General features: G+C 37.6%; 5 protein-coding genes, 1 long non-coding RNA gene and 2 other non-coding genes across 15 annotated transcripts in view; 4 read left to right on the top strand and 4 right to left on the bottom strand.

Annotated features, from left to right (window-relative positions):
- Nucleotides 1-5,264, top strand: part of LOC122060479 (probable RNA 3'-terminal phosphate cyclase-like protein) — a 5,691-nt gene extending 427 nt beyond the window's left edge. The window contains exons 2-6 of the mRNA XM_042623574.1: nt 1-105; nt 813-994; nt 2,295-2,470; nt 2,646-2,862; nt 4,542-5,264. The exon at nt 1-105 is cut by the window's left edge and continues 45 nt beyond it. Coding sequence (XP_042479508.1) covers nt 1-105; nt 813-994; nt 2,295-2,470; nt 2,646-2,862; nt 4,542-4,751 — 890 coding nt within the window. The 3' untranslated portion in view covers nt 4,752-5,264. The remainder of the gene's footprint in view (nt 106-812; nt 995-2,294; nt 2,471-2,645; nt 2,863-4,541) is intronic.
- LOC122062225 lies at nt 1,734-1,819 on the top strand. Its single transcript, XR_006134853.1, has one exon. It is a non-coding gene; the product is annotated as a small nucleolar RNA snoR128 (small nucleolar RNA).
- Nucleotides 5,265-12,492: 7,228 nt separating the features above from the next.
- On the bottom strand, nt 12,493-13,157 carry LOC122061699. The gene is made up of 2 exons (XM_042625116.1): nt 12,816-13,157; nt 12,493-12,726 (listed from the first exon to the last, which is right to left on the bottom strand). Exons 1-2 carry the CDS (start codon nt 13,155-13,157, stop codon nt 12,493-12,495), a joined length of 576 nt encoding a protein of 191 aa, XP_042481050.1.
- A 4,047-nt stretch (nt 13,158-17,204) lies between these two features.
- LOC122061488 (protein TWIN LOV 1-like) lies at nt 17,205-39,793 on the top strand. Of its 5 annotated transcripts, none has more exons than XM_042624755.1 (8): nt 17,205-17,790; nt 17,927-18,672; nt 19,501-19,630; nt 19,815-19,879; nt 20,241-20,320; nt 20,449-20,504; nt 20,601-20,664; nt 33,080-33,492. In XM_042624755.1, exons 1-8 carry the CDS (start codon nt 17,750-17,752, stop codon nt 33,401-33,403), a joined length of 1,506 nt encoding a protein of 501 aa, XP_042480689.1. In that variant the 5' UTR covers nt 17,205-17,749; the 3' UTR covers nt 33,404-33,492. The 5 variants fall into 5 exon arrangements, with proteins under 5 accessions (XP_042480689.1, XP_042480688.1, XP_042480693.1 ...); XM_042624754.1 differs by having other exon boundaries at nt 17,209-17,790; nt 19,501-19,708; XM_042624759.1 differs by having other exon boundaries at nt 17,211-17,807; nt 17,953-18,672; nt 19,501-19,708.
- Nucleotides 39,794-41,178: 1,385 nt separating this feature from the next.
- LOC122061120 lies at nt 41,179-42,403 on the bottom strand. The gene is made up of 2 exons (XM_042624315.1): nt 42,008-42,403; nt 41,179-41,921 (listed from the first exon to the last, which is right to left on the bottom strand). The coding sequence occupies exons 1-2, from the start codon at nt 42,161-42,163 to the stop codon at nt 41,478-41,480; spliced, it is 600 nt and encodes a 199-aa protein (XP_042480249.1). The 5' UTR covers nt 42,164-42,403; the 3' UTR covers nt 41,179-41,477.
- Nucleotides 42,404-42,931: 528 nt separating this feature from the next.
- On the bottom strand, nt 42,932-43,004 carry TRNAA-AGC. The gene has a single exon. It is a non-coding gene; the product is annotated as a tRNA-Ala (tRNA).
- A 40-nt stretch (nt 43,005-43,044) lies between these two features.
- On the top strand, nt 43,045-47,944 carry LOC122061747. Of its 4 annotated transcripts, XR_006134715.1 has the most exons (7): nt 43,045-43,186; nt 43,291-43,492; nt 43,568-43,701; nt 46,501-46,623; nt 46,715-46,823; nt 47,636-47,729; nt 47,803-47,944. It is a non-coding gene; the product is annotated as an uncharacterized LOC122061747 (long non-coding RNA). The 4 variants fall into 4 exon arrangements; XR_006134714.1 differs by having other exon boundaries at nt 46,715-47,729; XR_006134712.1 differs by lacking the exons at nt 47,636-47,729; nt 47,803-47,944 and having other exon boundaries at nt 43,291-43,352; nt 46,715-47,134.
- Nucleotides 47,441-52,613, bottom strand: LOC122061746 (protein NRT1/ PTR FAMILY 4.6-like). Its single transcript, XM_042625193.1, has 5 exons — nt 52,458-52,613; nt 52,132-52,237; nt 51,751-51,968; nt 48,834-49,274; nt 47,441-48,737 (listed from the first exon to the last, which is right to left on the bottom strand). The coding sequence occupies exons 1-5, from the start codon at nt 52,458-52,460 to the stop codon at nt 47,769-47,771; spliced, it is 1,737 nt and encodes a 578-aa protein (XP_042481127.1). The 5' UTR covers nt 52,461-52,613; the 3' UTR covers nt 47,441-47,768.
- Between the last annotated feature and the right edge of the window lie 18,191 nt (nt 52,614-70,804).

The raw sequence follows: 70,804 nt of genomic DNA, 5'->3' as shown, positions 1-70,804 counted from the left end.
ATCTCGTGCATGACTGCGGTCTCAGTCGATCCATTGGGTATTTCCTGGAGCCTCTGGTCGTTCTAGGTCTGTTCGGGAAGAAGCCCCTCTCGATAAAGCTCAAAGGTTCGAACTTTTTTCTTTTTTTTTCACCCGCTCAACCTGTATTTTCTCCGTTTATTACTTTGACATGTAGTCTCTTCAGTTTCTTCAGTTAGCTTCAGATTCAGTTTCTGTGCTTATTTAATTAGTTGCATTACACCGAAAATTTCATTTAGCTGACAGTGCCATCTTTTTAGACTTTTGACAAAGCTGTGATTCTAGAATGTTGTCCAAAGTCGAGGATTGTTTTAGATGCTCTGTTCTGGGATAAGAAAATTTGATTTCCAGACATAGGTCGCCAAACCGGTGGTGGGTTTTCAATTTGTGGACATTGATAAGCCAAAGGTGCCCCTCCTCGCAGTCTCTCTTTCAATTGACCTTTCCAATGCTCTGTCTCCTAAGAGCCAGATTTGATACTTGTTGCTAGAAAGATGTTTTGTATTCTCATCTAACTCCCCACATTGGAGGTGCCTTCAGTCAACCTTTGAGGAATCACTGCTACTTCCTTTCATTTTGTAGCATAACCTAGTCCTAGTCTTCTCAGAACTACCACACTTACTAAGCACGTAAGCACATTCATCCTTCAGTCATTGCCTTACATTCTCTAGGTTCTCTTTAGTTAGAGGATAAAGTTGCATCCCTTATAACTTATACTATGTGAAGTATTCTCCTTTTCAGAAAACTTACCTTGTCAGTCCGTTTTCACTTGTTGAATAATTGTTTGATTACAGGAATTACAAATGATTCCAAGGATCCATCTGTTGATACTTTCCGGTCAACTACTCTTCCTATGCTCAAGCGCTTTGGAGTTCCTTCAGAAGGTTTGGATCTAAAAATTGAGAGCCGTGGAAGTCCTCCTGAGGGTGGTGGTGAAGTCATTCTCGCAGTCCCTATGATTCAAAATAGTTTATCGGTGAGTCCTTGTGTTTATGGGAGTTTGCTTTATTGGTTTATTTGTGAGTCCTTGTGTTTATGGGAGTTTTCTTTATTAGTTTATTTAGTAGTAAAGAGCATTGTTGGAAAACCACTGTGTATGGTGTACACTGTAGATGATTCTGGTCATTAAATATATCATTTTCTATCTGTTATTCCAGTTGACTCGTTGGAAACCAAATAACAATGCAGTCTTTCTCTTATTTACGAATGTAATATGATTTTACATTACCCAAGAGCCCAAGAGTCCAAGAGTCCAAGAGTCCTCTCTTTACTCTGAAATGGCATGGCAAAAATCTTAGAAGAAGTGGAAGAAACTGTAATTTCTTGGCATGATCAATCTGTTCCCTCATTTTCTTGCTTTGGCGACTGCAAGCGTTGTTGAACGGTAGCCAGAGATGAAGAAGATGAGGATCCAGTAATAGGGTGTAACCAAACAAAGCTGGAGTTTTAACTTCCGAGTTCCTCCCATTTCAGCAAAAGGATTTTGATGATTTTAAATTCTTTTTTTCAAAATTTCCATCTTTCTTTAATTTCTGTATTTGTGCCTGATTTAAGATCCATTGGATCATCAAATGGGTTTGCTCGTTGTAAAGTTGTAACAGATCATTTGCCTTTCTGAGGTTAAATATGATTCCAAGTCTCTCTCTGCACTGTCTCTTCTTTTTTTTTTCTTTTTTTTTTTTTTTTTTTTTATTTTTTCCAGTTTTGCTGATGTGTTGCAATGATGAGCCTAGAAGAATTGATCGAAAGCATTCATTTGGGTGCTGATGTGGTGCTCAATCCTGAGCGGTTACCTGAGCAACAGTAAATCCTTTTCATTTTCTGGTTTTTTTCAGTAGGCAGGTTTGAGATTTTATCTTTTTAAAAATTTCATTTAAATCTCAGTGGCTTATTCTGAGATTCTGAGTGATACGGTAAGAAAAATGTCTACTGAAGCTTTCATTTTTGAGTCACAGTGGCCGATGGTGGGATGGATCTTAGTTGTCCGATGTGTAGATTACAAACATTCTTAACCATTTAGGTAGGACCGAGTTTCCCTTCAGCCATGGGGAGAGAGAGAGAGAGAGAGGGACTCCTAGTCAATTGAAAATTGTGGTCACTGAGATGGAGTCCTTTTTATTTTTTATACCTGAGCGATTCTATGTGACTACCAGGATTCCCATTTTCTTTTTAACCCAACTTGGGCGGCTCACCCAAGTCAAAACCTGGTTTTCCAACAATGGTAAATAGTTGTTTCATCGATTCTTCCTCCCTTCAATGCTATATTTTTACTGCAGGCAATTACTTGGGTTGATGAAGGAATGGTTAAGAGGATAAGAGGAGTAACATTTTCTACAAGAGTCACCTCTCAGTTTGAGAACACTATGATTCATGCAGCTCGTGGAATCTTCAATCGATTGCTTCCTGATGTTCACATAGCTACTGACCATAAATCTGGTTCACAGGCTGGAAAGTATGGTTTGTTATCTAATTTCATCTTTTATGTTAAGTGGGGTTTTGTCCATAGAACCGATTAATGGAAGGAAATCCCCTGCCTCAGTACTTGAGTTTATCTCTAGGTAGATACTTCTAAATTATTTGTCATTTTATATGTATTTGAGCTCATGTAAAGTTTGATACCTTGACAGATCACCTGGCTATGGCATTTCTTTGGTTGCCGAGATTACATCTGGCTGCTTCTTCTCTGCTGATACTGCAGTTTGTCATGCAAGGGGGAAGGACACAGATGTTCTTGGAGATGAGGAGCAGGAAGAGCTGATGCGTCCTGAGGATGTTGGTGAACAGATTGCTTCAGTGCTGCTTGGAGAGATAGAGCAAGGGGGAGTGGTGGATTCAACACACCAGGTACGTCTGCTTTGGGTTATTATGGTATCTTTCTCTTTGTCTGTTATAGGGGTTTAAAAGAAATAATTGAATTGGTAATGTACTTGATGTTTTGGCCCTATTTTTTTGCTTTAAAATGTTCTGTTGGGCTGTTTTCCATTTTTAACAACACTTAAATATTGTGAGACAAGTCTGAGATAGATTTTTTTAATAATAATAATAATAATAATAATAATAATAATTTTTTTTATTAATTATTATTATTATTATTATTTTGCCTTTTTGTTGGTTAAACTAGTTTCTTGCCTATTTTTAGTGCGGAAAAAAAAATTAGGCATATCATTATTTTGTCTAACTCATTAGTCAACAATAAGGTCTCACCTGTCCGGTGTCTAGGTCTGGACCAACTAGGTCTTTATCTGAATTAAATACTTGATTGAGTTCATATGTGTTATTCTGACAATTCAGTCTGGTTTGTCCAAATTAGTTATGTTAGGATATTAGGCAAAAGTTTTCCTTCACCAGTCAGGTGGGAAGAATCCCTTGCCCGCTGGTGATGTGACCATAAAATGGGACTGTCCCTGTAGTTATCAAGGCATCGCCTAGGTGACAAGGCGGTTCATCCTGGACTGGCACCTTGGTTTCCTAGGCGTCGCTGTGATTTTTTACCATCCTCCGTCGCCTTCTTGCCTTGATAACTATGCTTGTCCCATCAACAAACTCCCGTACCCTGTTGACAAATTCGAAAATTCCCTTCTCCTTGGTCATCTGACGGTACTCGATGACATTCCTTGCTCGTGGGTGTGGTGAATCTCAGTCCTAGGATATGTGAGTGGTTTATCCCACTTGTAAGTCGAGCATTAGCTTGGTTGGTTTGAATTGCGTAATAACTACTAGGTTGGAGCTTAGCACCCCACCCCGGCCTCTTTTTTTTTTTTTTTTTTTTTTTTACAGATAGGCATATATACTAATCCTGGATTTGTCCAATTTCTTGCCACCCTAACACATTTTTCCTTAAAAAGCAGCATGTGCATTTTTGTTGTGATTTCATCAATACCTCTATTGAACTGGAGTCCTGCAAAGAGCTCTTGCCAAGTTCACAGTGGTAATGGCTATGTAACTTCTTGTACAGCCACACATTTGCTGTGAAAACAGATGAATGTTTTCTTAGAACCAGATAAAGTGCTGTGTATTTCACTTACAGAAGAATGTGTGTGAATAATCAGTTCATACATATATAAAATGCAGACAAGTGAATTTAAAATATAGGCTATCTTTGATTGCAAGGAAAATTTAAAGGGAAGGGAAGTGAAAATTTCAAACTTAAGCAAGAAACTTTAGTAATCGTTACCCTATGTGATTGTATAACCACTTAAATTTCTTACCATATTTAGTAAGAATACATTTTACATGTAATTTTACATTTTATAGCAAAGGGTTTTGGATGCAGAGTAAAGTGAAATTTAATAAACAAATATGGAATGTTGGAAATTTTCCCTTCCCTTCAATTCCCCTTGCAGCCAAACAGAGCCATAATGGACAATTTTTTTCCCCCATTTTTTGGACATGATTTTCTGACAAGTGTGAACTATTTTAGAAATCGTACTTTATTGCTTGAAGTTCTGTACTAGGGTTTCCATGTTTCTGTCAGTTTTCTAGTCAATCAAATGGGTTATTTATTTATTGGATTTGTTTCGCAGGGCTTGCTGTTTCTCCTTTGTGCGTTATGCCCTCAAGATGTTTCTAAGGTACGTGTTGGGAAGCTCTCACCTTATGGCATTGAGACACTCAGACATATCAGAGATTTCCTAGGCGTGAAGTTTGTTATCACACCGGAGCCTACAACTGGAACAGTTATACTCAAGTGCATTGGATCAGGATTGAAAAACCTCTCTAGAAAGATTTCGTGAACAGTACAAGGTCAGGAGCTCATCTGTGGAACAATGTGATTTCCTATGGCCCTAAGATCATAGATGCAAGGTTCTTACATATGTAAATGCATGGTACGACTGAATGGGATGATGCAAGATTTTGCAACACAAGGTGTATTGTACCATTGGATGAGAAGCTAGACTTAGAGGTGCAGCAGTGTTGTTTCTTTGTCATCCAGATGTGGGTAGGCATTGACATCTTCTCATCCCGTGTCACTGCAAATTGGTATCATTTTGTTGAAGGAGTTGCTGATGCTAGAGTTTTGTATCAGATTACTTCCCATTTTGACTGATGGAAGAGTTTTGTAGCAGTAGTATTATCTAGATTTTTTGCCCTCGGTTAAGAGATAATCTTTCTTTACCCTTTTCTTCATGGCCTCTTACGTCTGTTTAAATAGATTATATTTTCCATGAATTTGTCTAAAGCAAAAGAAATTGTACAACCATGTTGGACAAAATTTGGGAAAAAAACACTTCTTTTTTTTTGTTTAAGAGCAGTTATCTTGTTACTGCATTTGTTATTTATGGGTGTTTCATATAGCTTAGGGATGCTAATCACAGAAGTTACCAGCTTCCAGTCAGTCAGGTTTTGTACAGGATATAGCCAAAACCCTGGATCGAATGCCACGTCACCTTCCATGCAATACCTACTTCTTAATCTGCTCCCCTTCTTCCCCTTCTTTTGGATGGAAATGAAAACTACCATTACCTTAAAAAGTTCACATCAGAAAGACAGTGGGCAATAGAGTGTGTGTGTGTATGTGTGTGGGGTGTATGTGTGTGTTGCGCTCTAGTAGCTAGATCATGTGCCAAAAAATTTATCCCTGGGGCTGTTTAACAAAATGTACATGCACCAGAACAGTGTCTTGATAGAGTGATGATATCAAATAAAATGGGAATAACTCCCACAGCCATAGCTTGATATACCCACTGAACAAACTGTCTCTGCACCAGTCCATACTTGTATACACTTCTTTCCCACACCAACTGCTCGATGGAGTCTCTGTTGGGCAGTTCTTGCCTCTGCTTCTGCCTGCCTCTTGAGTTGACCCTGTGATAATAATGGTAAGTGACCATTCAAAGAAATGCTTGGTCAAAGCTTCCATCCGTGATGAACAAGATTCGATCAAGAGCAGGAACTTCAGGAATAAAATCAGCAGGTAAGACAATGCCAGTAGATGAATATACAGAATCTTATGATTGATGAGATTGTTTCCTTTCCTTGTAATCACCCCTTCAAGTACATGGATCGCCTATGATCATCGTATAAAACCTACTACATTCTTGGGAGGGCGGGGGTGCAAAACTACCCTTTTTTTTTTAAATCAATTTTAGTAGGCTTGATGGTGGATTGTTTTGGTGGTGGACGTAACGTAAGTGAGTTCTATTTGGTTTGCTTGTGGTAGTGGGCTTTATGTTGGTGCATTGAACCGCTATTTATAGATACCTCTGGCTTGACTTGGGGGTTGCTTATTTTAGTTTTCAATACGAAGTTGTGTGTTGTGTATCTAGTTTTCAATGTGGAATTTGTATATTCGAGTTGCTACTTTCATGCTTAGGAAAGTTGTTAAGAATTTGTTATTTCATTCCTCTTTTCATAAAAGTAGGTTGGGTGATGGATTGTCTTGGTGGTGGATGTACTGCATGTAGTATGTTTTGGCTTGATTTATCTATATGGCATGTCAGGTAGACAGTCAGTACCTTATTATGAACTTTCGTTATAAGTCCATGGCTAATTTATAGTAGTGTGTCAGGTTGACAGTAGACACTTATTATAATTAGTCATAACTCATCAATCTTTTTGCATGTTTCCTCCCGCTCATCCTTGCTTGAAATCTCTATGTGATCGACCCTATTAAGTTGGATAATGATTTGGATGTTGTTATACTTACTAAGATAGAAGCTTAGAACCTACATCACATCTATCCGTGGGTTGCCCCGTTGGTAAGAGCGAATTGGGGATTGTGTGGATAGGCGTACAATCCCAGGTTCGATTCTTCATCTGTGCATTAAGTGGAGACTATGGTTCTGGGTTGCTAAATGGTGGTGCCACCTCTAGAAAAAAGGGGCCTCTACCACCAAAAAGGTTGTTAAATTTTTGAAACATAGTTTGAATACTAACCCAATTGGAATCTCAAATATGTGTACTTACTTGTCTCTTTGCTCATATAGGTGGTGATTATGCTAGAAACTTCAAATAAACCCAAATTTTAAGCGCTTTTTGAAGAGACAAGATTATGGAGGATTCTCCCGAAAGTATATGATGGGGGAAATTGATGAATATTGATCCTATTTATGGATTTTTCCGTAATAAACCTGAATCCATCTGGCATAACTTTATTTCCAGTGACTTTATAAAGAGAATCTGGGCAGCTAGTCACATGGGATTTCGAACTGAAAACCCACTACGCAAGCCTCCTCCTCGGACAAAGCCCCACCCCTCTTTCCCCCTTTAATGAAAGACCCTCACCCCGAAATGTTGTTCGTTCACTTTCTTCAAGTAGGTAAAGTAGGCACAACAAACCACTTTAACTTTGCCTTAGACTCTATTGGAACAAAGCATTGAGCGCTAGCTGATCGTAGACCAAAGAAGCAATGGCTGAGCTAGTGCTCAAGGGACTTTTGCTCTAATACTTTCCCCCACAATTATCGTAATAATATTTTCACTATCTTCGTTACCATATGCTACTTTCTATGGACACGTAGAAACAAAGCTACATTTACTAAGGATAAACCAAATCCTCATTCCATTATTTCTTCTGCAAATCAGTGGTTAGTATCAATTCCACAACATTCCTAAGTAAACCAACATTCTCAGGTGAACCCCACACCACCACCCCTCCCCAAAAAAAAAAAAAAAAAACCAAGTTTGGACGACCCTATTTCCCCAACCTAGATTTCCCCACCATGATTTTTGTCTCAACTATTTGTAACAATATATCTGGATGGGCTAATTGTATTATTCATAAAGGAAAATGTGTCTCATTGACCGCTAACTATTTGATGATAGGAAAAACTACAAAGCCAACACGGGGGGTTTTCTTCTTGGGTTAAAGCAGGCATGCTTGGATGGGTGGAATATTTAAAGAAGTGTGGAGCAACTCAATGGAGTTAGAACAATTATTTTTTAACTTAAGAACCACATCACGGCTTTAGAACGTGGTGCCTCTCTTTTTGGTTCAGGCCTACTAACGACGTGGTTTCTATTATGACACAATTAGCATTCAAGGATATGTACAACAAACTTATCGGTATCTCTAATTCTAACATTCATGTATCTCTCTTGTTTGATAAAAAAAAAAAAAAAGAAGAAGAAGAAAAAATCTCTTGTTTTATGAAAAAAAAAATGACCTAGAGACTACACTTGCATGGTATAACTATTTGAATGAAAATATTAGTTGCATGAATATATATATATATATATATATATATATGCAAGCAACTCAATATGCATAAGCGAGAGTAAAAAAGGTAAAAGGGAGAATAATTAGACCAAAGCATAAGGTCGCCCGATTGCCTACGTATCTCAAAAGATTTGAGAATCAAATCAATCGTAGTTTGACATTCATGACATACGTGGTGATGGGAATCGTCATTATATATCATACTATGTTGTTGATATTATTATTATTATTATTATTATTATTATTATTATATAAAAGCATGAAGTTGTAAATAATCTTTCACTTGACATCCTTTCTTCTTCATTATCTCTTTTTTAATTTTCTTAACTTTTTGGTACCCTTTATATTATTCTCTCTCTCTCTCTCTCTCTCTCTCTCTCTATTTTACCAATTCTTTTTTTTTTTAATATCACATATTAATTTGATCTACTTTCCTTGTTTTACTAAAACTCTTTCTTTTCTTTTCTTACTAAAACTTTTTCTCTCTTTCTTTTTTCCTTGGACGGATGGCCCTCACAGGTCTCACTCTCACCCCAGCCACTGCTCTGCTCTGCTCTGCTTGCTTCGAAGGAGGATAATTGACTATAAATTCCGTGATCCCTCAACTTTTTGAAAATCTAAATTAAACGACATGTGATTGAAATTTGGTATGGTCTGTCGTATTGATTTGGGTTTTCCTTGTTAATTAACTTGCGAAGCTTCCTGCAACAACAACCATCTCCACTTGCTCAGAATCTCAGATCCACCATCAATTTGCATTTTGTTTTCTCCTGCATATTCCTTGTCTCATTCTTCTTCATCTTCCTCTCAATCATATTTCAATGACCAACTATAAACTAGTCGGTTTTTTAGGGCCCGTTTGATAACGTTTTTGTCTTTTCTATTTCAAGAAACGGAAGAAACGGCAGAAACGGAAAAGGAGGTGTTTGATAATACTTGTTTCTAGAAATAGAAACGGAAAAGGTGTTTGATAAATATTGTTTCTGGAAATGTTTTAGACATGAGTTGATGTTTATTTTAATAAAAAAAATTCCACATTATTTAATTGTCATAGAAACTCGTAACCCTTCATTCTACCAAGACAAGCGACCGAACGACCTTTGAATTTCCTTATTTTAACTTACATCTAAATATTTTTCTTACTAAAACATATTAACCTACAATACTAATACAATGCAAATATTCCGGATGCAATGTCTTACATATTTCCACCAGTTTGTCATTATCCGCTAACTACCACCCTTGTTGATGTCCATATTATTGATTGCATCTAGGATATCTATATATATCCTTCGTTGTTCCTCAGACACATCTATTTCGTTTTTCAATACTCTTGACTTCTCCTCTTCACCTTTAATTGTTCTTTCCAAGTACCCCTTCACAAAATCAGAGGACGGTGCTGATGAAGAAGAATGACCTCCAACCATCGAATTGCTTGTTCCATAATCAAATGAAAGTGCACTTGTTGAAGGAAAGTCTCCAAAAATCCATTCAAAAAAATTGCAACCTCGTTCTTGGGTTTGCAATTACATTCAACTGAATTACGAAATGTATTCACATAATAAAGGTGAAAATATCTTACTATCAAAAAATAAAGATAATAGTTATACCCCACTGGATTTAGGACAACACCAGAATCGATGATTAAAGTTCGCTGCTATCTTAATGACGCGAACCTTACATTGTCCCTCGCCACAATCACATAAGTGAAATTCATCTATCTACATAAAAAAATTCATTATGCCTCAGACATTTGAAGTACGATCTACCTCTATTAGGCCCATGTTTCGTTCTGAACTTATTGCACAAACCATTACAGTATTTACATCTTGCCATTGCGGTGTCACTTGAAGACATCTGTAGAGCACAAATACTACAATTCATACCAAATTATAATGTGTGAAGTGAAAAAAATATAATTAGTAACACCATAAAGACAAATTGGAAGTGAAAAAGTGCCTAAATTTTTTTTCAAACATATAATACATAATGAATGTGATTGGCAAACATTCAAGATCCATCTAATGAAATCATTGCCATATCCTAGAAATTTCCAATTGGTTGGCTATATTTAGGCGCACTATGGACATTTGTCTCCCTAAACGTCTCTGGGACATATCAGATGTCGAAGCACAGTACGTATGAGGATCAGGGTTCATAGGGTTATCAACATGTTGTTCGCTTCCAAGCTCATTAAATAACTGATCTTCAATAGCTTGTTCTTTGATGTAATTGTGGATCCCACAACAAGCGACCATGATTCATGCCTGATCTTCAATATCGTATGCCTTCATACTTCTTAAGCTGTAGAATCTATTTTTCAAGACACCGAATGTTCTCTTAATAACATTGCGCAGGGACGAGTATCTATGATTGAACAATTCCTTAGCTATTCTTGGCCTAGGTCTACCCTCACCATAATCTTGTAAGTGATACATTTGTCTTCAAAATGGCACCAAATACCCCAGTTGATTAGTGTAGCCCGAGTCAACAGCATAATATTTGCCTTCAATTATTATGGAAACATGTATGGTATTCGATACCTATTTCATACCATACATATACGGAAGGACAACTATAAGTTCATAACATATTTGTACCTGGTGGCGGATGAGGGAATCCTAGGGTATCATGGGTTCTTGCCGCTTCAAACACCCTTGCATCGTGTGCACTACTTTTCCAACCCGCATACACAAATGTGAATCTCATGTCGAATGAACATGCACATATAACATTCTGTGTGATCATACTCTTTCGATTTCAATAATGTGTCTCCTCCGACCTAGGTACGATGGCACTTATGTGGGTATCATCAATAGCACCAATGTAATCCAATTTTTCATTCCACATAGGTTAGTCCATATAATTGTGCAAAGTGTAATGAAATTTAAGTGGAAACATCGAATAACTTTATTCACTCTAAATGTGGTGCCGGTTACCTTGAAATATGGATAGAATTTCGGATTGTTGACAATCTCTGGGGGTACCACTTGAAAATTTGGTGGCCTGATTGTCTCAAGTGACAACTGAAGCATACCTTGCAATACCTCGTGGAAGACAACACTAATCATCTGTCCAAACCGATTGAATCTTCGTTATGTTTGTCTATTACTCAACCCTTGACTAACTATCATGAGAAACATTGCTTGCTGCTCATCAACTCGAATGTAACGACTGTCCTCTAACCAGCCTCATGTACCATTCTATCTCGTAGGTTGAGGAATACATGTTTTTCAACCCTAAACTCTCGGTAGCACACGTCTGCATGACCTGCGAGAATCTCCGCTACCATTATAGGTCCCATGTAACTACTATCATTCAGTGGTTCTCACATCCTATATCCGCTTAGAAGGTTTTGGAACTGATATAATATAATCATATCATCGTCATCACTAGATGACCCTGTGATGTTGGTATCGGCATCATTTGACATCCCTGTAATTATGATCACATTCAGCAGACCACAAGTACTACCTTACCTAAAAGTAATATCCCTATTATGATGTCATAAAAAAAATATAACAAATCCATAAACCTGACTAGCAAGATTGAGTAATATCCCTACCATGATGTTATAACAAAAGTTTTTGTGTCATTTAAAAGCATCCACCAATCCTAATAGCATTACTGTCTATATGCTAATATATGTAGCATCATTTAACAAGTAATTAAGGACATCATACACCAATCCTATTAGGACTTCAATCCATAGCCATATGCATTACCTGTCAATATTATAATATATCTATAATCTTGTATTAAATAGGTAAGAGAAGGCAAACACCACTCCAAGAACATCCAGAACCTTGCAATATCAAACAAATTAACAACATGAACCCAAAAGTCAAGTGTCAACACCAGAAACCATTAGTAAAAAGAGTATGTAGAAAAGTATGTAAGTAGTAAATTGTCATAAAATAATCCCCCATAAAACTAGTCCATCTGTATTAAAATCATTCACCAAAACCAACTGCTCCACTTCAGGGCAACTCCTTCAGATGCCTTATCAGCCATAACCTTTTATCCAGGCGGACCTCCATGAAAGACAGGTGCCAGCTAGGATCACTATGTATCTTTTTCTGAGCCAAGACATACAAGTCTGATGGAATATCGTCCAAAGTATCCAATAGCTTATGACAGTTCATCATACTATGTGGCCCATCATACATAGGATCAGGAGGTCAGACTACAGCTGAAGTTGCAGAGGAGTTTCCCTTATCCATCCTCCACCTCACAAAATCTCTGAAGTCCTGAGTGGAGTTCGTGATTGCCCTTTTCTGGCTCTTCCTTCTACGATCCGTAGGAGTCATGTCAAGTTACCACTTGGGAGGAGCAGATATTTCGGGTGTGCTACTACTACCATCACTGTCATCAGGATCAATCTCCTGAAAATCATCATTATCATTAGCAAGGTTAGTAGATGAAGGAGTAACAACAGTAGACTGGGAAAACCCTCTTTCTTCACGGGTAGTTGAGTCAAAGAAGATCTCTAACAACTCTGGCCACCAAGTAAGACCATTTCTTCTATACTTTACCCAATCTTTGTTTCCCTATAAACAAAAAAATTGATAATATAATCATAACCGTTTGTTTAAGTAGTAAATTATCATCGTAATATAAACCAAATAAATAGTCATACCTGAATAGCTGATTTACATACAGAATCCTCTACTATTGTAGTCCGAGCATTTGCATCCCATCTGAATCTAGTTTCCAACAATCGTCTGAAGCTATTATACTCCTTCCGTAACTTGTTCATCTTATTACGAAGTTGCTCCTTCCCAAATGGTCGCTTGAATTCAGCCTCCAATCCTTTACAAATATTCTCCCATCCAATCTTTATGAACATTGAGTTGGTCTTCAATCCTTTCCTTACATTCTCAACCATATGACTGATGAATGCTCTTAGTTCAGCTTCATTCCATATTATAGTAGTGCTTTTGGGGTTAGGGGTTCTTAGGGATCTCATAACTCTGGACATGTATAATTGATTAAGCAAACATTTTTTCATAGAATAAAATATTTAAAATCACAAAAAAATGGTACTTATGCATTAAGAAACATGAAAAAATAAAAGAATACAAGCAACAAGCACAAACATAGAGATGAGTAGAACTTGCACTTGAAGGAAAAAAATTTAACTCTCCGTCATAGTTACATGATCTTTAGATTTTGCAGTTTAAGGTCAAACAATCAATAAAAAGTAGATTTTAAAGGAAGAAATACATTTGAGGCTAGAGACTTGTATCTAAAAGGGAAAGGAACTTACATATGATGATTATTGCATCTTACTTGTAATTCAGTCAATGCATTTCCTTCATAACACATACCAGAGTCTAGGATATAGCATGATATATACCCATTGTCCAAATGAAATCTACTCATCACCCGAAGCAAATTTTTATTCCATCAATTATGAAAATCACTCAATCATATGTTTGTAGAAAAATAAATCATCAAGTAATTTGGTAAATATGCAAAGATGATAGAGATTGTCCATTGTGGGCTGAAGCTGAAACTGAAGGTCTTCCTTCAGCCTGGCTTTTATGACATCTCCACTCATCTGGGATCCCCTGCTTGATCCACCATGTTAAAAAAATGGAGAAATGTTTTTCTGAATCATGCAATGACTAGTAAAGGAGACAAAAAAAAATTTCTGAATCTGATAGTATGATCTTCAAAATGGGGTTAAGAATGCCTCCAGAATAGATGAGAAGAACTTGAAAAATTTGCTAGATCCAATAATTGGATTGGCAGATGATGAATGCCTCCATAATCTTCAGAATTTAGTAACTTCTATGGTCTACCAATCCAAAGACGAGATGAAGAACAAACCTTTGTACATGATGTGTGTAGTCAAGGGAGATGAATCCCGGAATATCTCAAAGATCCAATGGTTGGATAAAAGAAAAAAAAATAAAAATAAAAACCAGTTTTCAGGTGCCGAAGAACACCTCAAACAAGAAGGTGCACCGATGAGATAGTATGAGAGGAAATCCACCATAGCAATGTATCAAACAAAAGATAAACATATCACCAGAACCCAAAAGAAACTCAGGGGAAAAAGAATTGCTGCCGCCGATTTCTAATGCAGAATACAAAACCCAAAAATAATTAAACAAAATTAACCCAGACTCATAAACTTCATGTGCATGGAAATCCATAGTAGCAGAGAAGTACTTGTGCAGAGAAAGAAAAATCAATAATGGTTAAAATCACTTACCTGCAAGTGTTCTCCTTACTAATCTTCAAGATACGACTTTGAATCACTCCGATCTGTAGTAGTCGAAAGACAGCAGCAAAAAATGGCTCAAAATAAACCCTACCTATAGATTTCCATAGCTTTCTACAAAACTAGGGCTAGAAAAATCCAGAATCAAAACCTCCAACCATTGAAATCAAAAACCTGCAACAAGAATCACGAGTTTCTGTTGAACTCGGAAGAAGATTTTGCCTACCGAATAGAGAAGAGATCGCTGGCTTAGGGTTCTTGAACTTTTTCTTAGTGCGACCACGATTTGTGATGGAAGCTCGATCGACACCGCCTCTCTTGTATTTCTCCCTTTTCTTCCTTTACTACTCACTTGTACATCTATTTGCAGCTCCTACGACGAATCTTGGTAGATGAGAAGATATGACGGAGGTTCATGGGTGCTCCAGTCGTCTTCACGAGGGTGAAAATCAATGGAATCGATGCTCTGGGAGCTGCAGCTTTGCGGATTGGTACGATGGAGGAGGTTGTGTTCACAGCAGAGAAAATGGGACACCGTCGACTGTTGAAGGAAAATGTTGGGTTTTGGGGTTAAAAGTGGGCCTCATTTTTGTTTCAAGAAACGGCGAAACAAGTTCAACTTGTTTCGTCGTTTTTGTTTCTTGGACCATAAATAACTATAAATTTTTATTTATGTTTCAAAAAACGACAGAAACAGAACAGGTTTATCAAATGCTTTTTGTTCTGTTTCTGTTATTTCTTGACATAGAAACGGTAGAAATGCATTTCTGGAAACGTTATCAAATGGGCCCTTAGTAGCAAAGAAGCTAATAAGCTACAAATCTTACAAAATTTTAGATATTCTCATGAAGTTGTTTCTGGGTCATTGTTGGTTCGTGTGATGGGAGCAGAAGAGATGGGTTGCTTTCTGAGTTGGTTGCAGAAACCATGTCTCTACCTTTTGGTTGCGTCCATTTCTTGGCATTCTAAGCGAATCCGAAATTGTTTAGTCTTTTGGCTTTCCCATTTTATGGGTCAAAGCCACTTCCTTGTTCATATCCTCGTAAACTTTTTTTAATCTTCCTTTCGTCTGTTACTAATATAAAAGATTCTCCACTCTCTAAATGGTTTAAGGGTACATTGGCAATTATTTACTATAGCAAATCATGGGTTTCGTTTGTGGTGATACAATTTCTTTTGAACTTGGTTAGTTTTTGGTTTTCCCATCTTATGGTTCACTTTAGCTCTTGTTTGTTCTTAGGGAGAGCTTATTTCTTTATAGAACAAGTCGAAATTCCTCTCGAACAGGTGTGAGTTTTACAAGGTGTGTTGATTGGATTCAGCTGTTTCCTTGGCGAGATCAAGTAAAATTGGTAAGTTTAATTTCTTCTCCCTCTGTTTGAGCTTCATTCTCAAAATGGTGATCTAAATTCGAACTTCTCTAGAACATTGTCGACCCTATGGAAGATGTCAATATGAAATACATCCAATGGTTACAATGGTTAGTTATTAAAAATAAAGTACAACTAATATGAATTTAGATAATTCTTTCTCTAATATATAGCTACACGTACGTATATATATGTATAATGATATGAATAATGAGAAACTACATGTCATGATTTTGACCTGAATTGACCAAGTTAGACTGCTCATGTACCATTGATAAGGATCAGGTCAACCAGATTTCTCTCAGTAGAATTTTCAGGATTTTGAAATGGTTTGGTCTGATGATATTTCTTGGATGTCAGTCAGGTCTGGTACTAAAAGTTTGTTAGCCTACCAACGTACCACATGTATTATTATACATCCGACAAAGAAGTAAAAGAAAACCCAACCGGTGACACCACGGTGCAGTGTTCGGTAGTTTGTGTCATCGTCTGGCACATGTGGGATGCGGTGATCGCCCCAATTTGGCGAGCCATGTAACGGATGAGTGACAAGCTTCCATGATCCAATCCTACAGTCTATCCAATCCATGGATTTGGGGATGGTATCGGTATCGGTATCGGTATCGGTATCTGGATTGGATTAGATCGATAGTTATCGGTCGATTTTGCCCTTTTTTTTTTTAAGTATTATATTGTTACTATTCTACCCCTGAAACAATACGATACAGATAACCGATTTGGATAACCAATCCAGATCGATCAAGGATTAGGGATCGATCTTAACCGATACTATTATGATATGACCGACACAACCGATACGAGACCGATACTTCAAACCATGATCCAATCTTCCTTTTTCATTTTTCATTTTATTTTTTAATTTTTAATAATGTGGATGATCGTCTTGTTTGTAGTTTCTATACCTGGACTTAGTTATCGGTATGGTGATACCGATCTAATGCTGATTTGGATTGGATTAATGTGAATCTCACTTTTACCCTTAATTTTGACAAAAGTACATTTTCTTACTATTTTACCCTTAAATTGATACTAATAATTAATTTGGATCAATCAAATATTAATATATGACAAATATAATCGATTCAATACCAACACTTAGAACCATGTTTCACATCATGGTTTTAGGTATCAATATGTGATTATCTGATTGTCTATATTGATCATATCATATTAATATTGGTTGAGACCAATTTAATACAGATTCAAGATCATATATCATATCAATATCGGGAGTATGGTTTGAGCAACATATCGGGTAGTTCAAAATCGATCAGATTAGATCAGTTTCAATTTTGACCAATCTTAATTCTTAGCTGATTTCATATCAGTGAATCAGTATGAGCCAAAGGTCAAACCAAGGGTATTTCTATCTAATCAAGGCCTCAAGGGCAATCCAGATTGGTATACTATCAAAACCAAAATTTAGAAAAGAAAAGTTGTCAACAGCTTGAAGCCTTGAAGAACTTTTGCATGGGTACCACAGGTCACAAGTCCACAAGATAAGATTAGGGTTCTTCTCGTTAAGATTGTCACGATCAGAGATTTTTCTTCTCCTCTAGCTCCTGCCGCGCATAAAATTTCCATTTTTCTAATCAGCGTCAGTTCTCCACTTCCATTTATCCTGCAAAACCCTCTCAATTTGGTTCTTCTTTTCTGTTCTGAAGCACTAATTTAGTCGAATTAAACAGATTACACTTCAAGAAAAGGAAAAAAATTACGTTCTTTCTCAGAAAAAGCTGTCTTTTTGTGGGCTTCTGTTAGTTTGCTGATCTCACACATACACTCTCTCTCGCTCGTTTGAGCTCCGGTGGTGTCTGTATTTGTCGGTTCGAGTGATTGTTCTTTCCAATTATTCACCGATAAGGCAAAAACGATTGATGGGTATCCGTTATTGGTCGATGTTCAGTCACAATTTCGATTCAGAGAAGATATTTTGTGTTTTCGTAACGGATGGGTTGCTGTTCTCCCTCATTTCTTCGATCAATTTCTCAGTATGTAGCTCTTTCGTGTGAGAATCTCTTTACTTTTGACATTTAACTACTTTTCAAATTTTCATCCACTATAGTTTTTGAGAAAATCTGTTTACGAATACTCAATTGCTTCTATTTCCATATTCTATGATTCCAGCTTTCTCTGTGTTCTTGAATTTTCAGAATTGGAGTTTGATAGTTCAAACTACGGAGCACAGGAGCGGCTGACGCCCTTGTTGTGTGCACATGGGATTGGGATTCACCCGCACAACGAGCACGGGAGCAGAAGAGCAAGACGACGAAGAAGACCAACTACAGTGGCGATGGAATCACAATTGGCTCTGGTTGATCAGTCCTTGAACGCTCGTTATTCATCTTGGGTTCGAGAAGCTCTCGATGACATACCCGATTGTTTCACCATTACTGATCCTTCTATTTCAGGTCACCCGATCGTCTTTGCTAGCCGGGAATTCTTAAAAATGTCTTGTTACTCTAAAGACGAGGTGATTGGGAGGAATGCGAGGATGTTTCAGGGCCCTGAGACTAATCGAAAATCAGTAATGGAGATTCGAGAGGCCATTCGGGAAGAGAGGACTATTCAGTTGAGTCTATTGAACTATAGGAAAGACGGGACCCCCTTCTGGTTGTTGTTTCATTTGAGTCCTATTTTCTGTATGGAGGATGGCAGGGTCGTTCACTTTGTCGCGGTTCAGTTGCCCATAGCAAGGAAATCTATGGGTTTTTCATCTGGGTTTGGTAGGAATGATTGTAATTTTGATGAGGCTGGCTCTAGATTACCAGAGATCGTTTTTGGATCTTGCAGAAAGGAGGTGTGCTTGGATTCAGTGACACAGTCAGTTCCTTTTTGGACGCGGGGTTCTTTCCATGATTTGGATAATAGAGGTCTGTGCTTTGCTAGAGTCGTCCAGTCATGGGTCTCTCGCTGGCTTGATATTGCGTGTGTTTTGCTAATTTACACGAACTATTAAGCTTTTGATTATGGCCTTTCAAAGAATGCGCCTTTACTCTCCTATTACTGTGTTAGTTCTCATTTCTTTCCTTTTATTTCTTCGTATATTCATTCTCCTCCACATTCAGTTTGACTTTGCTTGCCTACTGATTATGTTGGTTCTCTGTTTCAAAAATTCTCCATAAGCTTATTACTACTTGACTTTTTGCTGAATTGGGTTAACTCTGCTGTTGGTTGTTATTCTATAGATTTTTATGTCCTGAACCATTGTACAGCAGATGGGTGTATAGGTCAATTTGAATTGTTGAAGCATTATGAGATTCTAATGGTGCTTTGCTTTGTTTATGATTTAAATTTGGTATCAGTTACTGGAAAATATTGTTTGCTGTTATTTTATCTTGTTTGTTCTGTAAATTTGTTATCTATGTTTTACTGATCTTCTTGTTTGACTTTTTCTTTTTGGGATTTTATAAGTTTTTGTTACTTGATTTGCTTGCTTTAGTTTTCTATTATATTTCTTATAATTTATCTACTAAACTAAATTAATGTTACTCTCTCTCATGCAAAAAAAACTAATGCTGTGCTCATATTTCTAAAATTCTTCATTAAAGTTACTTGCTCACTATCTGGCTTTCAGATTAAGCTTTTTTTTATTCATCTCTTCTGTTGATCAGCAAATTTTAAGCTAGATCTGTTTGATGCTCTCTTTGCTAACTGGGGCTGAAATATCTAGTTGGATTCTCATGGGCTGACTCTTATAGGATTGGAGGTTGAAGATTCATGTGAGGCAAGTGATCTGGAGAAACAAAAAGCTGCTACGTCAATTAACAATATCTTATCTGTGCTCACTCACTATAGCGAGCTAACCGGAAAACTGGTCTGTGGCAAGAGGTGCAACTTATCCAGGACAAATTCTCTTGGTTCATCCTTAATTATATCTCTTGGTAGAATCAAACAGAGTTTTGTATTGTGAGTTGTTACAAATTCCTTTTTTCTGTTGCTTTACCTTATCTGTTGTCTGATCTGGAAGGGTTGCTCACGTTGTGCTTCTTGTTTTGCAATTATTGTACTGCAGAACTGACCCCCAGTCACCTGACATGCCAATTGTATATGCAAGTGATGCATTTTTGAAATTGACAGGTGCTCAGAGCAATTACAAAGCATTTTCCATTCAAGATTATTTAGTTGATGAATTTGTAGATTCAAGATTTTTTTTTTTTAATAATTATTTTACTTCCTTAATTATCCAGTTCCCTCATATTCCTAGGGCTTCTTGTGTTAGGATGTCATGTTGTTCTCCCTGCATCATGTTTTCCCAGTTGAATTCCAACCTAGGATATCTAGGTAGCTAGATGATTGGGATCATCTGATATTTAAATTATCAATACCTAGACGATTAGAATAATCTGATCTTTAAACTTATCAATTGTTACATCATAAGTAAGAAAATTATTCTTGTTCTTTTGAGCCTGATGTCCAAGTGATTGTTCTTGTTGTCTAGGCTATGCTAGACATGAAGTGTTGGGGAAGAATTGTAAATTTTTAAATGGGCCTGATACAGATACCAAGGTTATCAGCCAGGTAATAACTGTAATCTGATGTTGTTGGGGTTTGAGTGAGATTTTTCTATTGAGAAATTTCATTATTTGATTTGTGCATGGAATTTCTTTAGTTTACCTAATTTTCATCTTCTGTCCATTGCTTTACAGATAAGAGAAAGCATTCAAACTGAACAAGCCTGTACAGTATGTCTTTTGAATTACAGGTACTGCATTTTCTATTATGGTTGAAGGAAGCTTCATTTTACACATTCATGTTTGAACTAACTTCCACTGGCCGGGTTTTTACAATATAACCTCAGGAAGGATGGAAGTTCATTCTGGAACCGTCTTCATATTTCTCCAGTTCGGAATGCTTCTGGAAAGGTAGTTTTACTTATTAAATTTGTTCTAGGAATTTATTCCTCCCGTTTACTTTTATGGCACTCATCTTTGTCATAGTTGTCAATGCGACTAGGCGACCCAAGGCATTGGAGGGGTTCTTAGGCAATAAGGCACCCTAGGTGTACATTACTGACTATATATAATATAGCAATGATAATTTTTCTAATTATGTTTATTTGCAACATAGAATCCAGATCAATGCAATATGATATTATTATGCTAGTAATGGCCTAATATGACAAACCGACTTATAATAAACAAAGCATATGATATAATATAAACATATTTGTCAAAAAACAAAGCAAAAAATATATATTAGTGTAAAATCGTGAAGTGCCAACAAGGTGTGTTGTCGCCTTGGATTCAAGAAAGAGTTTGGACGACTAAGCAGAGCCTAGGCGATCCCTTGACAACTATGATCTTTTTTATTGAGTAAAATAAAATCAAACATGACCAAAAGTCCTTTCCTATGTTAAATATCCTACGTTCTTGCTCATGCTTTGGAGGAACTTTGTTCTACATCTGAAAATCAAGAGGAAATATAATGTAGTTGCAAGGCTGGACCGACCTCAATGGGGGTATTTAGGATATTTTAGTAATTTGATATTTTTGTTTTATTATTATGCTTGTTAGCAAGAGTTGGAGGGAGATAAGTCCAGTTAACTTTGAATTCTATTTTCAGTTTCAGAGTTTGTTTAGGAGTTCTTAACTCATTATTATAGAAAGATGTTAAAAGATTCGGTGATAGGAATATATCCATCAAGCTTTTGTTGGAGAAAGAGGTCAATATAATTAGCGCTTATGCACCTTAAGTAGGATTGGCTGAAAGTAGTAAGTTACAATTTTGGGAACACATGGATGGATTAGTACAAGGTTTAGTCAAAGAGAAAATATTATAATAGGGGGTGATCTAAATGGACATGTTGTGAAAGATTGTAGTGACTATGAAGCTGATCTTAGTTTTAGATTTTTCTGTGGCTTATGGTCTATCTATTGTAAATACTTACTTTGAAAAGAGAGAAGAATTTAGTTACCATCAAAATGGGCATCATAGTAGCCAAATAAATTTCTAACTCTAAGGTCCGTTAGATTGTTATATAAGGACTGTAAGGTTATTACCAAAGAAGAGCCTAACCACACAATGATGTAGAGCCCTTACCTGGTTGGACTAGCATGACCGGCTTTGAAAGCCAAGAGCTAAGAAGAACCGGTCCAGCCCAGGGGTTGGAAATAAAATTAGTAGTTATTTAGTATTTTATTTCATACCTTTTATTTTCCAGATTTGAATGTAGGAGTTCGGATTTATTTCCTTGCATTTGTTTCTTTTTTTGTTGTTTCCTAGTTTAGGCTAGTTTCCATTTCAGTTAAGCTTTTAATTCTGTCTTTACTTTTTTATATATTGAGTGTAATTGATGGTCAAACAAGAGTGATTTTGATTATTGAATGAAGATGTTGAGTTTGTGCAAGTGTGATTCCCCTCTTTCCCCCTCTGTACTCTGATTTTCCCTTTCTTCCGTTAGGTTCTCCATCAACTTGGTATCAAAGTCAAAGGATCCCCATCCCCCATTCTCTCTTTTCTTTGTCCTTCCTCTATTTTGGTTCCTACAGAGACTGAGGACAGTCTATAATCGATTCTGTTCAGAGAAAACAGAATCAACCATCTTTCTCCCAACTTCTTGTGATCAAGCCTTTCTAGAGTTCTGACAGCCCAAAAAAAAAAAAAGATCCCTGGGTTTTGCCAGTAGCGACAAAAAAAAAAAAAAAAAAGAAGTCGACGACGAAGAAGAAGGCAAGGCGAGAAGAGAGAGAGATAGATGACGGAAGAAAAGAAGATAGGAAGAAGATTCAAAGAAGAGAAGTAGAAATCAGAAGAGGAAGAAGAAGAACAGAAGGAAAAACAAAAGAAGAAGAAGAGAAGAAAGAAGGAGAAGCAAGAAGTCGAGAAGAGAGAGAAAAGATAGAGCACATACCTGCGAACCCCATCGCGAGCCTCTCTCTTGGTTGATGCCGACTCCCCTTGCTGGTTCCGTCTTCAAGGAGGAGGAGAAGAATCCTCTAGTCAGTAATCTAAGCCCACCGATTCTTATTTCTTGTTTCTAATTCCTCTTTTTCAGAATTACCCCACTTTGATCTGCTTATTTCTCACATTACCCTCTTATTATCTCTTAATTCCTTTTATCCCATATTTTTCCTTATTTACAATTAGACCCCTGCCCATGTGTTATACACCCATTTGTGGTTTAAATTGAATTTCATGTAATTACAATTCTGCCCTTCTTAAAAAAAAAAGAGTTATTTACTATTCTGCCATTATTCTTTGAGTGCTATTTTGTTAATCATCACCATGGTAGCCAATAGTGAAGTTATTCAATAGCTGAACTCTTATAAAGGAGAAATTGATACAAAAATTAATGCTCTCACTACCATGGTCATGTCCCTTAAGACAATGGTGGAATCTATGCAAGTTTCTATAGGATCCATGTAAGTTTCTATTGATCGTTTGGTGGCAGCAGATAAAGAAAAGAGTCCCATTTAATCTGGGGATTTTTCTGACACCACTCCATAGGATTCGTCAGTATCACTACCACCACCGCCACCACATCATACACCACCACCACCACCTCCACCACCATATGGAGCTGGTAAACATGATGATGGAGCAGAAAGAGCAGCAAAATTGGATGTCCTTGATTCTTATGGAGACAACAATCCAGAACTGTACCTTGGTTGGATTCACAGTTTAGATACATTCTTCAGATGGTACGGGTTGACTGAGGCTCGAAAGATCCTATTTGCATAGGCCAAACTGAAAGGCACGGCCTGAGTCTGGTGGATTAAGCAACAACAACAGAATCGAACCCGAGGCATTGGGTTAGTCCCTACTTGGGCTGAAATGTATGAAGTTATGAACCGAAGATTCTTGCCTTCTGATTACAAACAACGCATGCATCTCAGGTTTGCACAGTTGAAACAGGAGAATTTAATTGTTGAATATGTTGCGAGATTTTATTATTTGGCCACTCGTTCTGATTTTGAGTGGGATGAAGAAGTATAGGTGGCACAATTTCGCAATGGTTTGCACCCTCAACTTAGTGCTGCCCTTGCATCTAGTCGATTGTCTACCATGGAAGATGCCGTGCAAGTAGCATATTAGGTTGAGGAAAGTCTGAAACGCCCATACAATCGGAGAAATTTTGCAGATATTTTTCTTCGAAGTACTAGTTCCATTCTGCAATAGCCTCCTACCCAAGAAAGGTCATCTAGCAAACCACAGGTTAGTGCTACATCTATGGCCTCTTCACGACCTAGTCGGCCGTATTCTCCACCTCAACATGTTTCTGAAATGTCATCTTCACGGCCTACTCGTCCATACTCTCCCCCTCGGCGTGGTTCAGATAAACCTTCTGATTCTTCAAAATTTACAGTTCGGTGCTTCTCATGCCATGGATTTGGACATATCAGTGCTCAATGTCACAGCCGTTTGGTTGCTTTTATTGATAAAGATTCTCCTATACTATATATTCCTGAAGAGCAACTTGGTTTTGACACAGTTGATTTAAGAGAAAAGCATGCGCCAGGTGAAGTCAATGAAACTCTCAGTGATGAAAACCAACATCCTCTTTATGTCATTCGTCCATAATTGTCATGGCGTCGCCAAGGCGGCGATTTGGCATCCTAGCGGAAAAAGAAGTTCATGGTAGTGCTACGATTTATGTGACTCACAAATGGCGGTCGCCATTGGCTGATAGGCATTGCTATGACACCGCTATGGATGCCAGGTCACACCTGATTCATTGAGCGATTGATTTTTTGTAAAATACAGGGTAATTTTGATAGGGCTATGTTGATTTTTTATGATTTGATGTTGCTCAATGTTGGTTTTATATGTTATAGGATATATATTGTAGGCTTGTAGCATGCTAAATTACTTTAGAAAATAGGGGAAATAAAAAAGTAGCATACTAAATAACTTTTGAAAATAGGGAAAATAAAAAATGACACATGGGCGATTTAATCGCCATGGCAACGCCATAATGGGCGATTCATCACCAAATCGATTAGCCACCCCTCCACCGCCTAGGATCGATTTGACGCCGTGACAACTATGCATTCGTCATGTGTTGACCACTCAGAAAGTCATTGATAATGAAGATTGGCGCTGCAGTAGTATTTTCTAGACTTGTGTGAAGTGCAATGACCAGTTGTTAACATTGGTCATTGATGGAGGTAGTTGCACTAATGTTGTCTTTGAAGACACTGTTCGTAAGCTGGGATTGAAGATAGAGCCACATCCAAATCCCTACAAGGTTGCTTAGGTGAACAACACTAATCTCAAAATCACAGATAAATGTTTGGTCACATATTTTATTGGTGGATTTAAGGATACAGTCCAATGTGACGTCCTCCCTCTGAAAGTGTGCCATATCCTTCTTGGTCGACCTTGGTTGTTTGACAAGGAAGTACAGTATTGTGGCTATGCCAATACCTATCCTTTCAAGCATGCCAATAAGACTATGAAGTTTCATCATGCCAAAGATCTCCCTGAAATTAAGCTTAAAAAGATGGTGGGATCGTTCTTCATTCAGCGTATTCCTTCAGACAGTCTCCTCGGTCCTTTTCCTAACTTGACGAAGTCAAGTTCTTTTCAGAGGAGGAGAGTTGATGTAAATACGGCTGCCCTTACCTGGTTGGACTAGCATGATTGGATTTGGAATCTAAGAGCCAAGAAGAACTGGTCTAGCCCAGGGTTTTGGTCCAACAAGGGTTGGAAATAAAATTAGTAGTTATTTAGTATTTTATTTCATGCTTTTTATTTTTCAGATTTGAATGTAGGAGTTAGGATTTATTTCCTTGCATTAGTTTCCTTTTTGGTTGTTTCCTAGTTTAGGCTAGTTTCCATTTCAGTTAAGTTTCTAATTCTATGTCTTTACTTTTCTATATATTGAGTGTAACCGATGGACAAACAGGAGTGATGTTGATTATTGAATGAAGATGTTGAGTTTGTGCAAGTGTGATTCCCCTCTTTCCCCCTCTGTACTTTGATTTTCCCTTTCTTCCCTAAGGTTCTCCATCACACAACATAAATTAGTGGTCATGGATATGTGCCTCACTGCGCAGAATCGTAAGAAATGTGAGATTATTTGCTTAGGATAATATGGTGGAGCTTAAAAGGAGATCTTTTGAAATCATTTATTGGTAAAGTGGTCAAACAAGGAAAATTGGGCTTTGGGGGTGTTGGAATATGTGTCCACAATAGGGGGAGTGTTCCCATTGTGGTATAATTATCTTATTATCTTTCCGAGTTACATTAGGTTGTTTACCTTCATAGTTAGATTAGATATCAAGTTTCCTAAATTAGAGTTAAACTAGGATTGTATTTCTTATTCCTCTTATGATTGTAATTAGATCTATTTATTATAAATATACGATGGAGGCAAACTACTAAATATATCGGCTGCCCTTCTCCCTTGTCTCTCTTCCTCTTCTTCATCTCTCCTCTCAAGTTACTGGTTACAGATCTTTGGATTTCTACATTTCAACATGACATTTTTTATCTATTGATGCTGCTGATGATGGTGTGCTTGAGTTGATATAGTTGCTGGTTTTTATGGTGGTTGTTTGAAGTTTCCATTGTTCTCATTGGAGTCTACAACTACTATTTAAGATTGATATTACATTTGTTTTTCAATTCTCATTGGCCCAAGCTGGAGCTTTATTTTGATATATGTATACTCCAGCTTGAGGGGGAGTATTGGAATATGTGTCCACGATAGGGGGAGTGTCCCCATCTGATTATCTTATTACCTTCATGAGTTAGATTAGGTTGTTTACCTTCCTAGTTAGATTAGATTTCTAGTTTCCTAAATTAGAGTTAGACTAGGATTGTATTTCTTATTCCACCTATGATTGTACTTGGATCTATTTATTATAATATACGATGGAGGGAGACTGCTGAACATATCGGCTGCTCCTCTCCCTTGTCGTCTCTCTTCCTGTTCCTCATCTCTCTTCTCTCAAGTTACTGGTTACGGATCTTTAGATTTCTATAGAGGGAAACACTAATATGATGTGGAATGAGATGACTACTTGTATTAAAAAGGTTTCTAAAGATGTCCCGGGTGAATCGAAAGGAAAACATCATTCCTCTAGGTAGACTTGGTGGTGGGATGATGAAGTTCGAGCAACCATTAAGACTAAGAAAGCTAGTTTTAAGATGACAAAGGAACTAAGGATGTAGAGGGGTCTACAAAGGTATAAATTTTCCAAAAAAGAAGCTAAGAAGTTTTTGGGAAAAGTAAGGGCGTTAATATTAACATACAATCTGAGCATAAAGGAGGGGGTAAAAATCTATCTATAAGATAACTAAAATGAAGGAAAGGAATTTTAGAGATCTCGATCATGTTAGATGCATTAAAAGTGAAGATGGTAAAGTACTAATAAGGGATAACGACATTAAGGAGAGATGGAAAATTTATTTCTGCAGCCTACTAAATGATGATACTTCGGGTAATAGTGTCCTGGAAGACTACGTTACCCTTCAATACACCACATTTCGTAGATATATTTGAAAAATCAGGTTGTCTGAAATATAAAATGCTTTAAGGAGGATGAAAGTAGGCAAGGCAGAAGGCTAAGATGAGGTCCCAATAGAAGTGTGGAAGAGCGTAGGAATCTGTTGTTTATCTTGGCTAACCAAGTTGTTTAATAAGATTATGAGCACAAGGAAAATGCCAAATGAATGGAGGAGAAGCATTGTGGTTCCGATTTACAAACATAAAGGTCATATTCAGAGCTGCGATGACTAAAAGAGGCATAAAAATAATGAGTTATATTTTGAAATTGTGGGAGAGGGTTATTGAAACCCATTGTAGAAAAGAAACTACATTACAAAGAACCAATTTAGTTTATACCAGGAAGCATGGTTTAAAGTATCTCCGATACAATACGATACCCTTCGATACGTATCTTAAATTTATCCGACCAATACTAATATTTTAATCTTTGATCTTTAGCATATGCTTAGTTTATCTCCGATACATATCTTAAATTTAGCCGACCGATACCGATACTTTAATCTTTTTTAGAAGATCTATGAACTATTTACTTAGGAGTCTCATGGAAAGATTTAGAGATTGCAAGAAAAATCTCCATATGGTCTTTATTGACCTAGAACAAGCTTATGACAGAGTCATTGGAGTGTTAATTTGGCAAATACTTGAGAAGAGAAGTGTTTCAAGTAATTATGTGGACATAATTAAAGATATGTATGATGGTGTGGTGAGCCTTGTGACTAGTGTAAGAATTGTGGGGGGGGGGTCATGGTAGTGAATTCCCAATTACATTTGGGTTACATCAAGGATCATCTTTAAGCCCCTATTTATTTGCGCTTATCATGGATGAATTAACCACAAACATTCAAGATGAGGTTTCTTTGCGTAGGCTTCTTGCTGATGATATTGTTTTGATGAATGAGACAAAAGCAGAGATTATTGCAAAGTTGGGGTTATGGAGATTAACCTGGGAAGCAAAAGGTTTTAATATAAGTAGAATGTAGACATAGTATATGGTGTGTAGCTTTAGTTACATGAGGACGGATAATGAGGTGGTGAAAATTGATGAGAGGGTGGTTCTGCAAAGTGATTATTTAAGGTATATGGGCTCAATAATAAATAAATAAGGTGCTATAAAGGACGATGTTTCACAAGGAATTAAAATAGGATGGATGAGGTGGAGAGGTGTCTGGAGTGTTATGTGGTCGACGTATTCTTTTAAAACTTAAAAGGAAAATTTTATAGGACAATGATACTACTGGCTATGATGTATAGTTTAGTATGTTGGGCAGTTAGAAGCATCATGCAGATAAACTCAGTGTACTGGTGATGAAGATGTTGAGATGGATGAGTGGTAAAACTAGGGTAAAGTAAGAAATGATCATATTAGAACTGATATGGGAGTAACTCCGATACATGATAAGCTATGAGAAAGTCGTTTGAGGTGGCATGGCCATATTCGACGGAGGCCTTTGGATGCTCCAGTACAGGGGAATGATTTGATTCAAATTGAAGGAACTAAAAGAGCTAGGGGCAGACCTAAAATGACCTTAGGAGATGTTGAATAAAGATTATTCAAGGGCAAGGATCCATGTGGCCGACTCCAACTTAAAGATGAGCTGTTGTTGTATATATAAGAATGTTATTCACTATGGTGGAAGATGAAATTTGAGTTTACCTCTCACGGTTTTGGAGCTGCGGATCTCCGACCAGATTGGTTGATTAGGCCCTATTTGATAACAATCCTGCTGTTTCTAGGTGGAATTGATTTTTCTTGATTCCATGATTTTTGGGAGTAGGATTGGCATTTAGTAACATTGTTCCAGTATCTATTCCAGAACATAAAAAGATCAGAATCAGCGTTTGGTATGCACTGATAGAATCAATCTGTTTCTTCCCAAAATAATTTTGAAGATGCCACTGTGCAAATTTAAATACCATTCTCCAATTTTACACCTTCCCAATATTTACCAAATTGCCATTGACCATTCTGTTTTTTATTTATGAGAATGTCATTATCAGCATCTGACTAGCATATTTTCCATCTGATCACAATTTGGAAGACAATTTTAAATCTTTGTACCACGAGACATACCAACATGACTTATGATCTATGATGTAGCTTTGTGAAGTAACTTGAAGCTTTGTCAGTGGGCATAGGACGCACAATGAAACAAACATGATCTATGATGTGCTAAATATTATATTAAAAAAGAAAAAGCAACCCAGTGCATGAGGCTGCCGCTACTATAGGGTCTGGGAGGGGCAAGTGTACGCAGCCTTACCCCCTGCTTCGCAGAATAGGCTGTTTCCAAGTTTTGAACTTGTGAGCAATATGTTGCAATAGTGCAACTTAACTGTAATGCCACAGGCTCGCCCACTGTGCTAACTATTATATTGAATACAATTATGTTTCCCCTGGTTCGAGGTTGAAGCTACTAAGTTTTTGTGGAGATACAAGAAAGGAAGTTTCGAAGGCTAACGTAGTGGGGAGGTTATGCAGGTGATGAATCATTTTCAACACAATATTTATTCTAAATTATTAATCCATTGAGCTCAGAGATTGTTTCCATCATAGATCTCCTGATAGAATGTGTGAATCATTTGAACCCAGATATCATTTCTACCATAGGATAGGCTCTTTCAACAAAATTGCCAACCATCATTCTTATGCCTCCCAAAAAGAAAGAAGGTTGTATATATACACTGCCATCGGTAAAACAAACCAATTACAGAATAAATAAGTGAAGTAGAATAATTTTATAATGATATCAAGCACCTCAATTTCTCCATTGGGGTATCTCGAGGGTGTCCCTATGATTTCCATTTTTTTCTTTAAACAAGGAACTGAAGGACAATAAAATTATCTCCTTTTACATTGGTCTAAAGCAACAATTAGTTGCCTCAAGATCACAGGTGAGTATTTTCGGTGTAACTTTTAAAGAGAATGCTCTGCCTTTTTCCAAAGCCCAACCAAAATCTCTTTTAAAGAGAATGCTCTGCGCTTTTTGAAAGTCCAACCAAAATCTCTTAACATTCTGTACTCTTAAGACAACAATATGGTACAGTATCTGGTTAGACAAGGTTTGATTGGACATCTATTTTGTTTCCCACACAAGAGATTGAAATCAACCAAAATAGACACTATACATCAGGTAAATCTTCAAAAACATAACAATTGAAACTTGAAGTTCTCCCCCCGCTGATTCTCCAGTGATTTTCTTTTTCAGTTCCCTTGGCATCCATCTTTCTTATTTCACTTATTGGGAATTTTCAGCCTATACAGAAGATTGTAAAGCCCTGAAATTGATACTAAATGCTTGGACCACCTTCTCGCTAAATCAGAATCTCCCAAGGCTAATCCATTTCTGAACTAACTCAGCAAAGCTGAAGCTGCAGACCTCCATTTCAAAAGATTCAAATTGGGAACAACCAAATCTGCCATAAAAGTATCGAGTGGTTCATAATTGATGTTACCCACCAAATTCACACTATCTGATATTGTTTCCTACTTGGGTTTCTTCAAAAATCAAAAGTTGGGGCATTTAAGAACCAAAAAATGGCCAAAGGAATTCTTAATTGCACATCGAATCAAATATCCATTGCTTCAATCAAAGAACCGCATCATATCCCATAAACATTCGCATCCCATAAACATTAATTTCTTAATCCTTGTTGAGAGTCGCTAATCCCAATATCGGGATTAGCGCTAATACCTGGACCCGATAGGGGCATTCCTGTCCTATTGAGTCCCTATGTGGACTTTAGGGTTTAGTTCACTCAAGTTGGGGGCATGCTTGTAATTGTTTTTTATATTATTAAGTATATTTATCTAAGGGTTCCTGCGATCAGCCTCATTCTGGACTGATCACAGGCTGTGCTCTATCTTTGGGACTGCTTGTGATTTGTCCTTCCTCTCTTCTCTTTTCTTCTCTTCTTCTTCTCTTTCTGGTTTCTGGTTTTGGCTACAAGGTTTAAGATTGCAACATGGTATCAGAGCAGGTCTAATCAAATCGATTGGTTAAAAAAAAAAAACCCCATCGCAGCTGATTTCGACCTAGTGCTAATCCTCTTTGGTGTGCAGCCGCCTTTTGCTGCAATTACTCTGTCCTAATCATCATGAAGTGATCTACAGTACATGTAAATCAACTTCTATACTACTGCTACCAATTTTGGATGCTGGTTTCTTGTTATTCTTAAAGTTGCAGGCCTTGTTCTTCATTATCGATGGCTGCCGCTCCTACTTCTGGTTCTGTTTATACTTGCTGCTGAAAGTTGCTGCTGCCTGCTGTGATATTGACCCATGCGACTAGGTTTTTTGCAGAGTTTTGGTGCTCCCATCTAGGTTGACTCGACCCCAACTGCTGCCCCTATTGGCTAAATATTTTTTTTTGTGATTTGTGGTGTCCGATTGCTCTCTGTTGCTGGTTTTTCAGATCTGATTGGTGGGAGACTATTATTTGGTTCTCGTGGCTGAGATCAAATCCCCTACCCTTACTACTACCTCCTCTGCATCAGACCATGTGACTGTCCAGATTACATCATCAACCTTAAGGAAAGCTCGAATTACCTCCTTTGGGCTCAGTCGGTGAAGGTTTATCTAATGGCAAAGAATTAGCTTGATTACACCACCTCTGATCCTCCCAAAGAATCTGACACTGGGTATAATCAATGGCAGAAAGAGAATACATTAATCTTAATTTGGTCATGGAACAGTATGGAATCAGATGTCGCTGCCAATGTTATGTTTCATTCTATTGCCAAGGGAGTGTGGAATGACTTGAAGGAGACCTACTCTCAGGAGAAGAACATGACCCATATTTATGATATCTATTAAAAACTGTTTCAGTTTCGCCAGTCAAACAAGCCACTTTCAGAATATTACAGTACTTTCAGGGGTATGGTTGAAGAACTCAATGTCTTCCAACCCTTGACCACTGACATTGACAAATTGAAGGCTCAGCGTAACGAGTTCTTCGTCTCCAAATTTTTGGCTGGTCTGAACAATGACTTGAAGGCAGTGAAGGGTCACTTACTTGCGGGGGATACTATGCCTACTTTGAATGATACCTACTCACGACTACAACGAATTACCTCTTCTACAAAACCTAATTAGTCTTCCAAAGATAATTCTGCCTTCCATGCCAACAGTGGACGTGGTCGTGGTCGTGGTCGTGGTCGTGGTCGTGGTCGTGGGGGAGGTCGTGGGTCAGCTGGTCGAGGATTTGATGGACAACCCTTTGATCGTACAGCTCGCCAGTGAACTTTTTGTGGAAAGCCCAATCATATTGTGGAGACTTGTTGGGCAAACCATGGCAAACCAGAGTGGGCAACACAATTAGCTAATCATGCAGTGTCAGATGATGGTATTGACACAATGGCTCCAGTTGATACTAAATCAACACCTTTTTCAGGAGATTCAGCTACTGGTCTGCAAGATGACATCAATCGGTTGCTCCGGTGCTTGCATAGTCTTAAGGCATCCTCTAATACATCTAATGGTGCATCCACATCCGCTGCTACCCTAGCCCACATAGGTACCTTAGCCCTTCTTACTACTACATCTACTCCTTGGATCATTGATTCAGGTGCCTCTGCCCATATGACCAGTAAGTCTATCACTTTTTAAGAATTTTTCTACTAGTACCAGTTCCAATTCTGTTATCCTTGCTAATGGTGCTTCCACACCAATACTAGGACATGGTACTATTTCACCTACTCCATCCATTAATTTATCTTCTGTCTTCCATGTTCATCAATTTCCATTAAGTCTTCTCTCTGTAAGTCAATTAATCAGCTCATTAAATTGCTCAGTCACATTCTTTCCTTCTTACTGTGTCTTTCAGGATCTTCACACGAGGAAGACGATTAGTGGAGGGCGTGAAAAGGATGGGTTATACTACCTCAACAATGGCTATCCTCCTTCTGTTGCTACTACGGCTATTGGAGACATGACCCATTTCCAATGGCACTGTCGTTTAGGTCATTTGTTGCTTTCTAGGTTACAACTTTTATTTTCTAGTTTTAAGTCGGTCCCTCGGTTAGAGTGTGAGGCATGTGAGTTGGGTAAACATCATCGTGTGTCCTTCCCATCTCGTTCTATGTCTCGTAGTTCGTCCTTATTTTCTTTTAGTCTATTCCAATGTACGGGGTCCTTGCAGAGTCAGTAATAGATTTGGTTTTCGCTATGTTGTGACATGTGGATGATCATTCTCACCTTACATGGTTGTACATGTTAAAGGATAGATCTGAATTTTTACATGTGTTTCAAAAATTTTATAATGAAATAAAGGCTCAGTTTGGCATTCCTATTAAAAATTTTCGTTCTGATATTTTTGATTTTTGTGATACCTATGGGATGATACACCAAACTTGTTGTGCCTATACCCCACAACAAAATGGGGTAGCAGAGCACAAGAACCGGCATCTTCTTGAAGTTGCTCGTGCTATTATGATTCACATGCATGTTCCTAAACATTTTTGGTGTGATGGTGTTTTAACTGTTTGTTATTTGATTAATCGCATGCCATCCTCTGTCCTCTCCGATAAGTCTCCATCCTCTGTTCTGTTTCCTAATTTACAGTTTTACTGTTCCACCTTGCGTCTTTGAGTGTGTGTGCTTTGTCCATAACTTGCATATGCAGGTTGCTACGCTATCCCATAGGTCTACTAAGTGCATATTTTTGGGTTACTCTTATACCCAGATAGGGTATAAGTGTTATGACCCCATTGCTCTCAAGAACTTTGTTAGTGCTGATGTGACATTTTTTGAAGGCACATTGTTTTATTCTTCTCAGGTGTCCTAGTCTAGTCGGAGTGGTCTTCTCCATCTCCTCCACCCATACTCTCTCTTATACCTTTACCTAATGCTCCTAGTACCAGTGCCTCACCTCCCTTATAGGTTTATCAGCGCAAGAAGAAGACTGGACAGCACAGTGGCGGGGTCATTGCTCCTGACGACTCACTCCTTCCACTTCCGTCTTCCCCTTGTGAAGCTCCTTTTCCTCTTCCGCTTGATAACTTACCAATTGCACATCATAAAGGTACACATTCTTGCACTCAGAAATCCTTGGTTGTGTACCCTATTGATAACTTTATGTCATTAATCTTCCCTATCCCATCCATGGCCTTGCACTATCCCTTTCCACTAACCCTATTCCCCGTACCCATAATGATGCCCTATGTATCCTTGGATGGAAAGTTGCCATGGATGTAGAAATGGATGCTCTCGTGAGTCATGGTACATGGAGTCTGATAGATTTACCTCCTGGTAAGGATCTGGTGATGTGTCGCTGGGTGTAAACTGTTAAGTATCATTCTGATGGCTCAGTTGAGCGGTTAAAGGCCTGTTTGGTTGTTAAAGGGTATACTCAGACTTATGGTGTTGATTACTTTGAGACCTTCTCTCCGGTTGCCAGATTGAACTCTGTTCGCCTTCTTATTTCTCTTGTTATCAACCTTGATTGGCCGTTGTTTCAGTTGGACATCAAGAATGCTTTTTTGTATGGTGATCTATAGGAGGAGGTGTATATGGAGCAACCTTCTGGTTATGTTGCTCAGGGGGAGAGTGCAAGTCGTGTGTGTCACTTGCACAAGGCTATTTATGGACTTAAACAGTCCCCTCGAGCATGGTTTGATAAGTTCAGTGCCACCATTGTAACGTGTGATTTTTCTCAGTGCTATTCTGACCATTCTGTCTTTGTTCGTCGCAGAGGTGACCGGCTCGTGGTCTTGATAGTATATGTTGATGATATTATTCTTACTGATAATGATGAGGCAGGTATTTCTGAAGTAAAGGCTCATCTCCAGTGCCATTTTTAGACCAAGGATCTTGATCATCTCCATTATTTTCTCGAGATTGAGGTGATCCGCTACAAGAAAGGGATCAGTCTGTCTCAAAGAAAGTATGTTGTGGATCTTCTATCTGATATTGGGATGCTTGCGTCCAGACCCGTTGATATTCCGATGGATCCTCACCAAAAGTTTGGTGTTGATGATGGTGAACTTTTTCAGAATGTGCATCAATACAAGAGTTTGATTGGCAGGCTGATTGACCTTACTGTGACTCGTCCTGACATTTCTTATGGTGTTGGAGTTCTTAGTCAGTTCATGCAGTCTCCTTAAAAAGCCCATTGGGATGCTGCTATCCGTGTTTTTCGCTATCTGAAAAGTGCCCCTGGAAAAGGGTTGATTTATCGTCCTAATCAGCATATGGAACTAGTTGGCTACTTTGATGCTGATTGGGCTGGTTTTGCTAGTGATAAGAGATTTACTACTAGATATTGTACATTCGTTGGAGCCAACCTTATTACGTGGCACAGCAAGAAGCAGACTACTATTGCCCGGTCCAGTGCAGAAGTAGAATATAGAGCTATGGCTCATACCACCATAGAATTGATGTGGCTACGATCATTACTCTTGCAGTTGGGATTTCCAGTGACTAAGCTAATGAAGATGTATTGTGACAACCAAGCTGCAGTGTACATTGCTAGTAATCCGGTCTTTCATGAGAGGACCAAACTCATAGAAGTGGACTGCCATTTTGTTCGTGATGCTGTCCTCAAAAAATTGATTGATACACCGTTTGTTCCTTCTACAGATCAGTTAGCTGACATGTTTACTAAGTCCTTGTTTGCTCCTAGTTTTCGCAATAGTTGTACCAAGCTAAGCATGGGTGATATGTATGCTCCAGCTTGAGGGGGAGTGTTGAGAGTCACTAATCCCAATATCGGGATTAGCGCTAATACCTAGACCCGATAGGGGCATTCCTGTCCTTTCGGGTCCCCATGTGGACTTTAGGGTTTAGTTCACTTAAGTTGGGGGCATACTTGTAATTGTTTTTTATATTATTAAGTATATTTATCTAAGGGTTCATGCGATCAGCCTCATTCTGGACTGATCGCAGGCTGTGCTCTATCTTTGGGACTGCTTGTGATTTGTCCTTCCTCTCTTCTCTTTTCTTCTCTTCTTCTTCTCTTTCTGGTTTCTGGTTTTGGCTACAAGGATTTAAGATTGCAACAATCCTAATGTTGATTCCCGAAAAACGACTAGTTACATGTATCACCAACCATGATCTCCATCGTTTTGCTCGCACTCCACCTGTTGCTTCTGCTTCTCAACAAGTATATCAATTGCAATCTGAACAGAATCTTCGCCCACAATAAGCAATCTTGTGATGACCTAAGGACCCATCACGAACCGGGCTTCTTCGAATTCCTTCCTAGCTTTCTCTCTCGGAACATCTCGCCACAAGACACCATGAAAATCAGGCCACACAAAGATGCGAGTAGCTCTTAAGATGTCTTTGTAGAGAAGAAGAAACAAAGAATGGTAGATTGGCAACCCTAGAAAATGATCAGGACAGAGGAAGAGCCGAGGAGGGAACAGTGAAGGAGGAGCAGGTGGAGGAGGAGAAGAAGAGTATCGGGAATAGTTGTTATTCCTAGGGCTCCTATTCCACTTATGCTTATTCTGGAACAGATGGATCATCAAAAAGATGTTCTGTGTTCCTTACTTTGGGTGTCATTTGGGTCCCGGTCTGTTCTCTGGAAGCATGAAATCTGACCGGATTTACCAAACAGAATTCTATTCCTGTTTTATTCATGTGGAATAGGAATCAGCAGAATCAAGAATCAGGAGTGTTATCAAATGGGGCACAATCCACCCTCTTCTTTTTATTCATCATTTTTCGTTCCTATTGCTGTTCTTGTTTTGGACCCTTATTTCCCTTGTGGATGATATTACTGGGTTGGGGAAATTTGTTAGAGCTCTCATTGGAGCCTTTACTGATCAGATTGAAACGAAGGATAGAGTCGATACCGTAGGGAGATTCTCCCTGGAAACTCCCAGTCCAGAAGCCTACTGGTATAGAAAGTTCTAAATCAAAATTCTGACCCAACTTGGTGTCTTACTGTCAGACCCAGTTTCAGTATTTGTTTTTTAATTTCATTCTTCGGTTGTTTAATAGAGTGCCTTTTGTTTGGAGTTCAGAGGTTGTGGAATAACACCCATGTCCTGAAGTTTTGAGTCAATTGATGCAGAAACGACTGAGTTCTATCCCCTGAACTCTTTGTTGATTCCGCTATTCTCTTCCTGTGCATATGCTTCTGGAAGAAACTTCTTCTTGATTACATTTGAGGACTGGTCTGTTTCCTCATAGGGTCCTTATCTCAAAAGTTGATTTTATTCTATACCGATGTCGCTTGCTACTATTAAACTCCATAAAACCATTATTCTCTGAATTGTTGTAATTCCATATAATTTTCTGAAAATTCCAATTTAGTCCTTTTCCCTTCAATTTAGTTTCTCTCTCTCAGGTTTCCTTTTTTTCTTCCCAAAAGGGTTCTATATTCTTCTATTTCATTACGAAATTGCCGCTACTTTTTGTATTTGGAATTTATTCACTAGTGGGTCCAAAGTGACCTACATCAGGGTTTTGGAATTCCTGCTTGCATTAATTGGTTTTAAAGTTGAATCTAACCATGATGGGAGCATCTCACATTACTAATCCTGAGCTTCACAAACTATGCATGGAATTATTGGAAAATCAGCAGAGGAATAAAGCTAGACTTGAATTATTGGAAAACCAGCAGATGAATAAAGCTAAACTTGACAAGTTCATTGTAGACACTCAGGCTGATCGGGAACAAACTCTTGCTGAGATTCTTCCCTTTGTGAGAACCGACAGGCGAGACGATGCAGGGCCATCTACACCCGTTCCTCAATTTGGTACTGGTTTACAGATTTGCCTCCAAGATCACCACCAGAGCAAACTATTCCTCAGGACATCATGTGGCAGTACTCAGGCAGGGATTATGACATTAAGATCGAGTTTCCAAAGTTAGATGACAAGAGGGAACCCTGAGGATTTTTTTTTTTCACTGGTTGATTAAGTCGAGAGGATTTTTTCCTACAAGTCTTTTCCAGATGACAAGAAGTGCGAGCTTATTCTCACCAAACTCACTGGGTATGCATGTTTACAGTGAGAAGATGTGCTGTAGTTGAGGTTCATCAAGCAACTTGGACTCGTCACCAATTGAGAGTTTATGAGGTAGATATTGAACGAGTAATTCGTTCCTATTAATTTTGAGAAGGCGCTCTTCCATAAAATGTCTACTTCCATTAAGACAGTAAAGATGTGGATACCTACACCATGGAGTAACACAATTTGTCCTCTACATGTAGACTAGATGGATCAACCATTGTTATTGCAGTACATCAATAGGCTGAATAAAAAAATCCAGTTAGAGCTTGCTTATTGGGATTTCAGATCAGTCGATGTGGCAGCTGCATATGCCAAGATGTCCAAAGAAAAATACAATCATTTAAAGGATATAATCAAGACTTCTTCAGCCTACTGGTCTACATCCAAGACTGTAGAAAGAATAATAGAGCCTCTTCAGGTTGAAGAAAAGAAGCTAAAGTCCCTAAGGATAATGAATGGTTGAAGAACATTGTGTCGCAATTGTGTGAGAATGATCACTTCAGCAGCAAGTGACCCAACAAGACCTGTTCTCTAAACATGGTTGAGAGGCTATTGACGAATATGGAACCAGAATTAGATGAAGAATCGAGAGAGAAGCAATCGGCCAAGGAAGGAGCCTTGACCCATGTATGCACAGCTCAACAGCTTAAACTCTTGAGAAAGAACTCAATTCTATTACTCAAATTGTGCCATTTGATTTTTTTTTGGAGGGGGGGGGGGAGTGAATGCACACACACACACACACACACACACACACACACACTTGACTTAATAGGATCAAAACAAAAATCTATACTCGTTAATAAGTATCCTATTCTAACTCAAACTCGTCTAACTTAGAAACTAGACAGTATATGCAAAACTTAAACAACCAAATATGGGCTTATAAATTAATCTTGTTACAATGAAATTAAAGGCTTAACCTACATACTAACTACGCAAAACTTAATTTAAGTCCATTGGACTGCCCCTAGTCTCTTGTGGGCATCCTCAGTGGATCATGTTGTCCATCCAGTTGAATGCAATTGCATCACTCCTCCACAAGCAGATTCCTTTTGGACCAAGTTACATTGCTTTTTCTGTTTGAATTTGTAGGTTTGCTCTGATGTAATCTCTCTCTCTCTCTCTCTCTCTCTCTCTCTCTATATATATATATATATAATTAAGTCTGAAATTGCCATAGGGCACTTTCTTACTATTTCTGTGCTTTATGGTGCAGATAGCATTTTATGTCGGGGTGCAGATAGAAGAAGGTTGTAAGAATCAGTGGGGTCGAGAGTTGAGGCCAGCAATGGGGCAGCTTGGTGTCGTTGGTGCAGTCAAGGTTGCAGTGAGGAGCTTATCAATGGGAGCTGGTCCATCCAAGTAATTGTGATGCCTCCTCTGTTCTTTGGTGTATATTACAGGAATTCTTTATTTTCATTATTGTGATGGCTGCAGATTATAACCATTTGTAATCAAATCTAGTCTAGATGCACCTGACGAGAAAGACCTCCCAAGCTCCCCATAAAAGGGGGAAATATGTAATCTGTTGTAAACTCATATGGCTTATATATAGACTAGTTTTCAATGAAAAGTTGAGGCAATCAATTTCTTGCATATTTTCCATTTTTTAGGGGGGCTCAATGAGAAAACTGAAGCATGACACAGTCTGATTCACAAAAACTTTCTTCTACCATCTATGGTTGTACTGCTGTTGTACATGTAGACAGGCGAGACATCGACCAAGAGCCAGGGGTTGAGCTGTCATCTGTCCACTCTGGCAGTTTCTTGACCTGTTCAAAATGATCAGCTTATTGCAGTAGACTGGACTAACGTTATTAATTGGATGAGCTCTGATAATTTGGGACCATGGCCTCTCTCATCAACTAAAAGCTAAATTGTTAGTTTCTCATTTACTTTCATGTTGTGATAGATGAATTAAAATGAGGATGTTTGGCCAAGCAAGGAGTGGTTGGACCATGCTTATGTCTTGGGGAAAGTTAAACATTGTAATTTGTACCATGGAGTGTAGAAACACAACCCTAAAATGAAATAGAAAAGAATGAGAAAACAAGAACAAGTAGTCATACAATGCACACAGATTTATGAGGTTTACCAAGTTTGTCTATGTCCTCGGTGAGATGAGATTTTGCTTCAGAGAATAGGGTTATAGTGTCCATTCTCACACCTCTTAACTTGCTTACAGAGTATATAATGAAACCCTAATATCAAAATATAGAAAATTGCCTTCAATGATTAAAATTTCAAGCGGGATTGTCATTATTATTATTATTATTATTATTATTATTATTATTTTTTGGGGTCTACACTAGTACTTCCTGAATTAAACTACGACAGAATACAAGACATTGTTCTTCAACATTGACTTCATTTTTTATGTGCAAGTCAATGGGGAAGTGGGTGGGCTTGTGGTGCAACGGTTAAGATGCACTATTACAACATGTTGATCATAAATTCAAAACTTGAAAATAGCATCTCCTATGAAACAAGGGTTAAGGTTGCATACAGAATGCCCCTCCTAAACCTAGCTATAACCGGAGCCTTGTGCACTGAGTATAACCTTTTATACTGTCAATGGGTTGTTCCATTTATGGGGTTGTAGTTTATGTTTAGCTTCTTGGTCTTATTTTTGGTTCTTGAATTCAAGATGACCAAAATCAGAAGAAGGTTTAGGGTCTCTTCGCTAGATTTCAATTTTTGATAGTGTTTGGTATAATTTTACACCCTATTTTTTGGCAATAAAGGTCAAAATTTTGAAATAGCTCTTTACCGGCTGATTTCAATTGAGTTTGGCTAATTTCTGGCCAATTTTGAACAATTTCAGGAAAATCATCAGAGACCAATTTTATATTTGATTCCGAGTTTTTAAACTTGAAGGCATAAATCAAAGTTCTAGTAACAAATTTGACTTTTTCAAATAATTAAAAAAAAAAAAAGTTAATGCATACTTGGTAAATGTTGGAGTGGCAATGAAATCAATAAGAAATAACTAAGATGGGTGACGTGGCCAACCAAAATGCCACGTGGAAGATAATAACATTCGGCCTCCGAAAATAAACTCCATATATAAGCATGCACAGCACACTACTTATATTACATAGGTAGCCGAATTTCGTATGCAGGAGGCGGAGAGAGAGAGAGAGAGAGAGAGATGCCAGCGGACAAAGTGTGATCTGGGTCCACAGTCCACATCACTGGGGCCCACCACAACGGGATCCATCCTCATACACTCGCCAGTTTGCACGGCCGCGATGTATCTAATCTGCCTCTTGCAATCCATCCAAAACCACTGAAACTACCAAGAACCCGGCGGCGCCGACTCCAAGAGCAACAGCAAAGGCGGCCTGCAACGCAATAAGAGCCGCCGAATCGTCGGGAATCACAACGATTACAGCCAAAGCAGCCACAAAGAGAGGTATCGACAAAGAAGCCAGCGTCGACGGCGAGAAGCCGGCTACCTTCTCTAGCAAGCTCAACAACCCTAACTCCTCTGCCTTGGAGAAGAAACCAAGCTTCTCGATGGAGGATAGTGTTAACCCTAATTTCTCGGCCCTTGATAACAATCCCGCCTTTTCCACGTTACTAAGGACCTTCTTCTCCTCCAGCTTCTTGAACACATCCACTTCCACTTCTTCGCTCGCTTCCACGAAGATACCTGCTCCGTACCATTGCTTCTCCCAATTCCCATCGTATTTGTTCACCTTCATTGGAAAGGGAAAAAAAAAAAAAAACCAGAAATTCATTTTGAGAGATTCAAATTGAATAGTTGGGGAAATTATATAAATACCTTTTTCTTGGGTGCCATGGTGACGATCGTTGGAGGTTTCTTCCGAGAAGATGGGCGAGTGGAGCTAGGTTTGAAAGAAGAGCACCCGTGTTCGATCCTTGGTAAATTGATGGCCGGAGGAGCTGCCGCACTTATGATGAGTCTTATGACTGCCATCGAAGCTAATCAGTAGTAATTGGTGGTGGGAAGTGAAGTGGGAATTGCAGAGCTCCGACCTTTCTCAGTTTCTCTGAATCTCGGGAGGGCGAGGCCTCTGCTCTGCAATTGGGTTCGCAGATTAGCTTGAACTGCAGTAGTGGTCTGAGAACTGCCACGTGGGATTTCGCGGAAGCAGATTCTCTTTTTCATACTATATAATCTCTCAATCCCGGGAAGATACATAGCCAATCAAAATCTTGAGAGGCCTATCCGTCTCCACCATACACATATTCTGCTTCATTAAGGTCCCCTCCCAGTGCAGAAAATAAAATATATTATTTTGGCAAATAAGTATAATTTATTAATTACTCAAAAATTAATTTTTATTCAGAAAGAAAAAAATCAAAAATTTGAGTTTAGAAAAAAAAAATAAATAAATAAACGCATAGCAATCATTGCATCATTATGATTTTTATTTTATTATATATACATACATATATTTTTAACATCAAACCATAGTCTAAAAAGGAAAAAGATCTCACATCATATACACATAAATTAATCATTGTATTATTTTGTAGAGATTCCCCATACATTGGCAGAGTTGGAATCCCTCCCCCATCAATTAATATAACACCACTCCTATGTTGGGCATGAACACCACTCCTATGTTGGGCCTCATGCCAAGTGGACAATTTGGTGTCATAAAAAAATGTTTCTTATTTATTTAAGAAAAATAGGAGGGACAGGCCCGTTAAAGTTAAAAAAAAAAAGAAAAAATTTTAATGGAGATGCGGGGTATCGATCCCCGTACCTCTCGCATGCTAAGCGAGCGCTCTACCATCTGAGCTACATCCCCCCGTCTTTTATGTTATTAGCTTCTAAATTATAAAATATAAAATATCTCGACATTTACCTCCGCTGGTTGCTTCTCTCTTCACTTCTTCAACCCCTTCCACCAGAGCATTTTCTTTGAGGATCTCTGGAACTCTCCAGTTCACAACCAAAGTCTCCATTGATCACTCGGCCTTAATCCTTCTGGTATGATTCTTTTCCACTTCCATAATTCCCAGTTCCTCCTTGTGAAGCATCATTCTTATTCTATTTCGATATAACCTGCTTAGTCCTCTAATTTCGATTTGCAGAGCATTCTCATGAACCCTCTTCAGATTCATAGCTCTTGAAGCATTTCAAGGTCATTAACAAGGTCTTATTCTTCCCTGTCGCTATTTTTTGTTTTTTTCACTCTTTTTGGGTCAACTAGTATACAGTAAGTGTTTCCGTTGTTGTTTACTTAAGGATGAAGACTTGGTATTTGTAAAAATGTTGCTGTCTCAGCGGACACTGGTGAGATTGCTGATGCTGCTTGCTTTTGAATATTAGCTTGATTATTGTTGCTTTACTGGGTTAACAATTTCGCAGGGGAACCATCTCAATGGCTGAATACATGGAGGAAGTGTTTCCAAATCATAAGGTTGGGTTCTGCATCAACAGGGATGTGTTGGGGTCCAAGGTGAATTCATACTTCTCCTAAAGCGAGCCAGATGTTCGGAGAGGTACTTTACTTGGCTGATTTTGCTTTCCGTTTCTTCTTATTAGTCTAAAAAAATCCAAACTTTTAATAAATCCAAACCCAGCTGTGGGCATACAAAAATTATCCACTGAAGGGCATTAACATTTCTGGACAGTTTTAATTGTTCTGTTGCCTGTAAAAGCTTGAATATCAATGTCGCACTTGGTCTTAGATATAAGCCATAAAACTTAATTGAAGGCTTTACAGCCACAATCTTCTTGCTATTGGAACCCCCCCCCCCCCCCCTTCACCCAATTGTACTCTACCTCTCCCTGTTGATCTGTACAGAAGCAATTCAATCCCCCGTCTTCTCTCCTCCCTCAACAAAGAGACCACAGCTGCTGCTGGTCCCCCACCAAAGTATGTTTTTCACACAAGGGGGGTGACGAGTCAGAGTGAGATGAGGGGGTTGGGTCTTGGGGGCAGCTACCAGGGAGGGATAGGATGGGGGAAGGGAGATGAGGGGGCAAAGGGCAAGGAGTGGGCAGCGGATTTCCAGAGCAGGGGTGGGGTGGGTCGGGTTGAAGAGAAGGGGGGTTGGAGTTGGCATGCACTGAGGGAGAGGGAGAGGGAGAGGGGGAGATAGAGCCGGCTAGGGAAGGGAAAGGAAAATACGGAGGAGAGAGGTAGTGGGAGGGGGAAGCCATCAATCTTTTTGCATGGATCCTCGCGCTCGTCCTTGCTTGGAATCTCCGTGTTCCCGACCCCATTAGGTTGGATAAGGTTTTGGATATTGTTGTTGTTGGAGAGGTAGGGGGATGGGGAGATAGAGAGGAAGGGGAGAGCCAGAGGGAGAGCCAGAGGGGAGGAGAGACACCGTGCAGCGGCAGTGGTTGATGGGTGATGCTGATCAATCGATAGTGGGAACGAATGGATGAGATGCATTCTGTTCCATCCAATGCTTAATATAATGCTAGTGTAAAAGAGTTCCATTACATCCTGCTAGTGTGTACATCTTTTTCCCATAAATTTATAAGGGGTCCAGCAAACAAACAAACAATCAAACAAACAACAACTAAGCTTTTTCCCAATTGAATGGGGGAGGAGGAGCTGGAGACGGAAAGGGAGGGAGAGGGAGAGCAAGAAGGGAGGGGAGACGCTGCGCAGCGGCAATGGTTCATGGGTGATGCTGATCAATCAATAGTGGGAACGAATGGCTAAGATGCATTCTGTTCCATCCAGTGGTTAATATAATGCTAGTGTACAAGATTCCATTACATCCCACTGGTGTGTACATCATTCTCCCATAAGTTCATAAGGGGTCTAGCCTTGTACACGAATTTGATGAATGTGATTCTGGGTTGAGACTTGTCTTTATTCTGTGAGATTCAGATTTGTTGGGAGATGCAATGGTATGCAGTGGGTTACCTTTTATGGCTGGTAGGACTCCAGTCAAGGCTAGGGATTTTTAGTCATATATCTTCTTCTTCTCAATCAGTATTCAAGCAAGTACTCTATTGTTTTCTGCAACTCCATATCCTGCCCAACGATTTCAATAACAGTGTTTTTTTTGTCCCCCGAGTTTATTTGATTCTAACACTTTGTGACCCTTGGTCAGAATCTGATCTTCATCCATAAAGGTTGACTTTTGATCCTATTGTTGACCTATTCTGTTTTATGGTTACTTGTAATCCTTGTATAGGGGTGTGTAGTTCACAAGGGTTTAGTCTATCTACCCCCCCCCCCCCCCACATCAGTAACCCTGTTTGAGCTAGTGTTGCCCAGTTCTAAGGTCACCTTAATCTGCTGTTGAAAAAGTTTTCCTTAGTGTAGCTCTTGGTGATGAGAAATGCCAGAAGGTTTGTATTTCGGTGCTGTTTAAACACCCCCGACTTGATTCTGCCGATTCCTGTTTTGTGGGAATAAAATGGGAGTGGAATTATGTTTGGCAAATCCGGTCTAATTTCATGTTCCCAGAGAACAGAGCAGTCCCAAATACCCTCCAAGATCAGGATAGATCTATCCTGATCTTTCAAGCAATGCAGAAAAGAAACATTGTGGTCTGTGATGCTGTATCCTCTGGGCTTGCCCTCAATGGCTATATCAAAGCTGCATTTGCGCTTTCTGGCCAGATGGAGAAGGCAGGAATCTGACCCAAGGGAAAGCTGCAGACTGGGAAGGTTTTGTAGGCCAGCGCATGCAAAAGTTGTGTTCGGCTGTTATGTTTTTTTTTTTCAGGTCCCAACTGTGACCTGAGAAGAAGGAAATGACAGGTGCCTAATGGATGCAAGGTTGGCGAGTTTGTACAATGACATTTTTGTAATTATGCGGTGTAGAAACATAATTGATTCTCTCAGGTGCATACAAATGCTGATTCTAATATTTTTATGTTCTGGAATCGAAACTGGAACACACTTACCAAATGCAAACCCAACTCCCAAAAATCATGGAATCAAGAAAAATCAATTTCACCTGGAATCAGTGGAATGGGAATGGGGTGGTTAACAGGGCCTAAAAGAGCTTAGGTTCTCTGGAGATTAATTACTGCAACAAGTCAGGGTGTACATTACTTTCATAATTCTTGTTTGCTACCACAATAAACCTTTATGTCATATTGTCATACATGCCTCTGATAACCGCTTGTGTAACTCATGCTGATGGGGTAGGAGGGGAAAGTAGATCTGTTGAGCTGTGAGTTAATGTCACCTGAAAAGGCTGGTGGATTTCTGTTGAACATGTATTTTTTCTATCCATTGCCAGCCATCATATTTCCTCAGAGCTTAAAGATGCTTTCACTGGCTATTTGGAAGCATAAATTTGTCGAAATATTAGATAATCCCAGGCATTCTGCAGAAGAAGCATCAGGTTCCATCCTTGGATTCGCATCAGTAGCATTTCTACTTGCTCAGATATGAAACATATTGAAGATTTAATCACTTAACTGCTCAAAATTTGTACAAATAAGGTATCTGCCCTTTTCCTAATTACTCAATCTCAGTTTTTGTGTTTCTTTGGTATAAACTTCTGAGTTGAGGCATTACTGCAAAACCGTATAGATGAGCAGGCAGAGACCTTGAGGACAGGATACTGGCGATTGGTGGGAGATGGAGATGCCCCATTCTGGGAGGGACCTGATGAGCAAACACCCATTAGTATGGGTACAAGGTATTTGATAGTGGGAAGTGTGAACAGGAAGCAATGTATTTGTTCCATTCTAATAATGTTTGAAATAAAGAGGCTAGTAGAAAAAATCTGAACTCTTGGCATATGTATACTGGGATGACCTGCTTGCCTTGGAAATATTAATATATATATATATATATATCTAAGTTTGCTTGACTAGTGTTAATCTTGTAATTTACCAGTCTTACATGATACAGAGTGATCATGAATGAGAATACGATGTACTGATCTTGTACTTTTCCTTCAGTTTCTCATATATGGTTCAAAACAACAGTGTACTCATATTTTTATCAGTTTCTTAGCTATGTTTATTGAAATGTATGTGCTGTTTTCTCCATAATATTCTCATTCTTATGGACGTGGCTCAAGTGGAACAATAAATGGAATCTGCTGGTACTTGCTTTGGATGGATTTTTTCTGAGCCTTGTTAAACATTTTCAAGTATTATCCGATAATAGCTTATAGGAGGGCAATATTAACCCTTTAAAGGATGGCTTATCACTTACTGTGTCAAAATGAATTATCTATATTTTGTCCTCCCATTAGGTTAGAAAAGGAAATTAAGGGACAATTGGCTCTAAATACAAGATAATGCTACATCAGTGGCAAGCATAATCCTCATGAATGATCACTCTATATAAACTAGACTGGGTTTTTGACAAAACAAAAGGAACAAATCTTAGCCAAGATTTGTTCGAGTGCAGGCTATAGAGTACAAGGTAGGGATGGACCAGCTGAACTTGTGTATTTCTGAAATAACAAACCAATATTGGATTTTTTCCAATTAATGGCAGGCAAGGAGGACCTTGATGCATCATCAAGCATATTTACAGCAGATGAGGTTGTTGACATGGATAAGAAGTCCACAGATAAGAGACTTATCAGAAGGTGCGCACATCTCAATTTAAACAGCACCATATATCCCTCCTAGTTACCAGGGCTTGTTGATGTATACTTGTAGCGGTTGGCCCAGAAGAGATAGTGCAAGAAATTCAATCCACTTAGCACGCACAACATCCAGTAGAACCGTTCAAGGTGGTAATGATTCAAGTTGCTACCTTTTAGCCATGGTTTGTGATGGGAGTTACTGGTGACAGAATTGACTACTGATACCAGCACTGAACTGAGGTAGTAACCCATGGCCAACGAGGCCCAGGAGAGGGCTGTGGCCAAAGATCTCATGCTTGATGGTGCCTCTGTGAAGAAGAATTCCAGCAGACCGGCCAATGTGAACAGATCTGCTGAACCAAGGAACAAGTATTGCAGTGCAATCCAAAAGAATGTGATGGGTAAAGGTTCTGTAGTGTCAATCAGCCCCGTGTGGGTAGCCACCCTTTTCCGCTTGATCTCCACCAAAGCTGCCGCCACCATAGCCACAATAGAGAGAACCAATCCTATACCGATCCTTTGCAGATGAGATATCCCCATCTCTGTTTTTGTTATTCTCCTGGCAAATGGGATGATGACATGGTCATAGATGGGTGCGAGGGTAATGATAAAGAGGACGGGGAAGACAGGGAGTGAAGCTGGAGGGATATGCAAGGAGCCAAGCTTAGTGTTCATGGTGGCTGCTTGTTGGACAGAAAAGGTAGAGAGCTGGGCAAGGCAGCAGTTGAGCATGATTGTGCAAGCAAAGATGGGGAGAACACAGATGACTATTTTGACTGCTTCAACTTCATCCACTGTGCATTCCAATGCTGGGTGACTGGGATAGTTTTCAACAGCTCTGTTAAGGAACTTGAGGGTCTTGGTTGTGGTTTGAGTTGGAACTTTTTCATCGGACTTCTCTTTCAACTCATCAGCTTGGGTTGTGTAGGAAGGGCTTGTCGCCATGCTTGCAACAGCATTTGGGCTCATAGTAAAGCATCCACGGTTGCACATTGCCGCAGTCAAGACCTGCCTCGAATAAAGAGCATTCAGTCAGTTAAAAGGGACAAGAATGCCAAGAGCATGTGAAGAGGAAAGGTCTTGTTTTCTTTTTCTTTCTGTTACCTTGAATATAGTTGTAAGAGGACTTCCAGTAGGAATCTTGTTGCGGTAAGTGGTTGAGCCGGCGAGGAAGATAGGCATGGAAAGGAATATGGCAATAGTGGAGATTCCGAAACCCCATACCCAGCCTTTGTTGTCTTCGATCCAGACTACAAAAGTGACGGCGATGAGAGCACCACAGGAGAGGCAGAAGACGAAGTAGTTGAAGAATGTGGACCTCTGCTTCCGTCCCTCTGGGGTCCCCTCGTCGAATTGCTCAGCCCCGTGTGTGGGGAGTGATCCTTTAATTCCTCCAACACCCAGTGCCACCAGGTAGAGGCCTCCAAACAGCATGGCTGCCTTGCCACCAGAGACTTCTTGGCATTGCATATCGGTGCCCGTCGTGTTACAGGTTGGTGGCTTCAGAGATGGTGTGCGAGCTTGTACTGTGAGTATCACTAGCCCCTGTGCCAGTCATTGTTCAAACAAAACTCTCAAAGAAATGCAAACTGCAAACAGCAAAAGTATGGTTTTTAATTTTTTTTAATTAAATCTGTTTTTATTGTTATTAGTATTTTTATTCACAAACCATTGACAGGGATGATTTTTCTGGCATGTAAATGTTTCCACTTCCACCTAGGAGATATTCTGAAGCCTGTTAAACCTACAACGTCCATTCTTTCAGGTTGGTGCAAGTAGGGGAGGATGATTCTCAGTAGAGACTCCATTTGATAGCAAAAGGAAACTAAAGGGAAGAGAAGTGAAAATTTTAAACTCAAAAGGGAAACTTTTGTAGTCATTATTCTATATGATTATATTACTAACTTCAAATTATTCGATATTTTGTTATAAAAATTCATTTCACTTTGCATCTGAATTCCTTGGGTTTGAAAATAAAAATAAAATTACATTAATAGTAACATTTCTAAATATGATAAGAAATTTAAGTAGTTTACACAATCAATGTTGGATAATGATTGCTATAGTTTCTTTTTTAGATTTAAAATATTTTTCCTTCCCTTCCCTTTGATTTTCCTTGCAACCAAACAGAGCCAAGATTGTTCTTCCCATGCATTGAATGTATTTGTGTGTGCAAACCGATTGACCCCGGTGGATCTATGTGGTTCAGCCACCCATTCAGGTACTTTGGGCCATCCAATTGAGAATTTCTAAATTGTGCATCCAATAATAAGGGAAAAAGATTCTCCCCTTGTCCGGGAGTGCGTTCAACTCCAAAGAGGATCTCTTTCCTCCCTTCAAATAAAGGTCGGGGATGTATTTGCATAGAGGGAGAAGATAGAGACACACATGGGAGTACTGGTGTGAGTTACACTCATGGACAGACTTTTTTTTTTTTGGGGGGGGGGTGGGGTGGGGGTGGGGGTGGGGGGCAGAGGATTGCCTAAAAGGTAGCATGGTTCTACATCAATGCAGGGCCAATGGGAGCACTAATAGAAGCATCAACGTAGGTGAGACTTCCTCTCATAATGGATGGGATGATAATTTTGCCCCTCAATATGTCTTGGTGGAAAGGTCATGTTGCTTTTTAAGTTTATTTATTTATTTTTTGTCCTATTTTGACTACATGTGCTCGTGTGAATGATACCGTTTTTCATGCCGCCCTTGATGTGGTGTGAGAAATTTTTCACATTGGTGTCATGGAAGAAGCCTCTCCCAATAATAATTCACAAAAGGTAGCCATGACAGTGGAACTTGAGCTTCTAATCCGTTAGAGTCGGCCAAACACGTCCTTAATAAAAAATAGTTTTATATAAACTTGAATATATTATTATTATTATTATTATTATTATTATTATTATTATTATTATTATGGTATGGAAACTGTAATATACTATTGGAACTCAGGGAAGTAGGCCAATGCCGATTGGCCATTTGGCAGTTAAAAGAAGCTTTTAGAAAAATTTGGAAGTCCAATGGGTGGCGTATTCCTTATAAAGATACAGAAGGACCTATCTGAATATTGATCTTAGTCAAAAACGTCTTTGGTGGGTTCTCTTATTGGTTTCTCATGAGATGATGGTGACACAATGAGAAAAGGGTAGAAAGGGTGCCCTTGTGATTAGTAGTGACCTCTACCAACTCCCAAGGCTTCAACAGCTAGCAGATGATGCCATGAGCCTTAGGGAAGCTACTTCATCTACTCCCATAGATTTAATAGTTACAGATTTGCTTTTGCATCCACATTGATTATGAAAAAGATTTGATATGAGTTGATATAGTCTAAGGTTTAAGTTCGTATCAGACAATCAATGTTATTAACATCGACACCGATTTGAATAAATCACTTTTAACTGATATGATACCAATACCTTGATCCATGGTGGCAACTTGTATACCATTTGTGGCAACTTGTATACCATTTTGCACGTTAATTATATGATGGGAAGCATTGTCCCATTAATGGACTTGAACCAGTTACCTTGACAACGACCCTTTCAAAGTAAAAGGCCAAAGAGCCCTGATGTGGGGTGTGGGTGGGGGCCATGTATTGTGCGCTTCACGTATGACTGGCCACCTCTGATGCGATTTTTACTCTATTTTTCTATCCATCTTGTGACAAGGGCACTGTTATGCACCATGCCTAGCTCCCCTCACACCACCACCACCCCCCCCCCCGTAAAAAAAAAAAAAAAAAAAAACCCCAACCCCACTGTCATGCCAAGTGGTTTAAGCCACTGCTACCCACATGGTACTGCCTTGCCACGCATCATCTTACCTTATAATACAAAGGCTGCGTGCTTGGCATTTGATCATTGGGAACTTTGAAGGACAACCAACCCCCACCAAATCCAATCCAATCCAATCCAATTCAAGACAAATTTTAACAATAATGAACAAAGGGAAATGGAATTCATATCATATGATCCATGAGACTAAGAATAAGAAGAAGGAGTTAGAAGAAGGAGTTATAATTTCTTACCAGGAACTCAATAGCTGCACCTATCAAGTAGATTTGATAAGTAGTGAAGAAAGCATCAGACAAGAACCCCCCAAGGAGAGCCAGAAGGAAGGCTGTTCCCATGAAATTGGTGACAGTGTTGGCAGATCTTGAGGGAGACAAGTGCATGAACATAGTGAGGTATAACACCAGATTGCTTGCATTGGCCAGGTATGCCAGGTTCTCTAATACCTCCACCACTGTATTTTCATGGACACAGCAATAAAACAGAAAACAAAACAAAGCCCTTGTAAGATCTTTGTACCAATTGTTCATATATATTATACAGAAACCCAGGAAGGACTGGTTAGTAATATGAACTTTGAAGTAGATGATGAAACTTTGATTATTCTTAATACATACCTAGAACAAAGGAGGCGGCGAGCATACCGCCATGGCGGCCTCTTAAAGCTGGTCTGTTCTTCCAGTCTACAAAACCTTCCCATCTCTCTAAGTGGTTCCCTTCTTCCTACAGTAACAGGAAAAGTAGAAGAAAACAGTATATCATGTATGATGAAGTGCTCCAATGAAAGGAAACCCAGAACAGAGTGAGTAAAGAAGAGGAGAAAAAACAATAGAAAAGATGTGATGATGCTGATGATGTGCTTCAATGAAAGGAAACCCAGAACAGAGTGAGAAGAGAAGAGAAGAGAAAAAACAATAGAAAAGAGTTGGGAGGAGGAACCCACCATCTCTTACCAACTTCTTGTTTGGATCTCCTGCTTGGGGAGAAGATCTAAATCTAATCTTAATAAAAGAAAAATTCGGATTCGAAGATGAGTTAGTAATGGATGGTGCCAGATTTAAAGAGTTTTGCAGGGTAGTAAAGTGGGGATAAGAGGAGAGAGGGATCCAACTTGAGGAAAAAAAGTCTAAGACACTAGGCCACCATCGAAAATGACATCCAATCCCCCATCTTAATAGGAACAACTGCTACTCCTTTTAGTTAGTCCTCACCATCTGAAAAGGTAATCTTCTCCCTAGTTTATTATATTTCCGGTTCTTGTTGCACGTATTAGTTAACTACATACCTTTCTCTCTCCAAAATGGAGTCAGAACTCAGAAGAAAGGATAAAAATAAGAGTGGGTGAAAGTTTCTTCTTATCTAGGATTGGATTGCTTGGTTATAAAGGTAGCTAATTAATACCCATTAAAAATAGATAAAAGGTAAAAGAAAAGAAAGGTAAAGGATCTTAGTGGAGGAATCAAATACCTTTGGCCCAGCCCATGGTTTAAAGTATCTCCGATATCGATACGATATTCTTCGATACGTATCTTAAATTTAGTCGATCGATACGATACACACCGATATGAGACATGAAATTTTTAAAATCCTTTCGTATCGATATATATCCTATGATACATATCGATATGCACCAATACACTATCGATACGTACTGATACTCTATGAAAAATATAAAATCAAGGTGAAATATACGTTTTGGCATGTATCAGTACGTATTGGTGAGTATTTGTATGTATCGATTGATACATATCGATGAGTATCAGTATATATCAGTGAATATCGGTATGTATCGATCAGTACATATCGGTGAGTATCGATACATATCGGTGAGTATCGGTATGTACTGATATAGTGCGCTACGGTCATATAATGGCCAAGATGGGTATTTTTTTCAAAAAACATGATTTTTTGAGGTGTTTTTGTTCCAAAGTTGCTGCCAGTCATATTTCTCTCTAACTAAAGTGGAAATCAAGGTTTTGAACAAGGATTTTACATTTATGGGACAACTACAAACCTTGAATTCTTAGTGCGATACCCTCAATTTAGTGTTTATGCATAGTACATGTTATCAATAGCTTTTTTTAATAAATTTTTAATGCAAAAGTGTTTAAAAATGTGTTTTATATCCATTTATGTATGTATCTTTAGCGTATCTTAGCGTATCTCTGATACGATACGATACCCTCCGATATGTATCTTAATTTTGATCGATCGATACGGCGACCGATACCGATACTTTAATCCTTGGCCTAGCCCATAAGTTGAATATATTTTTGGGGTCTTGTTTGACCATCATTGGCCAGCAAAAGTAAAAAAAACAATGTGAAAGCAAAAACTAAAACAAGAAAACAAGTGAGTAAATCTTATGAACAATAACCTATTCTTCCAAGTCACCTCTATAGCAAAGGTTAGAAATTTTGCCAAAATCTTAGATATTTTGGTATTTTTTTTTTTTTATTGAGACGAAATGGTATACAAAATATAAAGTACATATTTTCAGTCATTTCGGTCATATTCCGACCATTTTGGTCATTTCATTGCAAAATTTCCCTCATTTCGGTCTAAAAATTACACCATTTTGTTGAAATTTCGATTGTCTCAGTCATTTCGTTAATTTCGACCACTTTAATTATGAGCCCCTCAAAATGGGCAGCAAAACACATGAGAAAAAGTACACAATTTCGAAGAAATTTCAATGATTTTGGAACCACAGAAACATAGAAATGAAACAAGTTCTTTAACTTTGCTCTATAGTCAATACAAGCATAAAAGTGTGTGATCGAAATTTCGATATTTTAATAGTTTTGAAACAACCGAAACACAGAAACGAAATAAGTTTTTAACCTTGCCCTATAGTCGATACAAGCATAAAAGTGTGTGATCCTTTTATGGTGGGCATGCACTTTTTCATTTAGTCAACTGTTCAGTGTTGATTCATCAATCATCAACTAGAGTCAGAGATAATTTGATGGTCTTCAGATCTGGCTTCTTGATCCTCACAGGATAGATGCTCAGAGATCAGATTTGCCCATTAAATTAATGTGAAAACCATTTCTAAATTTAGTGGATTGTAAAGCTAAAGTTCTGGTATCTGTTCATGGCTACATGGGCTTGAAAGGAAGTCAAATTCAAGATTAACCTGCCCCCACTCAACTTATCTTCTCTAGTGCCAAGGCCATAGTGTCTTAAAACTCCAAGAGCATGTCCAGGACTGCATTAAGGGGATCAAATCCCTGCCCAATTTTCCTATCTTGTTGACACTGGTCCTCTAGCCTCTCCTTCAACCTTACCTAACTAAAGAAGAATCCATGGCCATGCCCAGTATGACCCGGAAACCCATTTTCTGATTAATTAAGAACCAAATTACCAAACTGGGCCCAGTGCATCTAAGCTGACTTGGTCATTGTTTAGAGCTCTCACTGTAGGGACCATATCCCAATTTGGGCCAACTGTCAACCTTTAGTGTGCACGTATTTCTCTCTTGTGATTTAATCATTAATTAAATTTAAAATAAGATGGAAACAGTTATTATTATAAGCTTAGAACAAATAGACCAGTAAGCATTTCAAATTTGTGGAGGAGTTTTCAAGTTTCAATCAAAAGTCAACTCTACAGTTTTATTATTCTTTGATTTAAAAAGAAAAAAAAAAAATGGTTCATAGACACATTAGTAAGAAGACAAAAGAAAAGGTGCACCTAATGCATAATGCATGAAGCTCACGCCATTATGGGGTTTGAGAAGGGCCATAATGTACCTTAGTAACTTAGTATAAAATTGGAATCAATGAGCTATTAATTATATCAAAATCAAACAATTTCTTTTCTTTCCTCCCCTCATCCATTAATAAACTAATCAAGTTTTATAGGAGTCATTAGCTCAAAAATTAAGGACCCATCACATGATCTTAATTATTAACACTCTTAAAAAAATTGTCATCGACTTGCTCATTTTTATTTTATTAATATTATTATTCCTAGAACTATGGTATAGGTTATTTAATGTTGTTCTTCATTCTTGCTGACTAAGACACCATAAAAGAAAAGTGAAAAAATGAAAAAGGATAGAACATTTACATTATTTTTTGGTATAGAAATGATCTAATTAACTCAGAATACCTTTCACTAACAAGTCAATGATCCAACTAATCACATGTCCCCATGGCTATAAGGAATTTTCCGAAAACTATTCCAAGAATTAAAAATAAGATGCTTAATTTAACATCTATCCATAAAAAAAAAATCATATCGATTTTTTCTCAATTACTTTATAACAAAATAATATGAAATTTCTCAATATATTTCATAGAGATTAATGTGTTCTTGTATGTATAGAAGATAAAACCCCAACTTTTGTTGTTCTTAGAGAACCCAACTTATGAGTTTTTCAGAAGGCAAAATTTTGAACTTTAGGGCAAACTCTTATGCTTCATTTGGTATGCATTATTTGAATGCATTCTAGGTCGATAATGTACTCCAAGAAATAGAACCGAATGTAGCCTTAATTTCAAAAAGTTCACTATATGATTCCAAACCTATCAAAATATAGTTGTGTAGTTCATTATCTTTAATCATGATTTAGAGTTGAGATCTTCAGGAGGTGGGGTGTCCGGGACATACAAAATGTTAAAGTTGAGAATATGAGATGAAATACATTTTAAGTATCTAAATGTTTAAGATAATGGATGGAAGACGTACTAAGGCTGCATTTGATATGATTTCTTGAATGCATTATTGACCTAGAATGCATTCTAAAAATTCACACTAAGCATAGCTTTAATATTTCTTTTTCTTCTTTTCTGGTAGGCTCATAAATATTAGTAACTCTATTTTAAGGTCTTTCAGATCAAGCGAGATTACAAAGCATTAATGATGAGATGAAATATACTTCAAGTAAATAGTGGGTCTAAATGTTTAAGATAATGGGTGGAAGACGTACTAAGGTGGCATTTGATATGATTTCTTGAATGCATTATTGACCTATACGTAAAATGCATTCTTAAAATTCACACTAAGCACAGCCTTAATATTTCTTCTTCTTCAGTATTAGTAACTCTATTTAAAGTCTTTCAGATCAAGCGAGATTACAAAGCATCGATGAAAGGGAACCACAAACTCAAAAGGCTGTTTCCATCAACTTGTCAACACTATTTGCATTTATTTCTACTAATCATTTAAAACAATTTAACATCAATCATCAAGAACTTGCTTTTTCTAGAAAAATATTTTATGCCCACACCTTGAATTAATCTAATAATTGCATTTTTTTTGTATAAGTAAATAAAAAAAAAATCTGATCATCTACCCCACCTTGTCTTCTATATTTAATATCCACAAAAAAAGAGTAATCTATTATTCCAATACCCTTTTTTTTTAATATACTCTTTGCTTTTTTGCTTGATTTTAATTAAATAGTCGTGGTGATCAATCATTCTGAGGACCATGGGGTTAATTATAAAGTCCATATTATAACAAAGTCAACATATAAGTTAGTTGATATAGTTCATTGGTAGTTAAAAAGATTTCATTATTATTATTTTTTTTTTGCTAACGACGGGTATCCAGGCCTTCGGCCTGATTAATCCCATGGGCCCATACTGACCCCACAACCGCATGGATTGGGTCATACCAGGGTTGAATAAGAAACATTCAACTTTCACTGAAAGCAGTGAAGAACACTAAACACCCCCGTGTGAGTGGCCCAAGGTGTGCCTAGTGGGAGTCAAACTCAGGACGTCCGAGTTTACGACTCGTACCAATTTCGTAAAAGAAATTCAGTATTTATGTTAATCAAAACTAATGTAATTTTCTTAGCAACAAATGTCTATTGATGTTTGATTACCCATAAAGAAATTAAGAATCATAAACTAGAATAGGGAAGGAATAAAATTAATGAGACAAATCTTTTCAACTTTATGAGTAAAAAAGAAAAGTTAACTCTTTTCTATACCTAATAAATTTAAAATTCTGACCAAAAAAGAAAGAAAATAGTGGAGGTTATTGTATTTTGTAATTTGTAGGTCCATGGAGTTATGATTAAAATATCAAAATGCCGGCCATATTAGAGCATTAAACAGTGTTTATATCAAAACACAGGGCATGTTGTCGTTTAAGGCCCCACCCTATGAGTAGAGAGTCAAAACCCACAGTACTAAAGGACACTTGATGGTTTCCATGGAGGAGATTTAGTTAGTTTCTTTTTTTTTGGTAAAGACTTTAGTTAGTTCATCTTTTATGTTACCTTTTTTCCCATTTTTAGAATTTAAATTCATTTTTTTTTTTTTTGATATCCGTGGTGTTCGGATCTTTGATCCAACTAGTCCCTGGGGTCACTGTAATACTGTTTACATAGAACCGGATCTATCTGAGACGAAAAACTCTCGTACGGTGACCCTAAGAAATTGTTTACTTATGTTAACTGTTTGCTGAGGAAATCTAGATCACTAAACCATCTAACTAAAGAGTCATGCTGTTGAATGTAAAATATGGATTGCCAATACTTTTCTATTTCATCTCACTTTTTTAATTTTTTGTTTTTTCTTATCTCATCTCACTTGACTCATGAGTTATTATGGAAATTCTTCTATAAAAAAAAATATTATTATGGAAAATAATTTGAGATTTGGGACCTGTATGATGGGACATTGGCCCCAATGTGAGTCAAAAGCATAACTTTCAAGAAGCTATAGTGTCATTCTCAAGCATCTAATTTCTAGGAATAGAGAACAAAACCCAATATTTCCTCATCAACAAGAGGCAGCTCCGATGGTTCTGGACTTTGCAGCTGGTGGACTTTTTTATTTTATTTTGCCACAACTTCAGATATATATATATATATATATATATAGAATGTTGATATATTATGTACAAAATTTAGATATGCTTTGGAAAAGGACGGCTAAGTCAGCAGTTTCATGTTCTTTTTTATATTCTCTCTTTTTCTTATATACTTACAAATCATGTTCTCATCCTTTTTAGTGTTTCCATGGTTCCGTATAGAGATTCCATCACATGCCACCAATGTAGTGATCTCCTTCGCATTCCCCCCCTTTTTTCTCTCTCTAGAATGGCAATGCAAACACTGATTCACCAAAAAATCCAACTAGATGCAGTGATTAATTTTGTTATTTCATTTTTTTTTTGTGTGATACAAAAAATGTAAAATGTTGTATATTAAAACAGTCAACTTTTATAATCAATAGCAACAACACTACATGAAACAAAACTTCCTCATTATTCTAGTAACTTGATTCTACTTAGTTTTTCAATTAAATATTTAGATTTTGGTAGAGGTATGATATGTGAAAATTCTTATTTTAATAAGGTGAATTTTCTTCAAGCGGATTTCTCTTTTGGCTAACACCTTCAAGTAGAATATTGATATTATGAATACACAATTTAGATATGCATATATTTCGTTTGGGAAAAGGACGTTCACATTTCTCTTCTCCTTGACATTCAGCCTCTTATGTACAATCGAGTTCTCATCTTCTCCCTCTACTCCAATTAGTTGGGCATAGGGATCCCATTATATGCCACTGAAATAGCAATCCTCTCCCCATTTCAGTTCAAAGGATTAGAGCACGTAGCTAAGAACCACGGTGTCAAGGGTTCAAATCACTCCTCGCCTACAACTGGACAAAAAAGGCAAGGACCTTTCCTTTACTTCTGGGGGTCGGAAAATCATGATCGGGATAATAAACCCAAAGCTATGGAGCTTGGTTTTTTTTTCCCCTTAGAATGCCAATGCAATCGCTAATAATAATTTATCTAGAGGGTCTTCTACCGATAAAGTTCAGCTAGATGGTGATTATTTTTGTTAAAAATAATCATATATATATATATATATTGGTGTTATACAATGGATGTAAAATGTAGTATGTTAAAACAATGAAGTTTTATAATCAATAGCAACAACTTTTTGCAACAAAATATATTAATTATTGCAGTAAATTAATTCTATTTGATTTTGAAATTTATTTAGATTTTGGTAGTATGTATAAAATGTGAAAAAAATTGACTTCATTTAAGTATACATATATTGGCCCCGTGCAATTCAAGACCATGGATCTTATATGTTAAGTGTTTATACATCAACTCATGGTGAATCAAGGTTAATGCGATTGAAAAATGCTTCTCGATCTGATTTTCAAGAAAGCCTATTGCTCCTTTTCTAATATCTTCATAAGAGGAGTATCCTTATTTAGATCAGGATGGTTATGGTATTGATTTTTCCTTATTTAGATTTTATACATACTATGACAACAAAATAAAATTCAGCCTTATCTTCACTTAATGGGGTTGGTTACATGAATCAATACAAAACAAAATAGTAAAATTCCAGACATAAGAGGGGAGAGATAGGAAGGTATAAGATGAGAAGAGAAAGATAAGAATTAGAGGAAATAGGCACAAAAGACAAAAGGATCCATGCAAATTAAGGCGATTGGCAATATATATTATAGTATCGGCTGCCTATATGACGCACCATTATAAGAAAATAGAACTATAATAGATAAGTATAAACAATATTAACAAATAAATTAATATGCTCAGATGTCCAAGTGTATGAGCCAAAAATATAGATATAAGGGCATTAAGTACCACGCAATGCAAAGAGATGCAATACAAAGAGCAACACAAGTGATGAGGGTCAAGTAAACGAGAGTATTATATGAAGGAGTGAATATGGGAAACATCTACCCAACCACAGCAGAGCATACAAAACCCTTTTTTTTTTTTTTTTTTTTTTGCATACAGAACAATTAGATCCAAATAAATGTAACCATTAGACACCAATACAAGAGTTCTAACAAAATGAACCAAAGCTTGGCAGGGAATGAATGCATAGTCAACTATAGGTAAAGAAATAAACACCCAAAAATTAGGCAAATAAAGAGGAGAGTATAAGAGGTGTCCCTTACAACCCAGTGTTGTGCAAGGATAGCAATACTCTCTTGCATGTACTGGTCTTACTTCTGGAGCTTGAGAAATTTGGGAGGAAAAAAAGAAAGAAAGAATATAAGATATGACTAGGGCTTCACCACCCAACAACCTAGGTTTCACCACCTAAGGTCTGCAAACCACAACAACAAAGTCTTATAAGAGAATAGAATTCTAATCAACAAAATTGTGGGTTGTAGCCTTGCCTATCCTTCATTTAAAATCATTGACAGTAATTACAAGAATAGAAGTCATTCCCTTCTTGAGAAGGATGCCAAAAAGCAAAAGAATTTCAAATTAGGCTCGTTTCAAAAAAAGGATCCTTGCTGTTATAAGAAAATGAAAACAACTCAAGAATATAAACTATTACTTAGCTATCACTTTTTAGACTAATGCTTTCTTTAGTATGATTTCTATTTTTATTTATTAAATATGTTTTAGAAATTATTTGTGATAATAAATTATGGATAAAAAATAGTATTTGTTTGGTTACTATTTATAAAATATATCATATAATGAGAAAATAAGTTTTAATTTTCACCTTCAGCTTTGAGCTTCGAGCGAGAGAGATGATAGGAATTGAGATTTTTTATTGGAAAAATATAAAACATACTGAAGTTACATATTTACCATTGATTTTGAGTAGCTCAGCACACGTGCTCATTTAAGGTAGTAAAAATCAACATAAATGATTTGTTGTCACAAATCACTAATAGCTTGAGTGTGATTTGTGATTTGTGATTTATTTTAATTTATTATAAATAGAATTAAATGCTATAAATTATACCAAACACTTGTAAAAATAGAAATAAGTCAAATAAATACAAATATAAATCAAACCAAAGTGAGCCTAAGTAAACAATTACAAAATTAGAAAATAAATAAAGCAACAATTACAAAAGAATGTTACATTATTTTATCTTGATCGAAAGCTTCACATCATTTTGCATCCAGCTAGAAGGAGCTTCAAATAGTCATACATAGATTATATAATCATACATTTGCATTGGCACTGCTGACGCCTAGTTAGGATGGTGTGGTCTGCGCATTAGATTTTTGGTCTTCATCTCCTCCTTTTCTCTTCTACAAGCTGTTGTGCCTTGTGAACACCAGGTTTTAACAAATGCGATAACGATTGTTTTCGTGGCATGCATATATTTAGAGCTTGAATTATGTATGCAAGATTTTATCCTCAAAGAAAAAAAAAATTGTATGCAATATCATTATCAAATTTCATAATGTCATATTGTTCTATGGTCATATAAATCATTGCAACATATTGATCACATGTTCAAAACTTGGAAACAGCCTCTTCTGCAAAGCAAGAGGTAAGACTGCGTACACTCACCTTTCCTAAACCTTGCAGTAACAGGAACCTCGTGCACTTGGTTTTTGGCTTCTAGTCATACAAATCATTAGATATGAAAGATGCTATTATACTAATGATATTTTAGATCTTTTTGTTTGTTTTTTTGTTTTTGTTTTTGTTTTTGTTTTTGTTTGTTTTTTTGTTTTTGTTTGTTTTTGGTTTTTGTTTGTTTTTTGTTATTTTTTTTATTTTTGTTATTTTTTTTTTTGGCTCATTCCTAGTACTTTAAGCCATCTGGCTCATTATTTCTTATAAAAAAATTATTTCTAATCATATTTGATGGACAATTTTATCATTTGCAATTCTTCTTACTCATGCATGCACATTATTATTATTATTATTATTATTATTATTATTATTATTATTATTTGGCAAGTACTAGAGAAGTGAATTGTTTCAAATAAATATGTTGACATAATTAAAGATATGTATGATGGTATAATGACTAGTGTAAGAAGTATAAGGGGTCAAGGTAGTGAAAATTCCTATTACAAATTAGTTACATTAAGGATCGACTCTAAGTCCCTAGTTATTTGCGCTTCTCAACAATGAATTAACTGAAGACATTCAAGATGAGGTTCAATGGTTTATTCTTTTTTGCTAATGATATAGTCTTGTAGATGAGACAATAGCAGAGATACATAATAAATAGCATATGATCAACTATATATGATGTATAGTGCAGAATGTTAGGCAGTTAAAAAGCATCATATTGATTAATTCAATATAGCGGAATTGAGGATGTTGAAATAGATGAGTGGTAAAACTAGGAATGATAAAGTAAAGAATAATCATATTACAACTGATTTGGAAATAACTCCGATACATGATAAGTTGCGATGTTCAACGGAAGTCTTTGAATGCTCCTCTACCATAAGGCACATCCTTCCACCTCTCTTAGTCTCTTGTAACTGTAATTAAAATCTCATTATGCATTTAAATAAAGTAAAATAAAAAATAACTGCTTTTGTGGAGACATACACTTGAAACACTTTTGTGATGAATAGAGAATCCCTTCCACCCATGCATTCCATGAAAAGAAATTGTCATCTTTCAAGTGTGAGTGAGTAGTAACCATCACACGAGGCAGAATCTTTCATATGGAACATCTCATGCCATAAACAGTTCTGAAAATGATTGTTTCTGGTTTCAGCCAAAAAAAAGAAGCAGGAAACAAACCAAAGATACTGAGACGCAAAGGATACATCAACTCTCTCTCTCTCTTCAACTGTCAATTCCACTGTATCATACTTTTGTTAAAGACTCCGCCCACCGACCAGGGTTTGTGGTATCTATCACCTCAATACAGTGACACACATTTGATATTCTTAGCTGATTCCCTGATTGATCAGTCACTAAAAAGGTAGTGCAACGACCCCATCAATTAATCCACTCTTTGAATTTCTTTAATCACCAAAAAAAAAAATTTATTTTTGAATTTTAATCTTAAAAATTCACTGTGATTTTTGTATGAAAATTTAGTTGTGATTATCATTAGCTAAATAAGGAATTTCACTTAGATAGGTCCAGTAATTTTATTGAAATAAATTGGGATTAGGAGATACTTATCAAGTGGCTCATTTGTCTAGAAGTCTTTTTATTCTAGACTACTTAAATATATTTGAGAAAGAAAATCGAGAATGAATACTGGAACATGCCATCACCCTCCACCAAATACAATTGGTCCTCAATTTTGTTACTAGCTAGCCTTTAGCAAAGAATATTCTGTTTTTTTCCTTTTTCAAAGAACCAATAATTTGTTTTGGGTAAATTATAGACGAGGTATTCAATTTTTAAGAAAAGGATGTTAGAGGTACCTCAAGTTTAAAAGTGACATTTAGGATACCTTGTGAACTGTTTTTGTTCATAAATCAAATATATTTTCTAATTTTATTATGTTACATGTGAATATGAAAATATATAGGGGGTTAATCAATTTCGAGTGTCTATCAGGTTCTCGTACAGAAATTATTCTCACATAGTTTGATGCACACAGATGGAATCCACCCAAGGAACCCTGTGGTGGATTCCATCAGTCCCATTAGAGAATGGCTCTTGTACAAACTTGATCGTTCTCTTTAATTAATTCTTTATTCTGTCTCTCTTCTTCCTCCTATATCTTCAAGGAGATGATATTTTCTTCTCCAAAAATAAAAAAGGTGGAGGGGAATTTATGGCTTTCTAAATTCTTTGAGGGGAAGTATGATGCATATCTCATCTAAAAATATGGAAGGTAAGGGAGAGCTGGGGAGCCTAGTTCTCAAAGTCCCACTTTGAAATTTAGGGCTTAAAGCCCAAAAGGGAAAATTTGTAAGGATAGAATTAAAGCTTCGTCAACTTTGTGGCAGAGATTCTTACTATTCACAACCATTCCTATTTCCACATGCAAAGTCCCCATTAAAAGATGGTGAGAAACTGAGAAAGGTGGCAAGTCTCCTGGAAAAAGGGGGAGGGGTAGGTTCGAATATGTTGTTCTTTAATTTGTTAGGGTTCCATGATGGGGAATTCAGAATTAGGATTTTGGGTCCCCCCAGCTTTGCTCTTTCTGACTTCCTCTGGCTGGGTTTACAAAAACCATATTGCAGCTTTTCCAGTGATTATATTCGACCCAAACATAAAGAGGCGGCTGCTTATTTTACAAGGGGAGAAATAATCCATGGAAGCTAGATTATTTTAGCCTTATAAATTAGGGTCCTTTTAAACATCATTGCCACTTGGAATATATGAGTTAATCTATATAATAGAGGGTCTCACATACATTTTATTGTGCAAATTTTAAGTCAAAGTATGTAACGAAAGTTGTTGATCAATCTCAGATTCAAGGTTTTAGTAAAATTACTTAAGTGCCATCAATGGAGTTGTAATTTTACCTACTTCCGCTACTCATTTTAAGCTAAAATTGTAGCATGAGATACTTACCTAGTCCTTTATCACATTGACTAACTCATGTACTACCATACGGCAAATAGTGAAACCTTATGCTTCACTAGGCATATTGAAGAGAAATAATACCCTATAATTTAATAGGGAAAAAAAGATTGCTACATGGTTGCACACTCCTATGCCCAGACATAGGGCATGGTGAAAAGACCGCCTACCCCCTGGTTGGATGCATATGCGCCTCCCCTGGTTGGTCCCCGGGCTGGCACAACGGCTTAGTGACCATGTAGCGATCCCCTATCCAATTAATATTAGGGAAAAAGAACTCTATTTGAGAGTGTAGTGCTTGTGCCCAGACTCAAGATGGGACAAATGACCGCCCTACCCCCATGAAGGGCTCAACTCTCTCCCCTGTTGATGCTTCATTATACGTATGCTCTCACCCATGCTAACAAAACTCTCCCCCTTAATATTAACTTAGCATTATAGACGACCTAGACATGCAAGGTCGGAAGGAAGGCACTATAGTCTTGAATCTTGATAGAAGAGGTCATGTAAGTAATGGTCAGGAGGAGGCTCAAACTCGAGATCTTCTGGTGTGCATGTGCTTACCGCACCACAGCTTCACCAATTTTGCTAGGCAACTATCGTAAACATCAATATTGTTGACTTGGGGAGTTTAAATTTAGGGGAAAAGAAAGGTACATACTTGTGTGTGTCTATATGCCTAGACACAGACAAGCTCAAAATGATTGCATTAACCCCATCTTAGGCGCTGAAGATGCCTCCGTGCAATTTTCCATTAGTCTGCGCGGTGGCCGTGCAAATAGGTAGCTTTATTTCTTTCTTGCTAGAGAGAGAGAGATATATAAAATATCGATTGAGACATTGTGTTGGGTAATTGTATTACAATTTCTTACAAAAATAAAACAAATTGCAATAAAAAGCTTTTGCAGTAGAAACTATGATGTTGTAGTGTTGATCCTTAGCTGAAATGAGATGAGAAAAACTTGAAATAGATGTTGAATCACCACCACAGCAACTGAAGAAGCTTCGATCATAATTGAGGTTGAGTTACACTAGTAGTGTTGTCTTTAAGGTAATTGATGCCCTCTACCGCCAAGAGTTGTTTTGCATCTCTACCTCCAAGATAAAACAACCTTCCACTAGAAGATGAGACAATTCTTTTAGTCCCTTCTATGAGCAAAAAGCTACAGCACAGCAGCCCCTTCTAACATTACGTAAGACTTAGAGAAAATGGAAGAAAGAGAAAGACTTGTATGGTTGCAAAGAGTAGAGATAGATGGAGTGTCAATGTATGAAAATGTATGTCTCTGCAAGGTATTTGGTTGGGTTTATCCTTGCACCCTCTTGGATTCCCTAAAAGTAATCTCCAACTAATGACAAGTTAATTAGAGAATAATGTTATATGAACATGAATTGGGAATTAATTCAATAAATTGAATTAATTTCAATCAATTCCTTAACCCATCTCCCCACTCATGATAATTGCCATGAATGAAATTTAGAGCTCTCATAGGGTGTTATTGACCATTTTCTAGCTCACCTCCCACTCATGGTAGTGACCATGAATGGACTTTAGGGCACCCACATAATGACATTGATCATTTACCTCCATTTGGCAATAAACTATGACATGAATTAAGAATTAATTTCATAAATAAAATTAATCCCAATCAATTCTCTTTGCCCACCTCTCCACTCATGGTAATGACCATGAATGGAATTTAGGGCTCCCATAAGGTGTTATTGACCATTTTCCATTACCTTGACCCTAAAGATATCATACCATTGCAAGTCATAAAACACATAAAAGAAAAACCTCATTTTAAAACTTAATTATATTAAAATAAATATAAATTCTAACACATTGAGTCATAGAAAGAATATAAGTTTTATTTTATTTTATTTTTTTAACTTTCTTGGGTTAGGCATGAGAGGGTTTTCATGGGACCCCAAAAAGTGATTGTCAATCTGCTACATACCAAGGAATTGGAAAATATTGATGAAAATGTAGTACTCCTACCTTGACCCAATCAAAATTTTAAGTTGTTTTAGACCTTCACGAGTTCACGTTTCACAATTTCGTATCTAACCATCATCCTAACAAGAGGTGCTAAATTTGCAAATAATTACAGTCAACAACATATTTACTCGGGACGCCGCGGCATCGCATCCAATCAAATGTATGTGGACAAAATTAAGTTATTAATTGTATATGGTCTCTCTTGCTTTTCTCACTTTGTTTGAAAGGGTTTCTTTTATTTGTAGCTGAAGGGACTTAATGAAGTCATCTTCTAGCTCTTCAAATGAATGGCACATCTCTTGTTAGGTAACTAGTGATCATGAGGTCACAACTTTTACTAGAATGAAGAAATACACCCTAGGTCACCCTGGGGATAAGTTTAAATCAATCTTAGGGCTTGTTTAATTTTGTTTCTTCTGTTTCTGTGTCTAGAAATAGCAGAAATATTTTTTGCTATTTCTATGCGAAGAAGCGATTTTCGATTTGTAAAAAGGAGTTTGATTTTTTGTTTCCCAAAATGTTTTCAACAGTATAGTCAAGTTCAAGATAAGAGTGAAGGCACGACGTTGTAGGATTACAACTCACGAGTGAAGGCATGATGTTGGAGTTGTAGGTACGCTTCATCGAGATAAGCTTTAGAAGGATGAAGGTAATCCGAAATTGTGAGCTTCGCACAATCAGGTTGGAATCGCCGCATTTGGATAGCGAGAGATTTCAACAATGGATTGGGGTTTGGGTAGGTCGAGTGAAGTATCGGGGTTTTCACAATTTTTGTCTCTCCCACTTGTTTCTAGAAATAAAAAAAGAAAAGTCTACTTATTTCTCGATTCCTGTTTCCAGACAAAGAAATATGCATAAATTTCTACTTCTGTTTTTCAAAAAATAAGTGAAACGAAACAGAAAAATCAAACAGTTTTTGGGGCGTTTTTCCATTTCTGAGCACAGAAAAATAAAAAAACAGTTTCTTGAACCAAAATTAGACAAACCCTTAGTGTAAATTAAAGCAAGCTCGTAGTTTGTGAAAAAATTACCATAATGATACAGAAAATGAACATAAAGGAGCAAACAAACAATCACACAATGCAAATAACATATGTAGTTCGATAACATGCTTTAGTCCCGAGAGATAAAAGTAGTTTCACTAGCAATTGTGAAAAGATTACAAATTTCCTTTGTCATGCCTCTTTGTGTTTATAGAGAATTCACAATAACCATAATAAACCCCCTCACAATAATTTATAGGAAAACAAAAAAATGTAATTTCCAGAATTACCCCCATATAAATCCTAAAAAATTTCTTGGATCCCTTAACTCACTGTGTCCTAAGAAATGAAGATAAACATCAAGGAGCCCTACAAGCTTTTAATGGCCCTTCGGAGGCTGCCGACGACCTAGTACACAGAAATACTAGACAGCAACTCTCTCAATAGTGTGCCTCCTAAATTTCCATGTGTTCAGTATAATCATAATTTACTCTTGAATGAGTTTCATTGCAAATACTAGTTATTCCAACATTAATATGAAGCTTCTATTTTAAGCCAAAATGTAACATTAAATTGAAATCCATTTGTGATAAGGTCAAAGAATCCTTTGTTGGAGATGTAACTAAAATCAGAATATCAAAAAATCTTTGACTATTCGTTTTCTTCTCTTTGCTTCCCCTTCAAATAAGTAACATGTGACTTTTGCATATTTTTATTATGTTATATTTTTTCAAATGTGATGGAGACTAGAGAGTAACTACTTTATTTTGTCAAGCTCACTCTCGCATCTTCTTTGTTTACAAAAAATCCCCTAAAACCCTAATAACTCCATCACAACAATTTATAAAAAAAATAAAGAGAATTAAATTTTTTGAATTACCCCCACGTAAACTCTAATAATTTCTTGAAGACTATTGCCCTTGAATTCCTGATGGACCTTCGGCTTGTTGTGAACTAGAAAACAATGATAAACACCAAGGAATCCTACTACAAGTTTTTAACCACCCTTCGGAAGCAACCCACAACCCCAATCCACAAAAATACAAGATATCAACCCTCAAGAATGAGGCTCCCAAATTGCTTTATTTTCAATATGATAATTTTCTCTTGAATGGGTTTCATACCAAATACCAGCTAATCTAGCATTAATAAAAGGCTTTGGCTTTGAGTAAAAATGTAACATAAAAATTAAAACCACTAGCATTGGTTATAAGGCCAAAGAATCTTTATATTGAAGATCTAACCAAAACCCGGTTGATATAAAAAATGGGAGAGGGATAGGTATGCCGCCGATATCAAGTATGCTAGCGGATAACACCAATAGGAACACATGATGGAATATCATTCAGGAACGATATGAGGGTCATTTCAGAAAAAGGGAAGAGAGAGATAGACACAATGGGTGCTAGCATACTTGATATCGACGGCATACCCAACCTTTTCCCATAAAAAATCTTTGACTATATATTTTCTTCTCTTTGCTTCCCCTACAAGTAATTAACTAAAAGCATAAAATGTTGTCTTTTGCACATTTCTTTCATGCTATATATCTTCTAATGTGATGGAGATGGCAGAATAGAACACTTTCTTAATTTTCAACCTTTTCGCATTACTTTTCACATTAACTAGGCTAATAAAGTATAATGACTTCATTAAACTATCGGGAAAGTTTTTTTTTTCCCACCAAAGATGATTTGATTTGATTCTTAAAAGAGTGAATATAATAACTATCATCTTTATTTACGCCGAAGTACTTTTTTTTAATCCAATTAGAGAGTCACATCACATGGATTAAAAGTTTCTCTCTTGAATAGTGAAGAGAACTATTTCTTTAAGGATTCAACTATCTAGCTCAGCGCACGGGCCCATCTGAGAGGAGGGAAGAGGGGTCTGGTCCCTTCGATTGCTCGACAATGCTCATAGTACTATGTGAAGGAATTTCAAAAAATTATCCAATCAAAATATGGTTTAATAGCTTTTGCCTAGAAAATTACTTTGAAGTCATTGCAGATAACCGAGAGTATAGAATATCTTGAAAGCTGTGTGATGACTTTACTTGGAAGAATCTTATTGTAATACCCTACTTTTTAAACCCGGTCTGATTTCATTGTTGATCCGGTTTAACCATGCAGGACCCGAACCGGAGAGAGCTAAGGCGGGTTCTTTATAGACCATGATGGCAAGGGTGACCTAAAACACCGGCTGGCCCGACAAGTCCGAGCCAGTGCCAGAGGAGACGGGGGTACCCAAGCCGTGTACATGCACCTATCATAAGGTCATGTACGGATAAAGCAGGTATGTAACCGTATCTTAAAGCGCATACGTATATTATATCTTATGCCGAGAGTGAGGTTCGTGCCGAGGGCCGAATTCTGTCAAAATCCCACTTGTTGGCCAAGTTTTGGCCCTCAGGTGAGCAGACAGGTGGGCGCATCCACCCACCTGAGTGACCCACCCATGTGATTGCTTAGTTATTTTAGGAAGTATAAATAGCATGTAAATTTTCCTTTTTCTTTTCTCATTTATGACACTCGGACGTTGGTGAGAAGAGTAAAGAGGAGAGAGAAAAGAAGGGAAAGAAGAGGAGAAGAGAAGGAAGAGGAAGAAGAGATGGATTTCAGCGGCGTCGAGGCTTGATCTTCCCATTCCGACGCCGGAAGAGTGATCTCCAACACTAGATCCACGTTTAGAGGTGAGCAAAGGCTGGGTTCCTTAAACTTTCACCATACCCAAGTAAAACCCTTGATTTGGGTAGGGTTTCTTGAGGTCTTGTAAATCCCCCTTGAGATGATGAATCTAAGGTTTAATAGATGATTTATGTGTTGATTTTGAAGGATTTGAAGAAGGGTTTCCATGGTTGCAAGAGCATTCATGATTGGAAGTATTTTGGGGTTTTGAAGGAGTTCTTGAGCAAAGAAGGTAAGATGACTTTCCATTCCTTAAATCTAACCTAGATCTAGGTTAGAACCACCTTAGGAGACCTTGAATGTGTGAAGAATGGGTTTGGAAAAGCCCCATTTGAATACCCAAAGGTTGGGGGAAGTTTGGGAAGAAATAACATTTTTCCGCCA

The sequence above is a fragment of the Macadamia integrifolia genome, chromosome 14 (genome assembly GCF_013358625.1).
Source record: "Macadamia integrifolia cultivar HAES 741 chromosome 14, SCU_Mint_v3, whole genome shotgun sequence".
Classification (NCBI taxonomy): domain Eukaryota; kingdom Viridiplantae; phylum Streptophyta; class Magnoliopsida; order Proteales; family Proteaceae; genus Macadamia; species Macadamia integrifolia.
This window is presented reverse-complemented; position numbering and strand designations above follow the sequence as displayed.

Excerpts from the sequence above, each read along its gene's own strand:
- LOC122061699 (XM_042625116.1), bottom strand. The coding sequence starts at position 13,157 with ATGTCCAGAGTTATGAGATCCCTAAGAACCCCTAACCCCAAAAGCACT. Across the intron at positions 12,727-12,815 it reads TATGTAAATCAGCTATTCAG|GGAAACAAAGATTGGGTAAA; the intron begins GTATGACTATTT and ends TTTTGTTTATAG.
- LOC122061488 (XM_042624754.1), top strand. The coding sequence starts at position 17,750 with ATGGGTTGCTGTTCTCCCTCATTTCTTCGATCAATTTCTCA. Across the intron at positions 18,673-19,500 it reads CCATGATTTGGATAATAGAG|GATTGGAGGTTGAAGATTCA; the intron begins GTCTGTGCTTTG and ends TGACTCTTATAG. Across the intron at positions 19,880-20,240 it reads TGCATTTTTGAAATTGACAG|GCTATGCTAGACATGAAGTG; the intron begins GTGCTCAGAGCA and ends CTTGTTGTCTAG.
- LOC122061120 (XM_042624315.1), bottom strand. The coding sequence starts at position 42,163 with ATGGCAGTCATAAGACTCATCATAAGTGCGGCAGCTCCTCCGGCCATC. Across the intron at positions 41,922-42,007 it reads CCATGGCACCCAAGAAAAAG|GTGAACAAATACGATGGGAA; the intron begins GTATTTATATAA and ends TTTCCAATGAAG.
- LOC122061746 (XM_042625193.1), bottom strand. Across the intron at positions 51,969-52,131 it reads CGCCGCCTCCTTTGTTCTAG|TGGTGGAGGTATTAGAGAAC; the intron begins GTATGTATTAAG and ends ATGAAAATACAG. Across the intron at positions 49,275-51,750 it reads GTGCAGCTATTGAGTTCCTG|GGGCTAGTGATACTCACAGT; the intron begins GTAAGAAATTAT and ends TGACTGGCACAG.